The sequence below is a fragment of the Cryptotermes secundus genome, unplaced genomic scaffold (genome assembly GCF_002891405.2).
Source record: "Cryptotermes secundus unplaced genomic scaffold, Csec_1.0 scaffold632, whole genome shotgun sequence".
NCBI lineage: Eukaryota > Metazoa > Arthropoda > Insecta > Blattodea > Kalotermitidae > Cryptotermes > Cryptotermes secundus.
In genome coordinates, this window is record NW_019738356.1 from 1,984,834 (window position 1) to 2,044,023 (window position 59,190).

Consider the following 59,190-nt stretch of genomic DNA (forward strand, 5'->3'; position numbering starts at 1 on the left):
GAAACACAGACATAGATGGGAGGACGATATCAATATTAACCCTAATCAAATGTAGTGTGGGTGTGTAATGTGGGTTTTCGTGGCTTAGGATAGGGCGACGTGCTTTCATGGACAGGTGAAAGAACTTTTTTTTTTGAGGGGGGCGGTGTTTCTCTTCAGTTAACTGTTAACTTGTCATGGAGATTTTTCTATGGAGTTCATTATTAAAAGAAAGTAATTTTGTGGGTTATGTAACAATGATATCTATATGTCGGATAATACAGCATCGAATGATAGGGTGGCAAGTGAATTAATAATTGAAATAAACAAAATGGAAAATCACGGAAATATCAAGTCAGAACAGCCAGTGTACAGGTAGATATTCTGACCCATGAACGGTGGAATAACATTTCAGTTTGTTGCCGCTAGTCTAACCCGTTTATTTGAGGTACAGAACAGATCTCATCTCACCCAGAGATTAAGAACTACCTTCCGATTACAGGACCTGCCAACACGCTACTCTCTTGGAGGGTAATTACACCACTTAGTCGCCTGACATACTGCGTGTACCTGACACATCTGAACTATCAGATCGTGGAGTCACGTTCTGCAAGAACTCCCATCTATCTCGCTGATTTAACTGAGGTAAACTTTGCATAAAACATTTTTTAGTCTACGACATAACTTGATAAGGTAACCTTGAGGTAGAAAAGTCTTTTACGTCCAATTACATCTCAGGTATACTCCATCCACTATAGGAACAAGGGCACGTCATCGTCTGTTACTGACGTATACAATTACGTCATCATTAGAGAGTTATTGGGTTCTATTTTCAATATGCTTGCAGTGTTTGTACAATTGCGGGAAATTCAGATATACGTTTAATTTTAAGGAATTGTTACCAACCTTCCCGAAATCTGTTGACATATGTATATATCTGCAGAGAGTCTATACGCAATGCATTTCAGCGAAGAAACCCTCATAAAGCCCTTCTGGTATAAATAATCATGTGTGAAAGAAAAATATACATATATACCATTTACATTAATTTCTTTTATACATGCCACGTTCAAATTTTTGTTATTGTGTCAGTAACATGGCCGCTGATTACCAGCAGATTGCTAGCCTAACGCTGAGGGTATACACTTGGGGTAGTCAGCAAATAGATCACAAATGGATATAAAACCCAAAACATGTGATATTTGAACCTGGCAAGAAAATATTTCTTTCGCGATATATCCTCCACAAACACTGATACACTTATAACTTTTTTATTAAGACCGTCACAACACAACTATACCAAGGTCAGTGCCTGGTTTTGGTTCTGCTACATGTTTCGGCTATTAATAGCCATCATCAGGCAAATACATGGCTAATATATAGTATACACCACTGAACTGCAGTGTTAACAAAATTGGATAGAATAATATAAATCATATTAAAATACTTGACGTAAAATACAATAAATTATTTTATATAAAATAAAAGTTATAGTATAAAACAAGAATAAAATTCTTCGATTGATGCTTTACATCANATGTTGTATTTATGTTAGCCATGTATTTGCCTGATGACGACTATTAATAGCCGAAACATGTAGCAGAGACAAAACTAGGCACCGACCTTGATATAGTTGTCTTGTGACGGTCTTAATAAAGAAGTTATATATTTTAACACAGCAGCATGCATGAAATGAAAACCGATAAACTTGTCCCATCGCCTTACAAACCCGTAGCACAGAAGTCTTTGGCTGTTGTCTCTGCCACTTTCGCACCTCCGTTTCAAACTCTTCGTCGTTAGCGAAACATTTAGGACTAATGTGCAACCGCTTTAACTCACAAACACATCCCACCGTTAGCAGGAAACATTTCTTTAAGATTTTCCTTTGCAGTGAGATCTTTTGTTCATAAAAAGAGCACAACAGAACGATTCTCTTCGGTACTACACCCCAACACCGTCCCCATTTTGACTACTGAAACCATTCTCTGAACATGTGCATGCGCGTATGCTACCTAGATTCTCATGAAACTGGACAATGCTGCTACCTAGTGACACACCTAGAAAGTATATTACATGAATTATAGCCGTTTAACTTCCATTTGTGACCTATTTACTGACTTTTCCTCGTATTCAGGAAGCTCAGGTTAGAGAGGAACGAAACAAATTCCATCTACAAGCAAAATGCAAACTGAAGATGGGCCACAAGGAGAGATTTAAGATTCGTAAGGCTCCATCGGTGTGAGATCTGAGTCATCAGGTAGGAATAACTGAGATTGGGAGGAACACATTTACCTGAAGAAGGCGGTGTTGTTGTGCCCTGATAGGGGGCATGGACTGTACTCACCCCCTATCGGACGTCCGTGGATATCTCTTAACTTACGTTGTGGAAAGCATGCTTCACTGGGAGGGTCACAAAAACTCGAGTTGTCCAAGAAACAACAAAAATGAAATATATATAATAAAATTGAAACACTTATACACCTCTACCGTCTAAAACACATTAAACCACGAAAATAATTTAAACCAAAAGTTCTACTAAGCCATCAGTGACCCGACCACCGACAAGCACTCACCCGCGCTAAACATGAAGCACAGGAAGAACAATGGCGCCATCCCAAGGTCTTCCGCAGGCACACTTTGCTTTTTCTCGTTCGTTTCTGGCAACTGCTAGAAACGGAGTGCCTGAAATGGCCTCTTTTCTCAATCCCAAGATTCAGCTTTTTCTCAATTGCGAAAGCTGCGCGTGCGAAATCCCTGTGGTCGGCATCTTGCCGGACATGCCTTGTCGCGCGAAGCGAAACCCGACCGGGTCTTTCCGCTGATGCTTAAACAGTCTTTTCTAAAGACAATTCGCTCGACTGCCAAGGAATGCGAAGAGTCAGCCGCGGTTCTGTCTCCTCGCCTTCCGGCCAGCCGTCTAACATTTCAACCTAAACACACAATCTTACAAAAGTTACCTAATAACTAATAAAATGGGCTCAACAGTGTATCGCTGTAAAATGTTGGTAACCAACTACCAGTCTGCACGATGTCATAACCCAAATGACTGTGTGATTTTAACTGTAGTAAATTGGTCTGATTCTCAATTTCATCGACAATTTATATTAAATTAGTGGGGGGTTCTTATCGCGGTGAATATCTGGAGCACTGCTTTCTGGGATGATATTGTGTAGTCCGGCAGGAATTCAATGGCGTTTCGAAGGAATGTACTGCCTCCATCTTCAGAGTAGAAGATGCTAAGAAAGCAACGAGGAAGAAACAAACAGCAAGCAGGATTTAGCTCAGTGGATAAGCAAATGCACGCCTTCAATTTGCTGCTTACTTCCGGTTGGTTGTTGGCTTAGTGTATATTAGACTCAACCTCTAATAGGAACGGACACCAGAAAACTTCCTGGTGGTTATGGGCGGCCGGTCGGCGCGTAAGCCTGACAACTTCACCGCCATCTGTGAGCCGATTGTCTAGAAAACGTGAGAGCCTCGACGTCTCACAAATCTATGGGTCTCTACGGCCTGTTACAGGGATAGCTTTAGCTTTTTAATATTTGTTGTGACGCCACTTCATTTCTTGTGTTTCAGTTGCCAAATTTCCTCTCTGACGTCATAATTTCGCTGATACTGGCCGCCATTCTCTCTTTAGGCTTTGAAGCTCCGGCAATAAATCTTGAGAAGCATCTTCTGGGAAGAGGTAAATTGCATATTTGAAGTAGGCCACGCCCTCTTCCTTTCACTGCCGCTTCAATTCATAACGTATTATAATTGTACCGTTTGACGCTATGATTATCTCAGACCCAAAGCATAAGCAAGAAACATTCTCTGCTTTTCATAATTGCCTTCTTCCTTTTCCTTCTACTCTCTCATGTTTTCTTCTTATCTTCATACACCCTCTTCTTCTCCCCTTTTTCGTCTTATCGTCCTATTATTATCCTCGGTATCCTGCTTTTCGGTCATTGTCCTGACCGGCACGACACAAAGTTCAGCATGTGAACTACTAACATCGTCGTTAAGGCCCGTAGGGTTGTGAGACGTCGAGGCTCTCACATTTTCTCTAAACAATCGGCTCGCAGATGGCGATAAGGTTGTCAGCGTTACGCTCCGGCCACCCTTTACTCCCATGAATATTCCTGGTACTCATTTATCTTAGAGTCTGAGTCGACTTCAGGGCCATAGTTCGGCTGGGAGGATTAGGTTAATTGAAAAATCCAATGACCTCACTGGGATTCGAACCCGCGACCCTCTGCCTTGTAGCACAGTGCCTCAGCCAACTACGCTATCGCGTGCCCCACAATTGTTTTGTATATATGGACCAATTTTGGCATGATGCTAGAGGACCTCCCTGGGGATACTATAAATATTTGAATTCCCTCAGAAAGGTTTGGACACCTACAGAAACCAGTTCTCTGAGTATTGTTCAGAAATTGTTAGTTCTAGCGTAAGAAGGATTCCGAGTCTTATAGAATATAGAGTGGGGAAACGCGGTAGCGTAGTTAGTTGAGGCCATATTCTACAAGTCGGAATTGCGCGGGTTCGTTTCGTAATGAGGCCATTAAAATTTCAAACGATATAATTCTTCCAGCCGCCCCCCCCTGGCCCTTGGGCCGCCTCAGCCTCTAACAGAAATGAGTTCCAGGAATATTCTTGGGTGTAAAGGGCGGCCGGTACGTAAGACTGACAACCTCACCGCCATCTGCTAGCCCATTTTCTTTAAAATGTGGGAGCCTCGACGTCTCACAACCTTATGAGCCTGTTAATAGAAGAGCTTTACCTACAGCTTATGAATACAGAGAGATACTTTGTTTGCTCAAAATGCTTGTCTCTTAGAGTTTTAAGTTATTATTTGTAATGAAATTGATTACTTAATTTCTTTAGAAAACTACTTCTTTATTTAGTTTATTACACACCGTAACTGTAGGTGTGAATTCCCCCCCCAGCAACACCGGGTACTTCTTTAGCTGTCCTGCAGTACACACATTTCTTAATTTTCATATCCCTTCAGGGGCTAATTACTACAGCTCTTTTACGAAACATCGGTTGAAATATTTCTCTTCTGTTTATTTTTACAGGCAGGAAGACTAAACAAAATATCATTGAAGAAGCGTCCCCACAGAAACAAGAAGGAAGTGACAAGGCATACACAAATAAACTGACGGAAGAGTCAGTTGCTTTAGAGGAAGGAATTCACAACATTACTGAAGTGGTTGTGAAGGACCCGCGGGAAGATAGGATGGGACATCAGAATAAGGAATAGGAAGGAAAAGAAGGGGCACGGAAGAGACGCAACGGAATGCGATACGTGACGAGGACCATGAAGACGGAAGCAGTGTGTTCCTTCGAAATTTCAACTAGACTTCATGGCATAACATCCCATGTAAGACAATATACGTCAAGGCATGTGAGGTTTTATGAACTTCTGGCATGTAATACCACGTGTCCTGGTACATATTTACCTTTCGAATCATCGGTAAATATCTTAGCAGGCTACACGGCGTCAGATCCCGGAAGATTGCAATCTTCAAAATCCCCACTGTGAGAACCTTAGATCTTACAAAACTGGCGACATTTTGAGGTTTTTGGATGGTGAAAAAATTTAAAAATTGAATTCTTTTAGAATTTTTTTTACATTTTATACAATTTGATGTAGGAAAGTTACCCGATAATTTGTTCCTCCCCACAATATTACCTTTCTGGCCAGTCTTTTCGTATCCTCATGATGTCTCCCAGTAATTGTCTCAACCATAGTATTCTGGGTAATGAGATCCGTATTTTATCTTTATATTTTATTTGTGGGCAGTCTCATAAGTGTCCTTGAATTTTCTCTTATGTGTATTTTTACTTGTCCAAACAATTGCAATAACATCTGTTTCAATCATGCAAATAAAATCCCTACTTCTCTAACATTGTGTTTGTAACTATGTCCCTTTTTGTTTGACCCTTAATTGTTCTCATACATTGCTTGTAATTCTGGTCTCTTTGTTTCGATATTACGTGTTAGTAATCACTTAAATAAATCTCGTATTCCGCGGTTGTGCCTTGTTTTATGATTTCTCTGTTCCATAATATCCCCTTTCCCCATCAGAGTGGCTGCGCGGTTTAAAGTATGAACAATCTTCACTCGAAGGTTGGGATTGTGGTTCTGTGTGTAGGTAGCGGCCTTGCGACAGGCTGATCCCCCGTGCAAGGGATCTTATCGAATGTGTATAGGATTAAGAAAGCGAAAAAGCGGTGGAAATCCAACTAAAGAAGCGTAGAGTGGAACGTAGATGATATGTTTTACTAATTAAATTTAGGTACTTACATAGCGTTCTCTCTATCGACACTCCCTTCTGAGTTTTCTTCACTCCCTAAATAAATTAATCAGTTCCCGCTTGCTTAATTCACTTTTAAAAACGTACATTTTAAGTTATGACACTAATGCCACTTAATTATTGCATCCCAATGTCTATAGACATAGCCGGTCCCGGTAGCCGAGCGGTCTAAGGCATGCACTGTCTTCGCTCGTTTGGAAACCGGGATCGTGAGTTCGAATCTCACTCAGGGCATGGATGTTTAGTTTGTGTGTGTGCGTTTTTCCTTGTTTGTGTACAGGTAGAGACCTTGCTACGAGCTGATCACCCGCCCAAGGAGTCCTACCGAATGTGTGTAAGATCTAGAAAAACCGAAGTGAACGGAGAAGTTCATGGAGGTAGGCCTAGGCCCACTGGGGCTGTAGTGCCAAGGAAAAAAAAAAGTCTAGACAGAGGCAGTGAAGACGGAAATTGTTTACTTAATAACCGCTAAGAGAATGGAGTGAACTCATTATCCTAATCAGATAATGTGGGTTAGTGTATAAGGATGTGATATTAAGTTCAAGGTCATTTCAAACGATGCTTTAGATGTGGAAGAAGGAAGTGCGCGGCTTGCTGGGTTATCATATGCTCTGTAATGAAAGTAGGACGTTTTCCTTTACAATATATTTTCATAGATTATTATTTTGTTTAAGGAACGACGTCAATGTTTATATTAAAATTATCTTATTCATAGTGATAAGTTATAATAAACATAATTTCATTACTAGTTGATGACTCTTTTAGCAGAAGACGAACTTCATCGAATGTTTAGTTCTTACAACGAAGACAAGGCCAGATTCCTGGGAGAGCTTGCTCATGTACAACTTAAACAAGAACAAACACAATCTCTCAACAAACAATGAGAAATTTTCAATCAGCATCGCGTGAACATTTCAAATTTCCTACTCTGAACACGTAAATATACTGCTAATTAGCGAAATATTACCTAATATTGTACAGGATGTTCCGAAAAAAGGTATCCAAAATAAAATAATTATATCTCAGAAAATTTTTCCTATACACATTTAGGTTTACACCATTACAAAGGGACACTATTAAAGTTTTTTGAGTATACGAGTATAACTTTCTCAATAAATTTAAATGAGGGCTCCCTTGATGGTAGGACAAATATCCAGGCTTGAAGCATGTTTGGTGTTACCGTAGCAACAGCATCCCTTATGTGGACTTTCAGGTGTTGAACTTCGTTGAACTTAACCTGGCAGACAATGTTCTTCACGTAACACCCCGCCCCCCCCCAAATAAATCCACTGGGGTTAAATCTGGCGACCTAGAAGGCCAAGCGATTGGTCCACTTCTACCGATCTATCTCCAAGTCATCACTCTGTCCAAGTGATTACTAACATGATAGCAGAAATGTGACGGCGCCCCATCTTGTTGCAGGATAGTCTGAGGTGGTAACTGGGACAGCGCATACTTCTCAAACATGTCCAAGTACGAACGTCCGGTCTCAGTCTTTTCCGAAAAGAAAAACGTTCCAATCAGCCAGTCGTTGCAGTCAGCCGGCACACACATTCACATTGTCTCCAACCCACATGTCACATGTAGATGTTGACTGCTCAAAATCCTGCAGTTGTACCTGTTTACAACTTCACTGACATGGAACGTCGCCTGTTCCGAGAAGCGCACTTGGCGGAGGAAATCGGGTGACGCATCAGTTCGTTCTAGCATGTCCACAGCGAAGTTTGTGTGTACTACTTGGTAACTCGGTTTTAGTGCATGAACCATTTGAATCTTGTACGCTCTTAGGCGAAGCCTTTTGTGTAGCTCATCGCCCACTGTTGAACTTGGAATTTGTAGGTAACTGCAAGCTAGCAACACGAATTTATTTGCACGGACTTCGCTGGAATGCCTCTCAAATGCGACTGATATTTTCTTCAGAGGTCCGTGTCTTTCCAGGAGATTTTACATGCAACAGACTACCTGTTTTCAGAAAACCGAACGCTTTTCCGTGTAGGAGATTGAAGAATGGAAGATATCTGGTTCGAATCTAGACTGATACATTACTGACTATAAGAATAAATATTCTCTTTAGGCTCTTCCAGAGGAAATAATTACGATTATGTCCGTATACAAATCAAAAGCACAACAATTCAAATCTTGTTTAATAATATTATTGATAATAATAATAACGTGAGAAAGAATTAAATGGAAATAATACAAACATTAATAAAGGAATAAAATTTTCGTAAATTTCTTGACAAATCATTACAAGTAGAAACCATATTTATTTGGGGCACGCGACAGAGTAGTTGGTTGAGGCACTATGCTACAAGCCAGAAAGTCGCGGGTTCAAGTTCCGATGAGGTCATGGGATTTTTTCAATTCAACTAATCCTTCCAGCCCCACTATGGCCCTGGGGTAGACTCAGCCTCTGACAGAAATGAGTACCAGAAATATTCTTTGAAAATTCTTGGGGGTAAAGGGCAGCTGGCGCGTAAGGCTGACAAACACACCGCAATTTATAAGCCAATTGTCTAGAACATTTGGGAACCTCAACATCTCACAACCCCATGGGCCTCCACGGCCTGTTACAGGGATACCGTTACTTTTTTTTTAACCATATTTATTTAAAAGTTCGACTCTAAATGATTCCAAGATCACCTAATTAAGATATGGATATCCTGTTTCGAGACACTCTGTATACTGCAAAAGTGTATTTACATATATAGTTATACCTATTATCACAATTTTCTTAGGACTGAGCATTAAGGCGTATTCTTTTCTTCTTTCTCAGCTCTACAATCCTTCATGGGCTTATGCAACATGTTTAGGGGGTAGTGGAAATAAGGGAGTGCCACAAATGTGGGTCCCCAGATGACGTAAAAATGTCTTACGATCGAATGTGTTTATTAACAACTATGAAAGTAATTATAGGAACTCTTTTTTTCTGTTTCAACCTCTCCAACAAGTGACGTATTGTTAACCCAACCTTACATAACATCCTTGCACAAGTCAACATTTTTATTTTAATATAATTTTTAATATCGCTTTTACATATTTACAGTTTAAAGCTTCTTTTAATATTTAATTCAATATTTTACATTTTATTTTTCAAGACAGACTCAACATGAAACATTAATTACAATTAATTTCAAAATAAATCCCATTTACAAGTTTTGTAGTTTTATAATTTCAAGTGGCCATTTAGTGATAGAAACATATATTTCTAATTACTTCTGTAAGGATGAGGTTTGTGTGACTGTGTATGATATTTATTTGCAAGTTTATATCCACTTTTAGTAGATAAATCATTAGAAAAATTGCAATAAATCCAAGTACATGATGATAAACTTCGGAGTACTGACTAATGTACGATTAAAATTAAGCCAAGGTTAAAACCGAGAAGTAAGAATATGGTTATCGAAATATATTCGCTGCAAGCAGGATTCTTCAGCTGCCCGTATAAGGAAATATCTGCATACGAAGCGAGGACAGTTGAACTCTTGATTCGATACAGTATCATTTGTCAGAGATAAGGGATTTTATGTGTGAGCACAGTAAATGAACAGCTTTAAGAGATGGCTGCAATTAGGTTAGTGTACGCGAAAATAATAATTTTCTCCTGCTTCATACATCAGATGTTGCCAAATGAAAACAGCGACGTCATAGCAGAATCCGGGCATAAGTTTTGGTTGCAGTCACTAATTGGTAACGAAGAAATAATTCCGAAAGTAACAAGTCTAATTGAAGATTGTATTGCGCCGATTTTAAAAAATTCTACGAATATTTTGTGTAGGAAACACAGTGACATATATATGGATGGATTAAGAAACGGTACACCATGGGCTTACCACAGTGAGTAAATATATTTTTAAACTTTCTTATATTGTCTATATAAGACATTTTCGAGATCACGTAATACCGTGAAATGGTGGCTCTGGTTCCATTTTAAGTTGAAAATTGAAAATAATAACTTTATAATTATGTTATAATGATATTGCATTTTAGCGCCCTCTCGCATTAATGTATCATGTTATACACTTCCATCTTTAATTCAACTTTGTTTACAATTTCTTCTTAATTTAAAATAATATTAAAATGGTAATTAACTGCGAGAGCACACCCAGGTGAACATGAAAACAGCCACGATATATAGGTTAGGAAGAAAATCATCCTATAAAATTATCAGAATCATCAGAACTCGAGGAAATTAATAATAACAACAACAACGTGCTGAATACTGTTTGACCCAGTGCACAGTGCAGTAGGCTGCTTTAAAAGATACGTTGCCTGAAGATGGCCCTCTGTGGCTGAAACATGTAGCATAAACACCAAATGTACATCTAGTTTAACGAAATTTTAAATATTTAACGAACTTTTAGTGAATTAATTGTGAATTAATGTTGTTAAATTAATATTGTTGCATTATAGAGAGAAAACAAGACTGTAAGGTAGGCCACACACCGACATGCGTCAAGACATGTAACAGTCAAGACACGATGTCTGTGACATGACTCAGAGGAAGTAGCACATTTGAAACGAATGAGATTATGAAATCCGCCGCACACCGGCCTGAGTCATGATGCTGACGTCAGCTTCATGCTGAATGTTCCTTTTCTGTACGTCAAGACTCAGACATCAATACTGAAGGAACAGAACCAGTGTACGTTATTTACATGACGTCATGTCATCAACTAGAGAAGATGTGATAAGACGCAGACGCGTGCTACTTCGGTGTGCGGACTCGAGTCTGAATCACGAATGAAGCATGTCGCTCGTAAGCAACAATGACTGTGCTGGCGAGGACAACACGAATTTACCTGATCCAATATAAGTTGTCCATTGACTGAGGTTCGTTTTTTCTAATGGACCCAACACAATATATGTTTCTCACACCCTCGCCTGAGGATTCAAACAGATCCACTTGCCATAGCTTCGTGCTCTTCATAATATTGAACGATGGATGAGCCCAAAAAAACCCAGTAACCCTGAGATTTCTCATTTTTTTAGGAAAGAATTCTAAACTCGATACCCAAGGCCGACGAGAAGACGCGAGCACCACGCGGCCTTCAATTGCCCGCACATTGCTGGAAAATTAGTTTCATGCAGTCTCCTCTCCTCGCTGTGGGCAACAAATTCAGCGCGTTTTGTACAACGACGCAAACAAAATGTGTTCACGCTTACTGTATCAACGTCACTGCTTTAGACATATATTCGGGATGTGCTGTGTTCGAGTCTCGGTTATTTTCCTAAACATTAAAAAAAATTGTTTTTATAAAGGAGAAGAATTTTTTTCTTGTGAGGCAAGGGTGTGCATTTTAAAATAGTATTTGAGGGTGTTGGGGAGCATATTTGGACCGAAGAGAGATGAAGTGAGAGGAGGTTGAAGAAAACTGTATAATGAGGAGCTTCATAACTTGTACTCTTCTCCAAGTATAATTAGAATGATCAAGTCAAGGAGGACGAGGTGGGCAGGGCATATAGCAAGAATGGGGGAGACGAGGAATGCGTATAGGATACTGGTGGGAAAGCCAGAAGGAAAGAGACCACTCGGAAGACCAAGAAGTAGGTGGGAGGACAATATTAAAATGGATCTTAGAGAGATAGAATGGGATGGTGTGGATGTGATTGATCTGGCTCAGAATAGGGATCAGTGGAGGGCTCTTGTGAACACGGTAATGAACCTTCAGGTTCCATAAAATGCTGGGGAATTCTGGAGTAGCTGCAGAATTGGTGTCCTCAGGTCCATAAGTAAGTAAAGGGGAATAATCTTTTTTTCTTATGAGGCAGCGAAATGAATTTTAACACAGCATTTTGTAAGAAATTCGTGTTGTAATATACAGACAAAATTGACAACGGAAAGAGAGGGAGAGGGAAGACAAATAGAAAACAACAAACAAAACAAATGAAATGGAGCGGTATTTGTTTACTTGCGTCTATTAACATACGTGGTTTTGTATAATAGATAAAGATACCACAGTGACATAATTAAACAGTAAATTTCGCATCTTTTGATGGAGAGTAGTCAAGGAGAACCCAATATTGACGGCTTATGATAATTGTTATTAATAAATGCAATTACTCTGCAGGCGGTGGGCACGCGGTAGTGTAGTTAGTTTAGGCACTATGCTACAAGCCGGAAGGTCGCGGGATCGAATTCCGATGAGGTGACTCGATTTTTTCAATTGACCTAATCCTTCCAGCCACACTATGGCCCTGGGGTCGACTCAGTCTCTAACAGAAATGAGTACCAGGAATAGTCTTGGAATATTCTTGGGGGTAAAGGACGGCCGTCACTTAGGACTGACAATCTTGCCATCTATGAGCCGATTGTCTAGAAAATGTGGGAGCCTCGGCGTCTCACAACCCTATGGGCATCCACGGCCTGTTATAGGGATACCTTTTCTTATTTAGTTACACTGCAGGCAATTCCCACAACCTCCCTTCGCTCTTGATAGGATAAAACATAATGTTTATCTATTCTTCCAAATTAAAATTTAGTGACTTACAATGTCCATAAATATTTAACACGTTGAGCAATATGGGAGTTTCTAAGGTGGAAGGTTCTAAGAATAAGGATTTTTGGGACTTGGCATTGTGCAATTTGATAGTTTGCAACTGTTCGGGAGAAACTTCTGCGTCTATCTTCAGGGTATATGAAGTGGCAGACGAAGGCAACACGTTCCTACAAATCATTGGTAAATATACACCAAACCCTAAGACGTCACATTCCAGAATTTTGCAATATTAATGCCCAAATTTGTCTTCAGTGTTGATATTTGATATTATGATTTCAGTGTTAGATTCTACAGCGAAACTTGAAGCTGGAATCCTGATGGGGAATTTGGTCTCAATGGGGAATTTTGACGAATGCATTGGCGTGACTGACGTGCAGACAGATTTGGGTCCGTTTCATGGCAAACATTGCCTGGCAAGTTTGACGTGGGAAAATGATACATTTCTTTCTACAAAGAAATTATTCGATTTAATAGAAGTGGTGAGTGTATAGGTTTTATTGGATCCATACCTTTACAAGGAGAAATTTTACCACACAATGTTTTTCTCAGCTTCTTAATATTAACAACAAACACTACTGGGTACCTGTAGGTCGGTACAGAACACGACTGCTGTAGGAAAATACTAGACAATTACATTTACTGCAGCTGAAAGATGCGATACAATTTAAGATACGATTTCCACTAACCAAAAGAAGTCCATATCAGCATGCACCCGGAAATATTTATTTTATAGTTACTGCTGAAAAAATGCATGAGGTTGCTCCTGCACGTTTTACCCATTCTGTGTGGGCTGTTCTCAATAATATCTATCACTGACAGGCAGAGGAAGACCCGCTGCATGGCCTCCACCCTCGCCTGACTTCAATCCTCTGGACTTTTACCTGCGGGGACACCTAAACGCCCTTGTGTATGCAGCTCCTGTTGACAACGAAGTGGCTTATGAATTGTGTATTGGATCAATCCGTCCCGAATTATGTCACGATTCAATGGATAATTTGTAGAAAGGAGGCTCTATTAACCGCTCTGTACAGTTTTTTTTAGAAAGAGAAAAGGTTCAAATAAAAAAAAATAATTTTGAAAACTCTAGTATAAACAGCGAACATTGGAGCTCTTATTATTTTTTTCCCTTGACACTACAGCCCCAGTGGGCCTAGGCCCACCTCCATGAACTCCGTTCACTTCGGTTTTTCTAGATCTTACACATTCGGTAGGACTCTTTGGGCAAGTGATCAGCTCGTCGCAAGGCCTCTACCTGTACACAAACACAGAAAAACGCACACAAACATCCATGCCCTGAGTGGGATTCGAACCCACGATCCCGGCTTCCGAGCGAGCGAAGACAGTGCATGCCTTAGACTGCTCGGCTACCGTGACCGGCTTGGAGCTTTTATACTGACTGTTTTTAGTTATTAATCATTAATTATCCGTCAGTTTTTAACATCAGATAACTTGGAGGGAATATATATATATATATATACAAATATATCTATATATATATACATATAAAGTGACGGAAGAAAAATATGCAAAAAAATTTTATCTGACAGTTAAGAGATGGCGGAACATTGTCAAACGGAATTCTGATTTGATAACCTCCCCTTGGTTTTTAAAAAGGGTTCGGTTCCCGATGTCACTTGATATTTTAAATGACGTAATGCTTCCAAGGGTCGGGATAGCTCAGTCGGTATAGCGACCGGTTACCAAGGGGTCTCAGTTCTAGTTCCAGTGGGGCATGTCGTTCAGACCGAGTATGGGGCTCACCCAGCTTCCTATCCAATTGGGACCGGGGGCTTTTCTCCGGGGGCAAAGCGGTCGGGGCGTGTAACTGCCCATTCACCTCCTACTAGTACCGAATTCAAGAAAACGTGAGCCTATACATCCACTCCCCCATACATCTTCATGACGTAATGCTTAATTAGTTAAGCACAGTGACAACTTTGCCTTACCTTTATCTAATCCTTCCAGCCTGGGGTAAACGGCCGGAACTTAAAACTGACAACCTGGCGCCATCTGTGAACCAACTATCTAGAAGATGTAAGATCTTCGACGCTTTAGAACCCTATAGGTCTTCACGGCCTGTTACGGGGATAGTTACCACATATCAGTTTTTAAAATGATATATCCTTTTTAATATTATATTCTCATATTTAATTTTACGAAGGAAGGAAAGGGTTTCTTGTGCCAAGGAGCTGCTTTCCACACCAACATTCGGTTACTTTGACAAGTTATATTGATTTGTTATTGAACAGCCTGGCGGTTCAAATTCAGTCACTATTCAGTGGGGATTCTGCATTCCGTCGACGTGTGGCGCTGAAGACATGAGAGCTGGGCTGAGTACCGTACTTCACCGTGACGTCACGGTTACCCTTAGCGAGCTGGATTGTCACACCAACGAAGGGAAGAAACTGAAAATAATCGACTACGTAGCAATGTAAGAAAAGCCAATTATGGATATGTAACGTTGATTTATTTCGAGATTTTAGATTCTGGCAACGGTGAATACTGAAATTACTGGTCCTCGGGGATGTGAGCCGTGTTCCGCTTTGTCAGAATCTTACAGCATGGAATGGGAGGAAGGTAAGTGGATGATGAATTGGAAAAATTTGGAAGTAAAGAAACGCCTTTTAATCGAAATATTATCCCGGATTTTACAAGAAGGCACTGTGCAAAATAACTAAAAACATCGGAGACGATTTCCGGTGTTACTGTCTATGTGTCTGGAGAGACACCATTTCGTGATCCATTCAGGACGCCATCTTGTTTAGTAAATAATACCAAATAGAATCTAAAGGGTTCTGACGATGGTGTATAATATTAATAATTTTTAAGTTTTTGGACTTTGTCTGTCGTCCAGTGTTCTAAAACTAGAAAAAGTAACATTTCGGAAATTGGATCTGTTTCCGTCCTCAGGTGTAAGTGGCGGGAAGACATCTGTTCAGTTGTATGCCTTAGAAAGAGCTAACCTTAATCAGTGGACAGTGCTTTTTCTGCTTTCTAGAATACCGGACGATGAACAAAGTCCAAAAACCCCATAATTCTGAAGATTATATCAAGGTTTTGGAGGAACTTGAAGGGCTCATCTTCATTGACTATTCACTTCAGTTAAACACATCAGATCTCACATAAATTTCATAATTCTGGAAAACAATTCGTGGTGGCTTCTTCGTGTTTACTCATATGAAACAGGATTTTAAATTCCAGACATAAGATTTGTTATTTTTTAATGCATATAATTTCACTTTGTGCTATTATTGTGTATTATTCATGAACACAGAGAAAATGGAACTGTTCATTTCTGTTCTCGGTCAGATCAGTGGTTATCCTGAGTTCTTTCGTGATTTCCTCAGTCACTACACAAGAAATATAGTGATATAATCTTGATTAGACAACCGTCACTTTCTTTCAAATACTTTTCATTTTATAATTCATCTGCCTTCCTTCAAATCGACGCTATGTTTTGCATAATAAAGACATAATCGTAAAACAATCCACTTCGTGTCTTGAAGTCTCATGTATGCAAACTGCGGTGATTGTCAAGTGCGTAGTGAACTGATAAAGGTTTTGATAATAGTGCCATTAAATTGTCACTCTCATGTGCAATAAATAACGTGCAGAGATATGTATTCAGTGATGCTCAACTCCTGATGACGAAATCTTGTTTGTTTCAGTGCGGTGTTCGTCACATTTGGGCTGTCGGTGATTCTCAGCACATCGTATGACCTTTTGAAGAAAGGTAAATGTAACGCGATGTAACGGGTCTCTCGTTACCCAATGCAGACATCAAGAATTCATCACACATAGAGATGAAAAACAGGACACAGAGATTCTTTCCTTCTATACATTTTTGCAGTATTTGTTGCAATTGTTTGTATTCTCTGTAATTGTTGTAGTTGTTAATCGTATTTGGTTTGTATTCATTGTGGTAGGATGTCCTTATTGTTGTGTTTTGTGTATTGTGTTTTGTTTGAACGTGTTGTCACTTAGTGTAATGTGTGTTACTTGTCTGTTGTGTCCTATTGTGTACTACTGCCACCGGGCTAAAACCCAATTGCAGTATAATAAATAATATATATATATTATATATATATTCTTATGCTGTTATCCTCATTACTCTTTCTAACAATTCCACATTTATTTTTATTCTTCTGTTTTCTCTTTCATTCCCTTCTTTTTTAATCTCATTTCTTTTTTCTCTCTTTCTCAGGTCTTTTTCTCCAAGTTCCTCCCCTTCATCCTCTTTCATTTTCACCTCTCTTCCTTCTATGCGTATGTAACCCACTATAGCAAGGCCGCGCCATAGCTCAAGCGGTTAGTCGCTGGCTTTCCACTTCGGTCGCCCGGGTTCGATCCCGGGTCTGGTCAAGTGGGATTTGTGGTGGATAAAGTGACGCTGGGGAGGTTTTCTCCGAGTATTTCGGTTTCCTCTGCCAATCTTCATTCCATCAATTGCTCCACAATCACTCTCACCTATCATCTGGGGCTGGTACAATAGGCCAGAAGTGACTGCAGTACAAGGGACTTAGTCCCACCCCACTAGCATTAAAAGAAACCACTACAGCATCCTTCCACATCCCTTCCATTCATCGTTCATCATCATCCAAATATTCGACTCTATGAAATTTGAGTTACTGGCTTCTTCGTGAAATGAACTACAAATAAAACATTATTTCCTGCCCTCCTTCTTTCACCGCATATTTCCTATTCTACTTCCTCATTCCTCTTTCCTTGTTATTCCTTCTCCAATTTATCTTCCAACTCATGTCCTGACTCACCCAATTTTTGCCTTCAGAATCTCACATTTGTTTCAGGTCGCGGGAAACAAATACTTATCTCATTTTCGTTGTATACCAACGGTAGAAAATTGCTGAGTACCAAGGACTCGCCAGAAACCCTGACATGTCTCAGTGGTATCCGTATCCTGAGTATCTGTTGGATCGTACTGGGGCACAGATACTTGTTGTCCATGAATGTGCCATCTATCAACGCCATCACCGGATATGGGGTAAGATTAATTGTCTAGTGCATAGGCTGTGAACTGTACAGAGGCAGCCTCAAAAAACAATATGAGAAACCTTCACAACGATAAAATATCAGTAATATATTTAAATTATAATTACCATCATTTAAGAGGAATATACTGTCCCTAAAGTCAATGCTAAACTTATATTACGACCGATAGCCTGTGTTACTGCCAAGCCCTATATAGGACCCAAAACTAGATTTTTGTTAAATGCCCTGCAGTTGAGGATTTGTTGATGTGGGGCTCCCTCTCTGATGAGACTACAGGTCTGTTGTTTACAGTTGCTGCTGGTCCTCGCCAGCACAGTCAATCTTGGGTTAGAGTTCCTCGGTGGTCATGGACATATTTTACTGTCTCATATTCGAGATTCCTCGCATCTGAAGGGCCAGGTCCTCGTGTTTATATATCCTAGGAACAGGGTCACCCAGTTATACCCCCCAGGAATCGGGTTCCCTTTCCGTCGTCTTCTGCAACTCTCAGTGTTACGGTGCAGGTAGTCGAACCCACTTCCACGCTGGAAAGACCGTATTCAGCTTCACTAAAGAGAGGGGTGGAAGTGGCAATCCCCTTCGAAAGGATAGTACTTAATTAAACAGCTTCAGAATTCAAAACCCTGAAGAAACTCATGAAGATCTCCAAATGAGCACAATGCTCAATGAAATAAAAAAGTGCAACACCAAATATTTAAGACAAAAAAAACACACTAATGCACTCGCAGTGAAACCTACTAGACAATACCGAAACTACACACAGACTGAAAAGATATATCGTCCTAACTCTACCAGACAGACCTGAGTAAAACCCCAATACCTAAGTAAACAAAAGAAAGTACGGCTATATGAGTTAGGCCACTGGGCATAAAATATTCACGAGCATTTACATATTGAACATATATATATACATTTATTGTAGATTCTGCGTATTATGTATAATAAGTGCAGGAAAACAATTAAAGAATATTACACTAACAAAATGAAATGTTTTTCATTGTAGTTTATCAGCGACTGGAGTACAATGGTGATAATTAACAGTGTTCTGGCTGTTGACACTTTCCTACTTGTAAGTGGACTACTAGTAGCTTATGGGCAGCTCGGCCATGTGGACCGACGCCAGAAGTTTTTAAATGTGCCCTTATATTACCTGCACCGCTATATCAGGTAATGAACAACATTTAACAAATTAAATCTTGTTAATGCCGTTAATAGAAATAATCAAATGTTGTTTTGACGATCAAAAGAAACGGTAAAAATATCTGTGTGGGTAAAAATGTTGAGTCTTTGGACGAAAAATCAGGTGTTACATAAAGTAACCATTTTGCTTCAAAGGGTTAATCCAGTTCAGTAATTTTCAAGCTTTTGGATCTAGTGATCCATCGTTCATTTTCTCAAAATCTTTTGTTCTATTGCAGTAAAGTGCAAGCGTTTCTTTTCCTGCTTCTTTATAATTATTCACATATTAATCATTAATGTAAGGTCTTATTTTTGGGGCCTAACATGTCATCTAGCTGAGTGATAGATCCGACCAATAGGATGAGTTTCACCGGTTCAGAAGCACTGATATATCAAACATTTTACTTACTTTTCTTTTTTTGCTAGTGGGGTGGGACTAAGTCCCTTGTACTGCGGCCACTTCTGGCCCATTGTACCAACCCAAGATGATAGGTGAGGGTGATTGTGGAGCAATTGATCGAATGAAGATTGGCAGGGAAAATCGAAGTACTCGGGGAAAACCTGCCCCAGCGCCACTTTGTCCACCACAAATCCCACTTAAGCAAACCCGGGATCGAATTCGGGCCGCCGCGGTGGAAAGCCAGCGACTAACCGCTTGAGCTATAGAGCGGCCTTACTTACTTATTTGCCTACTTATGGAGCTGAGCCCTTCTTGAGAAGCCGCCAATTGTGCAGCCACTCAAGAATTTCCCAGAATTTTATGGAACCCGAAGGTTTATTACCGTGCTCACAAGAGCCCTCTACTGGTCCCTATACTTAGCCAGATCAATCTAATCCATACCATCACGTCCTATCTCTCTAAGATCCATTGTTAATATTGTCCACCCACCTACGCCTTGGTCTTCTCAGTGATATATCAAATATGGTACATAAAATCTCTGTTTTTTTATTAACCAGATTGACACCTGCCTTAGCTGTGATGGTGCTAATGCAATTGAGCCTCATAGAACATATGGGCTCAGGTCCACTTTGGGATAAAGGTAACAAACATCTGACCCAGTTATGCCAGGAGAATTGGTGGTCTGCTCTCCTGTACGTACAGAACTACGTCAGTGATTACAGAATGGTAAGAATCACGCAAAAATATGTTACAAATAGATTTCTGAAACAAAAATCTATAATATTTGAATGATCGTACAAATCTTCTATAGTAAATCCAGTTTATGTTTATTATATTTCGATCAGAGATCATGTAGTTATGGTTAGTGTCCGGCAGATGGCATTGATCATCAAACGGTCTCGATGCATCATTCGATGATACATGTTCTTAATTTTCCAGCTTAGAGAATGTTAGAAAAGTTGCTCATAGCTTAATAATTTTGGCTAATTCATCGTTTTTGTTTAATTATCTCGAAAAATATAAGCGTTATATATGAAGTATATTAGGAATAAAATGCCTGTTTCATCTTCTCTGAAAAGTTTGTTCCAAACATTAAATGAACTTTGTAGTGAGATATAAGTTGAGACATTTCATTAAGACTGTAATCTGGTTCGAGCCCTCATATTTAGTGCAAAGCTATGGACACAAAAACTGGCAAAATGACAGCTAAACACTTAGAAAATAATTACCTATATAACTAGGGGCTCCACTTCGCGAAATCACAGCTCATTCATAATGTTCAATACTGAAAGAAAGAAAGAAATACAGATTATAGGCCTGAATAACGTTTTATAAATAGGCATTTTTAATGTTCACTCTAGAAAACCGAGATTAACGGCCGTGGGGATCTGTTGCGCTGACCACGTGACACCATCTGTCCGCAAAAGTTGGCACTATCTTCGCCGACAAGTGGCGGTCGCTCGGTCGATATACTTCGTTTGCGGACTACAGACCACGGAGTTTTGTTTTAGGAGCATTTTTAATGAAAATGACTTCAGTTAATGACATTGAGACAATTGTTGGCAGACCCACCTGCCGGCAGAATTAATTACTACTGCAAACCAACACATGCACACTCATAGCATCAGGGAACACCATACTATTTTATTTATATAGATGAGATGAAAGCGATCAAAATATGCTATAGAGATTATTATATCTGAAATTAATCTTATACCTTATTATGCACTTCTTTTGTCAACCACATGATTCGGATTAATTAGCCATTCTCAGTTTATAATACATTCGTTTTCTGTTTGAATCTTATTTTCCCACAGTTGGCAGATATTACAAATTATATACCACCCTTATAAGTAAACAGAGATTAATATTTAACATACCTGTCACATTTAACATGCATTTTAACTTCCGTAGTGTGTTGGCCATAGCTGGTATCTATCGGTGGACATGCAACTTTTCTGGATATCCCCGCTGATATTGTTACCTCTAATTAAGTGGCCACGGAAATGGAACCTGCTACTTCTAGGCACCCTTATCATCGGAGGAATTATCATTTCTTACACGGTCAATTACGTGAATGAATTTCCAGCAGGAATCAATGCTGGAGTGTAAGTATATCTGCCGTGTTTCTGACGAAAATATTGAATTCTTTTGCAGGTTATTTGATGATGCTTTAACGGAGAGACTATATAGCTTCTCAACTTGGATAATAGATCATAACAAATTGCACTTCTCTGTTTCATACGATTCTGAGAATAACAAATAATATTTTTTTCTAAACAGCATTTACCATTTCCTTTTTACGATGGCTTTATAATACATGTTTCCTGTGAGGTACGAAATAAATACTTATACATTCAACAGAAATTCGTGCTTGACTCCTGTATGGAGGCGTGTTCGAATACCTCCGGCGACAAATGGGAGCCCGGTTCCTGGGGGTTTAACTAGGCCACCCTTTTACTGGGAGCCATATATACAGGGACCTGGCTCTCCACGTTGGGTGAGTCACGAATCTGAGACAGCAGACGTTCATGAGTCTGTCACGACTCGGAAGCAAAAATGACTGTGCTGACGAGGACAAGTTGTAATTTAACATACACAGAGAACTCTGTTACTCTGTGCACCAAACATTGGCCTACTGAGAAACACTGACCCCTCCCCTCAAAAAGGAGGTCCCCACTTCTAAACACATGTCTAGGAGAGAAAATAAATCTTGGTCATAGATTTAAATGTAACTGCTGCAAAGATTGACTGTACTGACGAGGACCAGCAGCAATTTAACCGACACATCGACCGACCGATCGTGCTTGAAACATTCATGTTTCGCCCAGCATTGATACTTCATAGCGTTATACTGACAGTTGCAGCTGGACTGCAGACATTTCCTCCTGCCTATCTAGCGACTGAAAATCTTGAAATATTATTTTTTTCTGTTCCTATAGAGGACCAGAGTGGGACAACAGAGATCGGTACGAATACATCACAACGCATGCGCGTTTCACTCCTTGGCTTATCGGGTTCGGGCTGGGATATCTGCTACATTGTTGCAAGGGCAGGAAACCACTGCTCACCGGGGTATGTCTTTCATAACGAGATACAATATGTCATTAGCCCACTACCAAGTGCACATGAAGTGTCTGGACAAGTTGATAGTTATTCAGCTAAGAAATTTCAGGAAGAATAATACCTTCAGATTTATAACACTCTGTATTTCTGTGTAGTTCACTGAACTTCCTGAAGAGCGCATTGCCTTCATCTTGACAACGGGAAAGTTAAAGAGAGAAGCAGCGATATGTAACCAGCAAAGACAGACACTATGTCTTACTGGTTTCTTAGCTTAACTTCCTACTCAAAAGATGGATGCAGGATATTCCATTGAAACTTCCGTGAGCTTCTACAGAAGAAAATTAAGAATGGATCCACTTGATACCTAAACCTTGCTCGTGTCTCTTTCGGCTTACATTTCGACTCTGAAGATGGAGGCAGGTACGTCCCTTCGAAATGTCTGTGAACTACACGGCGTCACATTACAGCAAATAATAGTCTTCATATTCACTCTTGTGAGACCTTCAAAGAGAACAAAAATATCTTTCTCCTAAGGATTACTGACAGAACTTGAGAACTAGCACAGTCGGTCGCCTTAGACGGAATTATTTTAGCCTCACCATTTTGTTAAGAAAACAATGATAGTTGTTGCTCTTTTATTCATATAAAGATAAAATGTAAAGCTATCCCTCTAATAAGCCGTGGAGGTCCATAGTGTTGTGAGACGTCGAGGCTCCCACTTCTTCTAGACAATCGCCTCACAGATGGCGGTGAGGTTGTCAGCCTTACGCGTCGGCCGCCCTTTACATCCAAGAAGATTCCTGGTACTCATTTCTGTTAGAGACTGAGTCGAGCCCAGGGCCATAGTACGTCTGGAAGGATTAGGTCAATTGAAGAAAATCCAGTGACTTAAACGGAAATCGAACCCACGACCTTCCGGCTCGCAGCATAGTGCTTCAGTGAAATACGCTACAGCATATCCGCATTTATTCATATAGTTACCATTAATTAGCAGTGCCCTAAACATGCTACCCAACTGTGTATGCAAATATATTTGCAGAAATAGGGCGCCAGTGGCGGTTTTCATCACAGTTTCTGGAAATTTCGTGAAATCATAAGGACGTTACGAGAAAGTTGAGATGGTGGTTGACTTCAGTCAGATTCCGTTTTGACTCTATATCCGCTCCTATGTTGCCCTCCACAATTCTTCTTCGTGTTTCAGTCGGACCATATATGCAGTCACGTCACAGTTCAGCCACGATTTAATGATCCCTCGTATCAGCACTCATCTCTGATCGCCTCGAAAATGCATTGGCCGACAGTCACGTGTTAGCCAGGCCCTTTGCTTCTTATGTTTCATCTGGGAGCATCTTTCCACCACTGAAATGTTCCTGGTTGAACTATTTGGAGCTGAAATGAAGTTCTGAAAAATGTTACACTCTTTGGCCTGAGTTGGGTGTCTGCTACTTTATATTTATCCAGGGTCATAAAACAAACAAACAAAAGCAAACTCCGTGGCCTGTAGTCTACAAGTGAAATATATGGACCTAGCGACAGCCACTTGTCGGCGAAGCTAGTGCCAAATTTGCGGATATAGGGTGTCACGTGGTCAGCGCAACGGTCCCCCACTGCAGATAATCTCGGTTTTCTAGACCGGGTCATGGATTATTAAATAATGGGCTGTAATAATTTTTTTGTAAAAAGTGCGTGTCTATAATACAGTGCGTTCAGTTAAGGAGGAAACTTCGCAACACCGCTGACCTGGCCCAACATTCCTCACACATTGCTACTGTAACTGCTGATAGCAGAATGAGACATTAGCGCTGATAAACGCGCGCCATTGCAGTTTCAGTTACAGTTACAGCAGCAATCTGTGAGGAATATTGGGCCCGGTCAACGGTGTTGCGAAGTTTCCTCCTTGATTGAACATTCTGTAGTTCTAAGTTGCGTCATTAACAGATTGTGACGTAGATCGAGGGATCATCTTTCGAAAGTGACCAGATTCTGCTCCAGACATACAACAGGAACTAGAATTCCCGTAATGGAGATCACGTTGAACACACTCAGGACTTTTTTTCCGTAAGGTTGCCTACTGGGGGTATGATGTAGCCACAGAAATGTTTCGAACAAAGTCGTGAAGTACATCTGGCTTTGTTTTCAGCTGCAAGTCTATACAGGGTGGATGCTGTCTGCGTTGGGATGCTTCAGTGCCATCTATTGGAGACTACCTTTCCAGCAACCAGACTACAAATACAATGTCTACATTTCCGCCATTTACGCCTGTCTGAATCGACCAATCTGGGCCTTTGCTGTGGGATGGGTCATCTACGCATGCGTCACAGGTTATGGAGGTATAAAAACAACGCAATAAGCGCTTTACTTTTTACAGTTGGTTGTTTAACGACGCAGAATGTCACGATATCTCAGTAGGTATTGCAACGTGCTACAGGCTGGAGAGTTGGTGTTCGATTCCCGGCAGAGGAAAGAGATTTTTATTTTTTTCATAATGACTAGACCGGCTCTAGAACCCACCCAACCTCTTATTCAATGGGTACCGGAGGTTCTTTCCCGGAGGTAAAGCGACAAGAGCGTGAAACTGACCACTCAGCCTCATCTAGTGCCGAGGTCAAGGATGGTGAGGTTATACGTTCACTCCCCCTTAAGTGTTTATGTCGTGGTGCTTAAATGTTTATGCACACGAATAACTTCACTTGATCTTGTTTAAAGACGCTGCCAGTATCGAGAGTGTGCACCATCGGATGATTGGATGATTAATGACTGTGAAGTAAATAACGGAACCAGAATCCACAGAGGATATATAGGTACATAGAGAAAACCTTCCCTTAGTGCCACTTTCTACTGCAGACTCCATGAGCTTTTATCAGGGATTGAACCCGAGCCACTGCTGTGAGAAGCCGGGTATTAACCGCCTGCATTATGGAACGTGTGGATTCTATACTGCATGGTGTTTACAAAATCATGGAACATTGTAATAAGCGTCCAGTAATCATATGAGAGGGTGGAGGAATTGTTAAATTAAATTCACAAAGCCTTAGGAAATCACTAAATTGTTACTAGAAAAGGTCTGGAATGAAAAACAGCATGACAAAATATGTTTACACCTAATAGAGCTGGCAATGTTTGTTAGTCACTGCTAATGATTGATATTCTTTAATGGCATTATCAGCCAATCAGCAGATTTAATCTGGGTCCCCTTTAAAATTAGATCACCCTGTATCAGTTTTGAAAATGTGTCCCTCAGCAACTCACTCGTAAATTTATATCAGTTTCTTCTGTAAACAAATTTCTTGCCTCTCTCTAGCTCAACCTTTCTGACGTTTCGTTTTTCAAAAGGGTTAAATATTACTTTTATTTTCATTCTTAAGGACCGGTAGACAAGCTCTTATCATGGGGAGCGTTCAAACCACTTGGGCGTCTCACGTACTGCATCTACCTTGTCCACTTTACGTACATATTGTATCGGCAGCTAACAACAAGGACACCTATTTACATAAATGGCATTAATCTGGTGAGTTCATACTCTTAGTAAATAATAGAACACTCAGTATATAAGAACTACGTACGTGTTAATCTTTTGCCACACTATTTACACAACGTACACAGATCGCTTACATACTTACTCATGGAGCTGAGCCTTTCTTGAAGAGCCGCCAATTCTGCAGCTACTCGAGAATTTCCCAGCATTTTATGGAACCTGAAGGTTAATTAACGTGTTCGCAAGAGCCCTCCACTGGTCCCTATCCTGAGACGAATCAATCCAATTCATAACTTACAATTCTATCTCTTTAAGATCCATTTTAATATGGCCCACCTACCTACACTTTGGTCTTCCCAGTGGTCTCTTTCCTTTCTTTCCTTACATTACGCAGTAATCATATCTTGAATGTCGTCTTAATGTTATTTGATTTGATTAATTTAGAAACGAAATAGAAAATTAGAATATTTTTAAAAATACGGTATTGATATCTAGGATTTAGCAATTGCAAATTACAGTTAATAATATCTGTTTATAGGTATTATATTTAAGCATCCTGTTGCACTCCATACGAGTGAGTGTTATACACCTGATGATGGCCGTCTGAGGCCGAAACATGTAGTGTAGGGAGCAAGATCAAAGACACAAAATATATTGTTTGCACTTGAGACGGAGTTTATATCATTTATCTGTTTATAGATGTCGCAGGTCGTCAGCGATGTATTTTTCTCCATTCTATTCGCCGCCTTGCTCTCCTTGGGTTTTGAGGTACCAGCACTCAATGTTGAGAAGGTTTTGTTGCGAGCAGGTGAGCTGAGCTACTTCCTTATAATTCAGTAAGCATGCATTTCCAAAAATAACTTTCGAGCACAGACAAGGAAGAGGATTTCAGATTTTCACTTTAATGCGGTCTTCCGTTTTATGACAACGTCTGTGGTAAGCTATTAATAACACTCTCTTCACTTTACCCTGAAAAAATAGTAAGTGCCTCCGAAAAGTTGGTAACGAATTACTAGATTATAAGGTATTATAAAAAAATTACAACAATGTTTATTATTAAGATATATTGTCTCTTGTGCATCACGCCACGAAACGTGCCGGAGAGTGGAGGCATAGCTCCATATATTCATAGACTCTGTAGTAGATAAAGAAACAAAATCTCGATCGAAACAAAAATAAAATTAAGAGAAGCTTAAATTTACCCCCTCAAAACAAATTAAATATAAAAAACAAAGGATAAAAATAGATTAAAAATTTAATGGTAAATTTGTCTCTGTACTTAACTAATTAAGCACTAGGCAATGAAGATGTATGGGGGAGTGGATGTATAGATCCAAGTATTCTCCACCTCGGCACTAGCTGGAGGTTAGTGTCAGCTTCACGCCCCGACCGCTTTACCCCTGGGGAAGAGACCCCCTTACCCATTTGATAGGAGATTTGGTGGAAATCAGAGCAGGTCTGGACGATATGGAGAAGTGAAATTTCTTGCCCCCCATCGGAACTCGAACTCCGACTTCTTGGTCGGCCAACCCGTAGCCAGTCGCTATACTGACTGCGTTATCCCGTCTCTCCGAACATACAGTGTAAATTCATTTATAGAAAAATTCAGTTTATCCTTAAGTGCCACTCATATTTTTCATTACAAAAATCATGCTACCTTTTGTTTCAGAGAGAGCAGATAAGTCAGACATCGTTCAGAGGAAATCTGTAGAAGACGGACGCATAAATCAGGGATTTGCAGCTAAGGATAATCGGTAATTCAAGAAATGAAAAGATAGGTATAAAATCTGAAGTACTTAAACTCTGTCTAAAATATCTTCGAATGTGCGTCATCGCAAGAATCTACATTATTTACACATGCAAATACTTTATTCATTTGGCGAAGTTTGATAATAAACTCTGCAAGCTATAAATGATTATCTCCGGAAACATCAGGAACTCTCCCGCCTTATGGTTGCCTATTCTAGATATGGCGTAACCTCAAAGATATTCCGGACGGAGACCACATGAGCAATTTACAAATGCATGAACGATTCGTGATGATTTGGGATTCCCCTGAGGGAAACTAGAAGAAATAAACTTTTATTTTACGAAAGAGTCAATACAGTAGGGCCCAGCCAGTTATATATAATGTATCTTTTATGTACACTGTATTCCATAGGGTTTATACTGTCTATTGTATTCACATATATTGTTGAACTTACAGAATAAACAGTATTTATTTATTATAGTTTACATATGGCATGTTATTTTTGTGAGTACTAACTTCAGGAATATGACGCCGTGTGATCTGGTGGATGTTTATGGATGTTTCACATAAACGTTAATATTCATAACATTAGGGAGAGTAAAAAAATAGGTCACAAATCGATATGAAACATGTAATATTCTAAGATGAAAAAAAAATTGTTTTCTCGAAATATCCTCCACCAACACTTGTTCTATCGCTTTACCGGTGTGACGAAACCCACAGTATAAAAGTCTTTTTGACTGTTGTCTCGGACACTTCCGCACCTCCGTTTCAACCTCTTCATAATCAGCGAAATTTCTGTTACACTCAGCTGCGAACCGCTTTACGTGACAAACACTTCTCGATGTAAATAACAAACATTTCTTCATAGATATCCTTTGCATTGAGTCTTTTTGTCCATAAAGACGAACAACAGAACATTGTTCTTCAGTAGCACACACTTCAAGCACAGTCGCCATTTTGACTACTGAAACCAGCCTCTGAACATGTACATGCGCTTCTGCTACCTAGACTTTCATGAACCTGGACTGTGCTGGTACCTAGTGATACACATAGAAAACCTATTACATCCATTAAGGCGCGTCCACATTACGCAAGCTCGTGCTCGTGTTCGCCAGGCTTGTGCTCGTAGGGAGACTCGTCTGGCTTTTACTTGTGCTTGTAAATCTTCGTCCACACTACTTCAGTTGCACGCCAGGCTTCGGCGCGTGAGGATCCGTATATTTACTCGTAGTGTGTATAGGCTGCAGTTGTATTTTAATTTATTGGCAATAGTTTTTAAATTTAAAATTTAAAATTTGCTTGTCACGTGACTTGTCATATCGTCCACATTACTCGCGAGCATGGCGAGTCACACGAGCACGAGTAATGTGGACGCGCCTTTACACCTGTTTTACTTCCACTTGTGGTCTATTTACTGACTCTCTCTCGCTTAGTGGGGGGTGAAGTCCAACTGGGTCCACTCGGCACGGCAGCCACTGATTGGCTTATTATTCCTGCCCCGGGTGATTATGATGATGGAAAGGTTGGTGGAATGAAGATTGCCAGGGAAAACCGAAGTACTCGGAGAAAACCCGCCCCAGCGCCACTTTGTCCACCACAAATCCCACTTGACCAGACTCGGGATCGAACCCTGGCCGCCGCGGTGGGAAGCCAGCGACTAACCGCTTGAGCTATGGCGCGGCCGCCTCTCCCTCACCTTAGACTTACGAGTCTGTTAGAAGTTTACAAACGTCGCAAGGAACGTCCTTCAGCTCTACCAGACTACACGGTGACGGATCCCAGAAAGTAGAATTCTTTCTAGTCACCACGTTTATAACTCCAAACCAAAAATTACTTTTAATATGCCAAACAATTAATGTTTACGCTTTGCTTTAGGACCCTAAGAGTTCTCAGTTTTATAATCTGTTGCTTTTGATATAGGGTAGATGAACAGGTGAGGATATGGAAGGGGACGGTCTTGGTATAAATAGAGGTACATACCAGAAATTTTCTGGAATGCCTGAAGAAAATTACAAAATTTTAGGATAGCCGGAGTCCTGCCAGATATTCGTATCGAAAACTGACAAGAGGAGAGAGAATTTTCGACTAACATATACAAATCCAGTTAATGGAATCGACCTAAGTCACTGCTTGTTCTATTGAAAATGGCCAGGTATAAAAATGCTTGTACAACATAATCTTCTATCGAAGCTAGATTTGCAGTTATGATATTAATTAATATATGTGGGAATGGGGCAGTTGATAGCAACAGATATTTGAATATTTTATTACATGAAAATATATGCTACAGAAAAGTCTGAAGGATTCACGCTCTATTACATTATTACTTTTGTAATCGGATAATCTATGCAAATAATTGTATAATATTGTACAATTGTATGAGAATATTTGATACGTAATATTTTTTTAAAGAGATCAAAACATGAAAAATATTGTCAGTATGTAAATATATAGTACTTATATTCTACCATCAATAAACGATTTAAAGTACTTTTAATCAAACTCATTGTCCTTTTTGGCTTCACCCCATTACACCAGATGATAAATATTTAGAGGCAATTTTTACCCGTAAAAGCTACACTGTAATATAAAATTTAAGTTACAACACTGCACACAACCTAAAAAGTACTAAACAATGCATCTTAAAACACGAAGTCTACGAGTTCACTTAAATTAAAAATATTAATCATGCATTATTAATAACTTGATATTAGGTCTCGTTAAAATATTTTATTAAAAAGTAAAGTTGAAAACTAACACACATATATACAATTCAATGTGTTTTAAAACTATCCTTAATATTTACTATAGGATTCTGACGTTGGTGTATAACACACTGATATGTTGGGATTTTGGACTTTATCCATCGTCCTGGTTTTTAAGATAACAAATAAAAACACGACGTTTCGGAAACTGGATCTGTTTCCGTCCTCAGGTGAAGGAAAAACACCTATTCAGTTGGGTCCCTTAGAACGATGGATAAAGTCCAAAATCCCAACATATCAGTATCCTTAATATTCTTATTAAATCCGAAGAAATAAAGAATATCAGCAACATTTTTTAGAATATTTGCGTCTTTATTTATTAATACTTCTAGGAACATTCAGAATCAATATTTTTGGTTTCCTGAAGGTTGCAATTTAAATATTAATCCTACTAGAAAAGAAATACACTCGATTACGGTAGACACATGTATACATATGAATTTATTATGATTGAATCGAGTAGATCGTTGTACTACTCGGTAGACAGATCTAGAATTCATCTTGTTAAGTAGCGCCTGAACTCTGCTCTGTAGGTAAATGTAATCCTACAGAAGTGTTCCTACTTTTTCAACAGACTTGTTACTTGGAAATTTTTAAATTTCAGAACAACATATAAATATTAGAATCCACTGTAGTAATTGGGTTCTGCGAGTCCTGAAGTGAACAGAGGGAGACAAATTCGAGGATGACTGCCTCTACCTAAATACAAGACAACAAAAACACGGAATAAACACATACATATACAAAACATCCATGTCTTCTTTGGGATTCGATCCCAAGATCCCGGCTTCCGAGCGAGCGAAGACAGTGCATGCCTTAGACCGCTCAGCTACCGTGACCGGCAATGTATAAGAATAATATATAAGAATCCAGTTCCTACCTCACAGGAAACAGATCCGAACCCACGATCGCGGCTTCCGAGGGAGCGAAGACAGTTCATGCCTTAGACCGCTACCTACCTACAGGAAACAGATCCGAACCCACGATCCCGGTTTCCGAGCGAGCGAAGACAGTTCATGCCTTAGACCGCTCGGCTACCGTGACCGGCAATGTATAAGAATAATATATAAGAATTCAGTTCGTACCTCACAGGAAACAGATCCGAACCCACGATCCCGGTTTCCGAGCGAGCGAAGACAGTTCATGCCTTAGCCTGCTTGGCTACCGTGACCAGCATATGAGTTTCAACAGTTTGAAAATATATGTTCTGTTCCTCTGGTTTACGAAAACATGAAGTCTAACAGGTGGTTATTATTGTTCTGGAGAAACTTGATGAATCCATTATCAGAGCACTCTAAAGACTGAATCAGTTTGTGTCTCCGAAAAATTTAAGAGAATTTCTCTTCTCTTACTTTTCTGTCGTCCGCTATTCTGAGGGTAAAGAGGAATGTTCTCTTTATATGAAAACTTCTTTAATACCGATAATAGAATGAAATTTTATCTAAACATTTAAATATCATTTCCTAACTCAGAAAAGTAAATACAAGCTAAACTGGTTAATGCCATATACTTAATATGCCCCGGGTATTCTGAAAATTGTACTAAAATATCTGTTCCGGCAATGTAAATGAGGCAAAAGTAAATTTCTCCCTCTACTTCATTAATTAAACACAGCTCCATGAAGACATATGGTAGAGTGGAAGTATAGCTCCACGCATTCTTATCCTGTGCAATAGATGGAGGTGAGTGGTCAGTTTAATGCCTTTGTTGCTCTACCACCAGAAGTATAGCCGGAGGCTATATGAGAGGGTTTCCAGAGCCGGTCTGGACGTTATGGATAAGAAAAGTTCTCTTGCTTGTACTGAGAATCCAACTCCGCATCCTCGGTCGTTCAGCTCATAGCCTAGTACCAATAACAACTGAGCTATCCGGGATCACGTTTTGTTATGCTTACATTTCCAAAATTTTCTGGATTATTTACTTAATTTTAAGAATGGAGACACATACTCACAGGACTCAAGACAGATATACCCTTCCTTCTGAAGTCGTAAAGAAAATGTCCGACTGCAATTCCAACAGTCCACAGCGCATTGGGCCACGCCATAGCTCAAGCGGTTAGCAGCTGGCTTCCCACCGCGGCGGCCCTGGTTCGATCCCAACTTACTATGTGAACCAAAATCACCTTACTGGAGATTTCGTCAAGGTATTCTCTTCTGTATGACGTAACTTCAGGGAGGTTTTAGACTGACAATAAACCTTCTCTTTGAGTGTGAGTGTGCCACAGAATGAATATTACAAATATATTGTCTCGCTACAGCCAATACTGCAATATCCGTTGCATTTAAATATACTTGATTAACCTTGTAGTCTCTTCATACAGAAATGCAGCTTCAGTGCGCCTTGCCACGTCTTGGACCTGCAATTAGAGCAACAGTGTTATATTGTGTGTGTACCTGAGAACGGAGGTGAGGGGGGAGGCGTGATTTTGATCCAGTCTTACAAAATAAGAGAGACTGACAATTACACCGGAATACCTTGTAGCATTTAATGAAGCTCTGTTACTGTAATGAAAGGTTATGTGCAGGCAAATATATAGAAGGTGCTTATTAAGCCCTTATTTGTTGAAATAAATTTAGGATATTTAATAAAATAATATAGCATGTCACGGTAGCTGAGCGTTCTGAGGCATAAACTGTTTTCGCTTGATGGGAAGCCGGAATCGTGGGCACGAATCCCACTCAAGGCATGGATGTTTGGTCTGTTTGTGTTGTCCTGTATTTAGGTAGAGGCCTTGCGACGGGCTGATCTCTCATCCAAGGAGTCCTACCGTCTGTAAAATGATCATGAAACTGAAAATCAGAGGCCAGATCCTAAAGGGGCTGTAGAGTCAGTGAAAAAAATAAAATAGTATAACCAGAGGTATAGTCTTCATTTTATTTTTCACTTCTTCAGTTGGATTCGCAACATCACATGTGCTTTTATATTCGTTATCCTTGGAGAGAAGATAGCGTAGAGATTGAGTTGGTTTTGCATAGTTTTGTGACACTGCGCATTATGTAATAACTGATTACTGCATGTACAGTCCCTTTCACAAGGGCACTCGTGTACATTTTTATTTTACCAAATGCAAAATTAATATTTTGCCAATCTCATTTTCCCAATTGAGCTGGACCTTTATATAAATGTTATCCTATAGTCCTTATTTGTGTTCTCTTCTGTCGTTAATCGTATTTTTTACGGTAATTACTCATTCTTTTTAGACAATTTTTATATAAAAATTTTATCTTCGAATTTCATTTGTCCACGTACCAATCAGGAGTATGCATTTAACAGGCCGCGTCATAGCACAAACGGTTAGTCGCTGACGTCCCACCGCGGCTGCCCGGGTTCGATCCCGGGTCTGGTCAAGTGGGATTTGTGGTGGGCAAAGTTGCGCTGGGGAAGGTTTTCTCCGAGTACTTCGGTTTCCCCTGCCAATATCCATTCCACCAATTGCTCCACAATCACCCTCACCTATCATCTGGGGCTGGTACAATAGGCCAGAAGTGGCCTCAGTACAAGGCACTTAGTCCCACCCCACCAGCAATAAAAGAAATGTATTTTACATCCAATTTTCAATCATTAACGGTGCCTTGAAAATTGCTACTGCTATTACAATGAATTAGGTAGGACTGTACAGTATTTGTGAGTGAGTTTATACTCACGTTCTGAAATACTACATCATGATTTCGTAAATTTCATTATATGAAGACAATATGTTTCAACATATAAAGTGCATACGAGATAAATTTAATTTTGAATGGAAGAATGAAAGATGTTTATAATTTATTATAAGTGTTACGCACTTGATACATTAAGTGAAAAGTGAGGTATAGAATATATCCTTTTTAGTTAACGCAGCAATAGTGAGACGTAGCAGTAAGAGAAGGAAGTACTTGCATGTAAACAGGTGACACAAGGGATTTTAACCAACATGTTGCCACCATGTTATCATTCCCAAACGTAGAAGTTTATTAGTAAAAAGAAGCTGTGTTGTCTAGTCTTAGAATTTACCTCAAACAAAACCACAAAATAAGGTTTACAGTTGTATTTTTAGATAAATATTTCTGAAAAAAAAAATCCAAGGTTTGTTTAAATTGTCGGTGTTATTCTTTTTACAAATAAATTTCGGTGGTTGGCACCATTGATGTGACAAACGACATTTAATATTTTGGGGTCATTTGTTAATATTTAAAGAAGAAAGAATATCCACTGGAATATTAGGTTATGTATAACTACACACATTGTTAACTTTAATATAAATGAAATAAAATGCAATTTATTTGACGAAAATAATGTAGGTTCTCAGGATAGTGTGGGCACGTTATAGCCTAGTTGGTTTGAGGCAGTATGTTACAAGCCGGAAAGTCTGAGGTTCGATTCCCGATGAAGTCACTGGATTTTTCAATTAATCTAAACCTTTCAGCCGACCTATTGCCCTGGGGTCGACTTAGCCTCTAACATAAATTAGTTCTAGGAATATTCTGGGGGTTAAAGTGCGGCCGGCGAGTAAGTTTGACAACTTCATCGCCATCTGTGATTCGACTCTCTTCAAAATGTGGAAGCCTCGACGTCTCACAACCTTATGGGCCTCCAAGGCCTGTTACAGGGATAGCTTTCCCTTATTTTTTTCACTAGTAATAAACTGTGACTGCGTTTGGCACAACTGTAGGGAAGTTGAAGTCAGTGGTTGCTGAAGGTTGGCTATATAATTATAGATTACAATTCTGAGCCGAATTTTCATTTAGTGTTGTTTTAATTGCTTTCAAGAAGAAAGGGGGTGATTTCAATAATTTTACACATAAATTCATGAGAATCTCATATGAATTATAACAAGATGCTTGTCTAGTCCATTGCTTACCGTCACCCATAAGAATGCTCTTAATTTCTTGCATTGGTAAGTCGAAGAGCAGAGTTACCAGAGTGGAAACAACCAACACCGTCAGAATTTCTGCCATGTTAAGCTGAAGCATGAAATATATGTCAGTTTAAGTGGACAATAACATAATTTTCACTCTGCTAAAAACATTTTATTTTTAAGCTGTAACATGCTGAAGATTGTCTCCTTGGTTATAACGTCGTGTAGTTCAGAGAGAGTCCGACGTTTCGGAGAAAAATGTATCCTAAATCTTCAGGGTCGAATAAGAAACCAAAAAAAGGACGAAGGCGGGGGACAAGGTAACACAAAATAATTGCTGTTGGTTTATTGTTTGGCTTCCTTTTCAACCACGAATTTGGAAGTGATATGTCCCTCCTAAACGTCAGATACTCTCCGAACAACACGTCATTGCAACCCGTAAGTCATGGTTGCGAGAATATCAAATCCAGTCCGTTTACACTGCCCATACGAACTGATGGAAAGCTTGTTATACCTGTATACCTGAAGAGCCGGAATAGAACAATTACATGAACAGGAATAAAGAGGAATTAATGGTGACATAATCTAAACTTTACAAAATAATTGTCTATATCCGTTCAAATTCATTACAGGATATGTTTTGGGTCACGTGGTAGCGTAGTTGACTGAGGCAGTATGTTACAACTCGGGAGGTCGCGGGGTTTGATTCTCGATGCTGTCAATGAATTTTTTCAATTCACCTAATCCTTCCACCAACACTATGATCTTGGGTGGACTCAGCCCCTAACAGAAATGAGTACTAGGAATTTTCCTCGGGGTAAAGAGAGGCCGGTGCTTAATGCTGACCTCACCGCCATCGGTGAGTCTATTGTCTAGAAAATGTAAGGGCTTCCATCTAGTGTCGAGGTCAAGAATGGCTCATATTTCTTTATGGCATGGTGCTTAATTAAGCACAGGGACAACTTTACTTTTATTTATATAAAATCACAAATTATACATATACGCAATATAACTGATTCACATTCACATGCGAATACTCACACTTGCGAATATGCTGAATTTTTCTGAGGTCCTGATGCTGCCGACATTGTAGAAAAACACAGCAAATTGTGTGAGGTATACAGAGTAAGAGATTCGGCTGAAGATGACCAGGCACTTAGAGGAAAGCAACTCGTTTAGAAGGCCTGTGGATTAAGAGAATTAATTTCATCTTATATATAGTCATCATTATGTTTTAAAGGGTTGTTAGATTATTATAATATTACAGCTGCATATACCGACTACTGAATTATTCATTAGGCTGGGAGTAATTTACAATTTTGGGTACCGGAATTTGATTCCCATGGTCATGCGCCCCAACATCCCGCTTAAACTTCTGCTCCTATAATATATACTTCCTCTATTATATCGCCGAATGTACAGCTTGTGGAAAAACGAGATAGGCGAATAAATAACTGCCGTTTCTGGGCAACGGACACGAACCCAACAATAGAACGTTGCTTCCATGTGATCAGTTTCGAAGAGTTATCAACAGGACGGTTGGAATAATGAGTTCAGTTGTCAGTTGAGAGTTAAGTTCTGTATGGGAGGCTGTGAGGAAAGGAGTTGAGCTGAAGAATATCCACTGTTAGAAACCGTTGTCAGGGAACGGTTGGTGAAAACAAAGCAGGCTGGAAAAGGCTTAGTTGGTGCTGTGGTATTTTGTAAATTGCGGACATTTGCGATAACGTTTTAAGTCCTTGTAATTCGTAGTGGTGTGTATAAGTGGTAAATAAATACATTCACTAATCCAAACCCCGTATATAATCACCCCTAAATCGTGACAATACATTGATACTTCAATCATAAACATATTATTATTACCTTAATTAATTACCGATCAACTATATTTATTTAAAATTAAATCTCGTCTTCTCTTACTACCTCTAACATTCGTCTTTCAGTTTAAATGTACACATATGCTAATGTCTGCAGCTTTATTCGTATATTCTACTAATCTCCTGATACCTATTTCTGTGTCGATGTTCCTAAAGCACTTTCCGAAATGTTTTCCTTCTAAATCTTCGTCCCCACACAACCCGAAATGTGAATTTAATTTTCTCCTCTGCTACACATGAGACTAATATCCCGTTCATTGCGTTTTCTAGCTTTACGGCTGGGGCCACACGAGCGCACAAAATGCGTCCGTTGTAACGAACGTCCGTTGTAGAAATAAACAAAGGAGGCGAATGCTACGCTTTCTTCTGGCTCGATTCCAGACAAAAAACTACTCACCGCATTCTGCAACTGTGTGGTGTCTTCAGCAACGTCCGTCATAAAGTACGTTCGTTGCAACGGACGTACTTTGTGCGCTCGCGTGGCCCCAGCCTAAGTCTACAAACCTATATTTTCACCATAATGTTCCCTTTCTGGCTTCCCATGTAAATATCTCTCTACACACCTCGATCTCCGGGTTGCTTTTCAAACAGTTTAAACCATGAAATAAATGAAGCTGAGATCCTGGATAAATTAATCTCATATATTACCATATGAATTGTTGTTAAATTTAACAACATGCTACCGAAATGAACTTTCTTTTAAAAACAATATTATATTTGTAGAAACCAGCAGTTCCAGAAATATTTGTGACTGCGGCTACAGAAATAGCAAGCAGAAAAATATCTGATTAACCCAACGGATAAAGACCGCGCCATAGCTGAAGCGGTTAGTCTCTGGCTTCCAACTGCGGGGGCCCGGGTTCGATCCCGGGGTCTGTTCAGGTGGGATTTGGGTGGATAAAGTGGCGCTGGGGTGGGTTTTCTCCGAGCATTTCGGTTTCCCTTGCCAATTTTCATTCCACAAAAATTTCCACCATCATAATCACCCGGGGCAGGTACAATAGGCTAATCAGTGGCCGAAGTGTCAACTGGACCCAGTTAGACTCCACCCCCCACTAAGGGAAAAAAAGCGAACCCAACAGGTAACACGTAAACTAGAGGTAACAAAAGAGTATGGGCGAGGAAATCTCTTTCTAAAGAAACTGAGAAGAAACAGAACATATTATAATAGTGATAGTGATATTAATAACTGCATATGACTAAGCGAAAGTACATTGGGATATTTTTGAGTAGTGTTAACAAAATATGACCGGCTCTGTGGTCTAGTGGTCAGAGTTCCTCGTTACAGATCCAGAGGTCCGGGTTCGATTCCCGGCGCTACCAGATTTTTTTTAAGGGGTAGTGGGTCTGGAACGGGGTCCACTCAGCCTCGTGAAGATAATTGAGGAACTCCGTTCTAGAAACTTCACAAAAGTTGGCACTAACTTCGCCGACAAGTTGCGGTGGCTCGGTCGGTACAGTTCTCTTGTGGACTAAAACCACGGAGTTTTTTTTTAATAAAATAATGGGGGGAATCAGCCTGCGTTGGTACTAAATTTTCTACTAAAGGCGCGCCTGGGATATTTCGACACTGTAACCCTCTACACTATATAGCGTCGAATTGTAGGATATATAATTGGAAAGGATTCATAAGGAACTGGTCATGGCCTGTTCGAGTTACTGGAGGGACTGGCCGGAACTATGGAGAAATTCTGTAAGAATAGTCGGTGATTCGACTGAGATTCAAACTGAGCCTCTCCCGAATAGAAATCAAGAGCGTTACATGCATTCCAACTTGCTTGATACTGTCATGATTTAGGGGGTTGTGAGTGACTTACAGACGGGGGTTCGATTAAATGATCGGATTTACTGACACTTTAATCACGCAACTTGGGCCTACAGGCAATGCAGCGCTATTGCTGATCTAAACACATCACTGTTCACCGTTTTACATGCACTAGGGTTCGTAGTTTTCACTAGTCGTGTCCTGGCAACGGATTTATAACAGTCTCACTGTCACTGCAATTAAAATATTAAGTCTTTTCACAGCCCAATTCCTCTTTTGCCATTATTCTGCAACTGCCAACTGAATTCAACTCCTCTGCTCCCAAGCTCACGTCGTGGCAGGCTGGCGTCTTGACACTCGACTGACTCTTCTCAGCTGAACTCCTCTTCATAACCACTTTGAACGGACCATGCAGAAAAAAAACAGCCTCTCTATTATCGGGAAGGCCTGTTTACAGCGCCGTTGCATACCAACGGAAGTTACTCGATTGTTGTTTGCATATTCGTTGCCGCGGGAATATGTTTACCGAGCCGTTACCTAGCAATGAATGTCTATTCTGGCTTCTCTATTCCGACTTTCATGCGTCATGTCACAATACTCTGTTAAGGTATATTTAAATTTAGTTCCTCTGAAAGTGAATAAGTGACGGCAGAAGGCATTTAAGTTGGAGTTCTAGAAGGCGATAATAGACGAGAGAAAGACCCACACTGGGCCGTAGAGCCAAGGAGGAGAAGACGAAGGAGTGGAATGATGATGGTAAAGTTTATTTGTTGTATGCTTACCTCCATGACCTGTGAAGCACGCCCATATTAGCCAGCTAAGTGCAAGTGAAGAAATTATCGGGGAGTAAGCTGCATAATTCGATGCATCGTTCACACTATATCGATAATCTCTTAGTCTCAGATCAGAGTGTGAGAACGAGCACAGATAGACGAAGTAGGTTGCCAGCAACCAGCCTGCCCACACAATCATCTGAAAGAAACAGATGAAAAGACATTTTTACCCTGAAGATGTAAATAATATTTTCTTCCGAAAAGTCAGTAAACATCTACCAAATTTCAGAGCAGGTAGATTCTAAATAATTCTGACGATGATGGGTTTTTGGACTTTGCCCACCGTTCGGTATTGTAAAAAATTGAGAACACAACGTTTCGAAAAATGGATGTTTCCGTCGACAGGTGAAGGGGGAGCAACCAACTCTGTTGCTTCACTTAGAAAGAGCTAACCTCAATCACTGATTCACGTTCCGAAGCCCCGTGCTTTCTAGTTTCTGGAATACCGAGAAATGAACAGAATCCAAAAACACAGTAATTCTGAGAACAAAGCAATTTGTCTATCAGTAACAATCTAGATTTGCATTCAAAAGGGTCTCGGTTCGAATGTAGGTCTGCGCACCGGCTATCCTGAGATTTCTTCGTGATTTTCCTCGTGATTTTCCTCAGTGCCTCCAGGTAAAGGCAGGAATAATTCCTCGATAAGGACACAGCCTCTTTCTTGCAAATCCTTTTCAGTTCATCATTTATAGATCATCCTGACTTGTATGGATGCAGACAGTGTAGCAAAATATTCCACAACCACACTTCACGGCGTCACACCGTAGAAGATTTTAATCTTCACAGTGACCGCCATGACAACCTCAGATTTCTGTAACCTGATGATTTATGCGTAGAAGTACTTGCCTTCGGAATTTGAGTGTTCCTGTCAGTCCTGTGCAACAAGTACCCCAGACTGACGCCCAGTAGGTAAGGGGTTGCTCTATGAAGCGAGCGGGTATACGTGAGGTTTGCCGTCTGGTACAACTGCTTCACCCTGTCAACAGACATTGGTATTGAAGCTTCTGAGGCTTCCGTGTCTAGTATTTTGGTCTTTTGTGCTCTGACACCGTGTAGTCTTGCAGGTAGATATCTACCGGAAGATGATTCATAGAAGTAATAAGAAAAATACTAGTCTATCCTGAAAATGTAAGCTATATATGTGCCCGAAACTTCTGTGGACACCTACAAGACCCTAATTTTGTCACATCCCAGAGAGTAATATTCTTGTAAAACATATGTCTGTGTGGAAATATAGCTCATCTATTCTCAAGTTCAGCACAAAATGAAAGTGAGTGGTCATCTTCACGATCCGGTCGCTGTACCCCAAAGGAAAATTCTGTCGATATTAATTGGATAGGAGACTGGCTGAGCCCGAGAATCGGTCTGGACGTTATGTAGAAGAGAAAATGTTTTTCTCCAACCAAGAAACAAATCCTGATTCATCGCTTGACCAACTCGTAGCTAAATCACTATTTTGACTGAGCTACCCCAGCAACTTCTGAAACTGTAATAACAACTCACGTAATGCCGTGAAAGATGGCGAGTGAGAGTTGATTGCGGTAAGTAGCTACGTAGCGTAGAAGTGTAGAGAGGGCGTGGAGGCACAGCAACAGCAACACACCGCAGGCAGGCCAGTGCCACAAGAGAGTGACCAGTAACGGTGACAGGAGCGACAGCTGCATGTCTAGGGCCAGCTGATGAGTGTGGGTAGCGCACTGCAACATTAAAGTTGTAGTATTTAGAGTTGAGGGTCCAGGAGAAGCTGCGAAGTGGATGGGCAGTTTCATTCGTGAAAGTTGAGGGGTGTCTCTGCATTCTGTGCGAGCGGATGTCTCAAGAGCATTCTTCCTTGTACAGTCAAGTTAAAAAGTTTTGACTCTTGGAGTCGTATTTAAGTGTATTATTCTTTTTTACAGTATTAATATTTTATTTTTATTCGTTGATTTTCTTTTTTTGTTTTTTTATATTTGTACATCTTTTCTGTCTCCCTTAACATGCCACCTACACGAAGTAAATTGAATGGAAAAGTGTTGCATTCACAATCAAGAGAAATATGATCCTACCACTCAAACCGAAATACCTTTCTATTAAACAGATGGAATCTTTGCAGAACACAATCACAATATTTTACGACTCCCTCAGTATCACCCAGAACTCAACCCAATTGAGTTAATATGGGCCACCGTAAGAAATTGGGTTGCTCAAAACAATACCACATTTAAGATGGATGACTTCATTAAACTGGCAGACCAAAATTTGGCTTCCATAACTGCAGAAGAATGGCAACGTAGGTGCCAACATGTAAGGAACATTGAGCACAATTAATGGCACGGGAAGGCCTTTTGGACGAAGGACGGGAGTTCGTCTTCCATGTTGGCGGTGATAGTGATGACAGTTCAGATGATAGCTCCGATTCATCTGGTGGTGACGAGGAAGGACAGACATGTGGAGATGATATCTGTGCGGACGTTGCCGGTGTTGTCCATTTAGAATAGACCCGCCAAAACTATGCAACACAATGAATTAAGAAGTTATTTCCTTTTGAGAACGTCTGTACTGCATTCCCCTCCACACTTGGCATGCTGGAGCTCTCCCCGCTCTCCTACTCCGCGTCGGAGGACTGTCAGTTCTAAGCACAACTGTACGTGACGATTGTGAGTGTGGAGTGGAGGTGGACCTCCATTTATTCTTAAATTCTGCACTTGACGGAGGTGAGTGCCGGGCTTGTGTTCCTACCGCTACGGTAAATGGGTAAATGTAACACTGTTCCTTTTGCTTAATTAATTAATCACTACGCCATAAGGCGTATGGGAGAGTGGATGTATAGATCCACGTTTTCTTGCCCTCTGCAAGTAAGTGGTCAGTTTCACTCTCCGGGCACTTTATTCCCGGGGAAAGAACCCCCCGCACCCTTTGGATAGGAGGCTGGGTGGACCCCAGACCGGTCTGTACGACGTGGAGAAGACAAAAATATTGCCCCTGCTGGGACTTGAACTCCGACCCTTCGGTAGTTCAATCGGTAGCCAGTCGACACACTGACTACACTATTCTGGTTCCCTGAAAGCTATGAAAAACAAAAAGAAAAATCTTACCCCTGCTGGGAATCGAACCCATGTCGTTATGTCCTTAGCCAAGTCACTGTAGAGACCGAGCTGCCTCTACTCCTCGCCGCTCACATCACTCATCAAATTATGATACTTTCCATCTCCTTCCAGATCTTTGCCAATTCATTTTTCACTGAGCATCCTTTCATTGAATGCTATTAATTCGAACTAAAAACACTACCATTAAACAAACACTAAATAAATATATTATTGATGGAAATATGACAATGAGATTTTTTGTACCTAAGAACTATTTCTTCCTCCAGTTTTCATTCAAAAATTGCCCCACATTCATCCACCATCGAGGGCTGATGAGATAGGCCTATTCGAACCTTCAGTAGCAAGGGATGCTCTAGTGCCGAGGTAAAGAATTGTGGAGCTATACCTCCACTCCTCCACATGTCTTCATGCTATAGTGCTTAATTAATTAAGCACAGAGACAAATTTACCTTTTTAGTTCCAAGGGACAGAGCGTCGTCCCTACTAGTAGGAAGCGTTGGCCGTTGGTAACTTCCTCGCTTTGCGATGAAACGATTTTCGGATCAGACATGAAGCTCCCTACTTAAAGACAGGAGATATGATAATGTGCTGCCTTACCAGAGCTATTGCCCACTTCAGGGGATGGTAGATGAATATAGAGCAATGGTGAAAGATGATTAGCAAGGGAAAACCGAAAAAACTTGAAGAGAACCTACTCCAGCGTCAATTTGTCTAATATGAATCTGTCACCGAGGGTTGCGTACAGCTTCTCAGGAAAACCATATGTCTTTTTTTTTTGTATCTTACCATTTGCTCAAATGGGAAGAAATTCTGGATGTACAGGATGTTCCTCCAAAAGCTCTCCTTGCAGAAGTCTGCATTCCTCTTGACCGCCAAATTCCATTGTGGTCCTGCTCCAAGATGCTCCAGTACGTAAGCGTAGAAGAGAACCACGGCCAACAGAGCAGGTGTTAGCCTGAGAGGAAAACTCACTAAGCATTCTTAGGGACAAACGGAAACGTCCCAGCATTCCTTTGATTCTCAGCCTTCTGTTTATTCTCCTTCCATCTCTACCTCAATCCCGTCCAGACGCCTTCGAGAATTCCTGTCTCCCTCCATAGTTCCCTTCCACCATTTTCACCTTCCACTCTACTTCTTACCCTCTCTTCATCCCTCATTCTCTCTCTTCGTTCAACTCTATTTACCCCTTATTTTTCTTCATTCTTTTCCTCCTTTTCCTCTGTCCTCACGCCCAACATTCCTCGCCCATTCCACCCTTCCTTTCTTCCATTCTAAGCTTCTACTCTTCCTCTTCCTCCCTCATTTTTTCCCTTCATTCATACCTATTTACCACCAATTCTTCCTCACTTCTTTCTCCCAAACCATCCATTCATTATACTCCTGTAGATCTATTCATTTAAAAAGTATGGGGTGTTCTTGATGTCGGCACTAGTCGGTGGTGAGTGGTCAGTTTGACGCTCAGGCTGCTTTACCCCTGGGGAAGGATCTCCCTGTACCCACTGGACAAGAAGCTGGGTGGACCCCAGAACCGATTTGGACGATGTGGAAAGCAGAAAAATCTTCCACCTACTGGCAGTCGAACTCCGACCCCTCGGCCGTCCAGCCCTGTAGCCAATCGCTATACCGACTGAGGTATCCCACCACCCTACCTACTGCAATGTCCATCACGCTATGTACCTTGGAAACCAGTAAAATGGCACTAAACATTAAGCGCCGTGACTACAACTTTCCATTCTGATTTTCTTTAAAGCCATTTGAGTGACGTGTCTGCAGAGGTCTCACCTGATGAACCTCGCTACGTATTTCTTGATCCAGTCGATATGTTTCTTCCGCTGCATCTCCTTACTCATGTTGAATGAGGTAAGAACGCCACTCATCAACAAGAAGGAGTCAGTGAACACTAGGGACGTTCGCAACATGGTTGCCCAGCCTTCGTTGGAGACCTGCAAGAGGTTGCTAATCAGAGATAGTAAGAGTCTTCTAGGATCGCAAGAACTTGCTGCTGTAACACTATACGGCAACATATCACAGCAGATATGATAATGATGAGGACTCAAGATAGCACTCATCTGAGAACAGGTGAGATTTGTCTGATACCGTGGGTATAATTACTTGCCCCGACTCAGTAGCTTCGAACTGCAGTAAGATAACCAATAATGAATTGGAAAGGATGTGGAAGGGAACGTCAAGGTAAAAGTGAAGTTGTCCCTGAGCTTAATTAATTAAGCACAAAAAAAAGAAAAAGAAAAACAAACTCCGTGATTTTAGTCCGCAAGCGAACTATACCGACCGAGTGACCGCCGCTTGTCGGAGAAGTTTAGTGTCAACTTTTGAGGATAGAGGGTGCCTCGTGGTCAGCGCAATGAATCTCCACGGCAGTTAATTTCAGTTTTCTAGACCGGAGCCGCTATTTCCTTGAAATAGCTCTTTAATTATCATCACGAGGCTGAGTAGACACCGTTCCAGACCCACTACTTCTCAGGAAAAAACTGGTAGCGAACCTGGACTTCTAGATCTGTAGCTAGGAACTCTGACCACTAGCCCACAGAGGCGGTCAAATTAATTAAGCACTACACCATAAAAACTAATTTGGGAAAGGAGGCATAGCTCCACCTCAGCAGTAGGTGGAGGTGAGTGGTCACAATCACATACCTGTCACTTTAACCCCGGGGAAAAGAGCATCCCAGCATCTATTTTACATGAGGCTGGATGGGCCCCAGAGTCGGTCTGGGAGCTGTGAAGTAAAACTGCTTGCCCCTCCTGAGAACTAAACCCTGGCCGGTCAGGCCATAGCCCTTTTATGTACCGACTGAGTTGTGTCTGTCACCAAAGAAAACAGTTGCGACATAATTATGAGGTGTATTCCTGATATTTGCCTAAAGTAACTGAAGTAAGTCCGAGAAACTTCACTCAGAATACCCGGTGGGCCAGCCGAAGTTCGAAACCGGAACCTTATAGCCCTATAGCCTTACAGTTTCAGACAGACTGCATGCCAGAGACTGATACATAAACCCAATTATGGAAAATACTAACTTCTGAGGTGTAACTTCGTGTAGTCTATCAGGAGGTGCATTTATACCAGACTACACGGCATCACATCCTACAAGAGAACACAGTTCTTAGTCACTGCTGTGATAACCTCAAATCCAATATTTTCCGTTCTGATGGAGTTGTTCCAGTTGTGTAGAATATGTCCTTCTATACTTTATCAGTCATGTGGCTACGTGGAAACAGCTCTATTTAAATTCACTAAGATGGGTCACCAAACAGATTGGTCTAGAGGAAAGGCTCGAAAATTTTATTGTGGAGGTGTTCGTGTCGAATCTCGGCCAGGAAACCAGCTAGTTTGTCTGAGGTTTTACGTGCTTTTCTTGAGTCCCTGCAAGGAAATGTTCGGATAGTACCGCGTATAGGCAGGAGCTTCAACCTTCCAAATCATCATCATTCATTCTACCATTCGATGCTATATAGAATGTCCCAGGAAGAAAGGTAAATATTCTGGGAGGTACCTCGGTACCCATTGGATGAGAGACTGGGTGGGCCCTGGGTGGGCCCCAGGGAAAGAAAAGAACCTGATTTATTTTTTCTGATTACCTCAGTTAGCTCCACTCTGTTGGAGTACGGGCTGAAGGCCACCGCGATTACTTTATGGGTCAGATACACTGTCATGGTGCACAGTGCCCGAACCCCGTAAATGCAGTTAATGTCGCCTTCCGCGGGCAACTCCGCAAGTAACTCGCGCATGTTCTTGTGCACAGAGAAGGCCATGACTGCTCTCTCCAAAGGACCTGCGCAGAAGAGAGTAAAGTGTAGACAAGAGTATTCTAGTCCGAAATGTGACGCCGTGTGATCAATTAGAATTCTACTGACATTTTAGGGGAATGTACCGACCACATCTTCAGGGTAGAGGACTGAACCTAGATACTACCAGCGAGAAGAATGAAGAAAAATGGCGACAATAGGTTCCTCCGTAACTTCGATGAATTTCTGTCGGACAACGAAGCGTTATATCTCACAAATTTTGATTTTTCATAATCACAGATGTAAGAACATAAAACTCAATACATTACTTTCCGTTTTCACATAAGTAGAGACAAAAGTAGCTATCTCGAAATTATTTCCGGTAACATTCATTATCCAATATGTTTTAGACAGATAAAAACTAACTAACAAACTAAACTAACTTTCTTATTTATTTCGTGGAGACGCGTCCTTCTTAGAAGCCCACAGTTGCGCAACCATCCAAGAAATTCCCATTGTTTTACGGTACCCTAATGTTCTTTACCGTGTTAACAAGGGCTTATTATTAGACTGTATACTCAGCCATATTAATCCAATTACCGTATTTACGCATGTATAGGCCGCGTACGTGTATAGGCCGCAGCACAATTTTCAGACAGAAATTATAGAAAAAATAAATTTCTTGGAATATTATTTCAGGAGTAGAACACCCTGTGTTACTAATTATGAATATATTTTTTTTAAATGAAGTGTGATTTCGAATATTTCGAATATAAGCCGCACCCCAGTTTTCCTCTTGAATTTTTGGCAAAAAAATGTGCGGCCTATACATGCGTAAATACGGTAATATCTCCTGTCTTATTTCTCTAAGATCCATTTTAATACTACAGAAAGTAAACATTTTAAAGTCTTCTTTATATATTTTACAAAATAAATCAGGTTTATGAGATCACTTTGCTGTCTGTCTATCCATCTGTGTCTATGCCCTTAATTTTTCTTTTTCTATGCGGTCCGTGTCGTATCAAAGGAAAGGAGGTCAATGGATCCTGCCAGAAATTCTTGTTTGATATTTACGTGTAACTGAAGAAGTTATCTAGAACGCATGAGAGTTCACGCTGACTTACCTTCTTCCTTCTGATGCTGCGCTACGCGTCTTGCATCTCTGAACGTTGCTACTGTAGCTACAGACACAACCGCTATGAAGAACACTCTGAAACGTAAATAAAAATAAACTACGTGGTTTAAGACCGCACGTGAACTATACCGACTGAGCGACCGCCGCTTGTCAGTGAAGTTAGTGTCAACTATGTTGTAGAGAGGGTGTCGCGTTGTCAGCGCAATGAAACCTCACGGTCGTTAATCTCGGTTTTCTAGACCGGAGCCGCTATTTTCTTCAAATAGCTCCTCAATCATCCTCACGAGGCTGAGTGGACCCCGTTCCAGACCCTCTACTTCTCAGAAAATCTGGTAGCCGCGGGAATCGAACCCGGGATCTCTGGATCTGTAGTCAGGAACTCTGACCACTAGACCACAGAGGCGGTCCACTCTGAAACGTACAGAGAAATAATGTACAGTTATGCCTGGTCAGTGCAAATGGACTTTATGAATTTAGAATTATTTTCTGTAGCAATGAGTCTTTTCAGAAATAATCTAGGACATCTTGGGTGTAATATTCAGTTTATGATCTTCCTGGCTATACAGTTTGATCAACTGATGAATTTTACAGAGTCATGTTAGACACCTACACAGCGAAACTTTGTGGTGGGACTTAGCTAACCAGAGACCGCCTCTCTGGTCTAGTGGTCAGACTTCCTGGCTACCAAAGGTCCGGGTTCGATTCCTGAAGCTACAAGATTTTCTGAGAGGTAGTGGGTCTGGAACGTGGTCCACTCAGCCTCGTGAGGTTAATTAAGGAGTTATTTCAAGGAAATAGCGGCTCCGGTCTAGAAAACCAATATTAAAGACCGTGGGGATTCGTTGCACTAACCACGTGACACTCTCTATCCGCAAATTTGGCACTATCTTCGCCGACAAGCGGTGGTCGTTCGATTGGTACAATTCGATTACGGACTATAGGCTACGGAGTTCTTAGTTAACTACTGATTTGAATGGATCTCTTTCCGCGCAGTCACATTACTAATCAGTGGTTCGTTAAGAAGCGTCACGAGAATTTAAGGGCCATGTAGACTGCAGGTTCTCGGCTCAGACTTTGTTCAGGACACCGCCTATCATGAATTTTCTGTGTCCCTGCAGGAAAATACCGGGATGATAATTCCATTAGACCACGACCACTTCATTTCAAATTCTTACCAATTTATCTATCATCTTACCGTTCAACGCTATATATTATGGAGACCAATGTAAAATGAAGCGCATGCGCAAACAGAGTATGAAACTCACAGAGTGAGAATAGTGGCTGTTTCCAGAGGTTTTCCTGTCTCGTGTTTGACGTAACACATGTCGGGATCGACGTGAACGTCAAAGATGAGACCCGTGGTTTCATTGTAACCGTGGAGCGCCTCCTCCAGGGCTTGGTGCACGTCTGAAGGCGAACAGGAAGCCGGAACACAAACTGCCCATGTGATTGTCGTGAAACGTGGGATGAAATGTCCTGGCTGCAAGAGGCAAATTGTACCACGTTAGGTTGTTTATGTTCTGGTCACCGTGGTGCCATATTTCGAAGACAACGTTATGAGGACCCAAAACTAAAGAACTAGTTTTTGAATATTTTTTCTTTGAGTAAACAAAGAAGATGAAAAATGACTAATCGTCAGTCCGAAAGACTTTTATACGTTATAGTCAAAGGAGCCTTGCCCTTGGCAGTACCTGGGGATTCAATCGGTGTGTTCTGAATGAAACTTACGTCCCTGTAAGAACTCTTGATGAATGCATAGGCCTGAGAAAGTTGAACGGCCTGTTGTAGGGATTCGATCTCATTGGTATTCAGGTTTGTTGACTCCACATCCACCGATGCCAAGCAGTATTTACCGTCTATACGGGGCTCATTTTGTGACGTCACGTTGAGACACTGATCGAAGTCTCCCAGCTGATTAACATTACCCCTCAGTATACCAGAGGGCAGTTTGGCAGATGCATCGTACACTTGAAAAAAATATTTTTATTTGTAAGTAGCGATATGTCCCTCAAAAGGTATTTGTGTGAAAAGGAATGTTACATCATCTCCGTGTCAGTTGCAACAAGTTCACGGGAAAGCCGATGGAGGCGCGACCTTCCGGCTTGTAGCATCAACTACGCTACCGTGTGCCCCATTAGGAGGAAAGTATTGTACAATATTCTGATAGAGTTTGGAATAAACCATGGAGCTATTTAAGGTGATTAAAATGTGTTTAAACGAAACGTATAGTAAAGTCCGTATAGGTAAACAGTTGCCCGAGTTTCCTCTCGAGAATCGTATAAGAAAAGGAGATGCTTTACCTCCAGTCATTTTCAACTTTGCTTTAGAATATACCATTAGAAAGGTCCAGGAAAACCAGGTAGGACTGAAATTAAACGGGACATATCAGCTGTTGGTCTATGCCGATGATGTGAATCTACTGGGTGATAATATAGATATTGTAAAGAAAAACACACAAATTTTAATTTACGCAAGTAAAGAGGTTGGTCTAGAAGTAAACACGGAAAACTAAGTACCGTATTTACGCATGTATAGGCCGCGTGCATGTATAGGTCGCAGCACAATTTTCAGGCAGAAATTATAGAGAAAATAATTTTCTTGGAATATTATTTCAGGAGTAGAACATCCTGTATTACTAATTATGAATATATATTTTTTTAAATGAAGTGTGATTTCGAATATTTCGAATATAAGCCGCGCCCCAGTTTTCCTCTTGAATTTTTGGCAAAAAATGTGCGGCCTATACATGCGTAAATACGGTATATGTTGCTATCTCGTCACCAAAATGCAGGGCAAAATCATGACATAAAGATTGGAAACAGATGTTTTGAAAATGTGGCACAGTACAGAAATTTGGGAACGACGATAAAAAAATCAAAACCTAATTTATGAGGAAATTAAGAGGAGATTGAACTCGGGCAATGCTTGCTACCATTCTGCCCAGAACCTTTTGTCTTCTCGTTTGCTGTCCAAAAACATAAAAATTGGAATATACAAAATTATAACTTTGCCTCTGGTTCTGTATAGGTTTGAAACTTAGTCTCTGACATTAATAGAGGAACATTAGATTGAGGGTGTTTAAGAACAGGGTGTTGAAGAGAATATTTGGACCGAAGAGAGATGAAGTGACAGGAGGTTGGAGGAAACTGCATAATGAGGAGCTTCATAACTTGTACTCTTCTCCAAGTATAATTAGAATGATCAAGTCAGGCAGGATGAGGTGGGAAGGGCATGTAGCGCGAATGGGGGAGAAGGGAATGCATATAGGATATTAGTGGGAAGGCCGGAAGGAAAGAGACCACTGGGAAGACCAAGACGTAAGTGGGTGGACAATATTAAAATGGATCTTAGAGAGATAGGATGGAGTGGTGTGGGTTGGATTGATCTGGCTTAGGATAGGGACCATTGGATGGCTCTTGTGAACACGGTAATGAATCTTTTAGTTCCATAAAATGCTGGGAAATTCTTGAGTAGCTGCAGATTTGGCTTCTCCTCAAGGAGGGCTCAGCTCCCTTAGTAAGTAAGTAAATAAATCTTATACTTAGTGGATAAAATTAAGGATTTTTTATTGCTAGTGGGGTGGGACTAAGTCCCTTGTACTGCGGCCACTTCTGGCCTATTGTACCAGCTCCAGATGATAGGTGAGGGTGATTGTGGAGCAATTGGTGGAATGAAGATTGGCAGGGGAAACCGAAGTACTCGGAGAGAACCTGCCCCAGCGCAACTTGGTTCACCACAAATCCCACTGGACCAGACCCCCATTGCCGAGTTTTCTACAATCATCCACTCATTCAACTGTACATTTTCTGGAAACGAAAGCTAAACACATTGCCTTCAGGTATGCGTATACACTGGTTGATGTTCGATGCATGAATTGTTATTTCGAATGTTCGTGAAGGGATCTAGACGCTTGCCACTCTGATTACTATGAACAGTGAACAGTATCTAATTAAGACTAGTAAGTAGGTCGTGTGAATTGGAATACAAGCCACATGGAATTATCTGTAGGTCGGAATTGACACGGTTCTCAGCATGCGACACACTACAGGCCCGTATAGGGAATGGCCGTTATATCGAGCGTGCTTGAAACATAAACTTAACCCTCGCTAATCCTGTTACAGTTAATCCGGATTTCCTTTAATCCGGATTGAAATATGAAAAATGGAAAAAGCTCTTCACAGTTGACTACATATTTTAAAAGACACTCAGCATTTAGGATGGTAGATGAGTCCCTTGTCTGTTCAGAGAAGACTTGAGACAGTTTCTTCAAACCTGCATTGTTACGTTCAAAAACAATCATAACTTCTATGTCTTCTATCGATGAATAGATTTATCGTACTTTTCTAATTCCTAAAGAATGGCTCTACAGGTATATATTTTTATTTATTTTCATCAACATTACTTATATCATTATATTTTTCATTTATTTCTTTTTCTAAGTTTTATATTTATTTTAGGGCTACATTTTGCTTCACTAATCCGGATTATCGCTTAACCCTGACGACCTCCCCTTCCAAACAATCCGGATTAACGGGGGTTTACTTTATCTAAAATAAAATATACTAAATGAGAAATATTGACCTCTTTCTTTTTGAGATTAATTATCCTGTCGTGAGCTACCGTGTCCGAAAATACACATAGATAACTTGGCACTTGGATAATCGTGACCTCATTCAAACTTTCCTTCATGTGTCTCTTTCTTTCTAGTTTGTTTTTAGACCGGCAGCGCGAACTAGAGCGCAGCACAGTCGGTCAGGTTTAGAGTACAAATCAAGATCATCACTATTTCCACCTTAGCTGTCAAGACCACGTATTGAAACGTCGCCTCATTGAACTTAAATATATGATTGTGACTGACTTTCTGACATTTACAGAATGGGACATGAATAAAAATGTAATCAGTGGAAATGAAATGCTTAAGGATGAACTAGCCTAGGCAGCAGCTTTCTATATAATAAAATTTTATGACGTTGCGTGAGATTATTGTAACAGAGTGCGACGATAGATCGCTGTACGCGCTAGTTACATGTAGAACTAATTTTGTCGACAGGTAGATATACCAACAATAATCTCTCTGTCACCATTAATAGAAATTCACATTTAAAGGCATATTTAAAAGAGTATTCTATACAGAATTATTAAATTATTAAATTAAATTATTAAATTATTGTCGGGGGTTGAATGGTCTACAAACGGAAACCCTGACAACGATTTAGAATAATTTTGTATTTCTTTTTACGTTTGGTATTTTATTTCCATTATTAGTACACGGGGCCCCCTCTTAAGGGTGATAATATTGTGATAGAATTCAAAATATAAACCGTGGAGAATGGAATAAACACAGGTAAATTTCGATAAACCCTCTCCATACTCGTAGAATGACCGCTGAAATAGAGGGCGTTCAATCAAGGAGGAAACTTCGCAACACCGCTGACCGGGCCCAACATTCCTCACAGATTGCTGCTGTAACTGTAACTGTAACGGCGCGCGTTTATCAGCGCTAATGACTCATTCTGCTATCGGCAGTCAGACCATAGCCTGTAGTGCTGAATGGTAAATGATTTTTTTTTCCTTGGCACTACAGCCCCAGTGGGCCTAGGCCTACCTCCATGAACTTCTCCGTTCACTTCGGTTTTTCTAGATCTTACACATTCGGTAGGACTCCTTAGGTGGGTGATCAGCTGTCGCAAGGCCTCTACCTGTACACAAACACAGAAAAACGCACACATACAAACTAAACATCCATGGCCTGAGTGGGATTCGAACCCACGATCCCGATTTCCAAGCGAGCGAAGACAGTACATGCCTTAGACCGCTCGGCTACCCTGACCGGCATGGTAAATGATTACTGAATATTAAATTATAAATGATGTGGGAAGTGGTTGTGACCAACTGTTTCGTATTTGGGAGGTGCTGGATTCAAATCTTCGCTCGGAGACCAGAAGGCCTGACTGAGGAACTTTGGAGCTTTCCTCCATCCCTAGCCAGAATAGTACCTCCATTTAGCTCACTACCGTTTCCTATCAAATACTTTCTAATTCATTATTGAATGTTCAGCCTTTCGACGCTACGCAGTCTGAGGTACAAAGAACGTCGTTAAGGAACGAGGAATGAAATAAAGGCTAAAAGTAAAGAACTAACAACCTAGAGATGTGTCCTCATTGAGAAGCCGCCAGTTGCTCAGCTCCTCAAGAATTTCCCAGCATTCTATGGAACCCGAAGGTTTATTACTGTGTTCACAAGAGCCTTCTACTGGTCCCTGTCCTGAGCCTTATCAATCCAGTCCATTCCGCCCTATCCTATCTTTGTAACGTCAATTTTAATACAGGGTCAGGCTCTTCCTAGTGGTCTCTTCCCCTCTGACCCCAGATGATAGATGAGGGTGATTGTGGAGCAATTGGTGGAATGAAGATTGGCAGTGGAAACCGAAGTACTCAGAGAAAACTCGCCCCAGCGCCTTTGTCCACAACAAATTCCACTTGACCAGACCAGGGATCGAACCCGGGCCACTGCGATGGGAAGGCAGTGACTAACCGCTTGAGCTATGGCGCGGCCTAAGTAAGTAAGTAAGTAAGTAAGTAAGTAAGTAAGTAAGTAAGTAAGTAAGCAGGGGCGAATTCGTGTTGAGCTCTGGCAAACAAGCGGCATCTTTGGCTCCATACAGACACACGGTGACACTGTTCTGGCAAGGGCGAGGTTCTATTAATAGATATGCATAGCAAGAATTAATTGGACCCAATTGTAGTTGGTCACATGAAGCAAGAAGGACATAGCCGTTTAAAATAGATTTGATAATCTTAGAAATGTTAGTGGCGAAAGTTTGCTAACGTGTATTATCTTTGACATGTCTGTCTGTCTCTTCGCTAGTCCGAACGCAAGAACTCGGGAACCGTTTAATGGATTTTTGTGAAATTAGATACTGAATTATTTTACTATTCTCTTTCGATATAACCCCATATTTTGTTAAAATCTAAAGAAAAACTAGTGACATTTTACATGAAGATCTACTCTTTGCTTTGTAGAGAGTTATTTTTTTTATTGTTAGTGGGGTGGGACTAAGTCCCTTGTACTGCGGCCACTTCTGGCCTATTGTACCAGCCCCAGACGATAGGTGAGGGTGATTGTGGAGCAACTGGTGAAATTAAGATTGGCCGGGGAAAGAGAAGTACTCGGAGAAAACCTGCCCCAGCGCCACTTTGTCCACCACAAATCCCACTTGACCAGACCATGGATCGAACCCGGGCCGCCGAGGTGGAAAGCTAGCGAATAACAGCTTGAGCTATGGCACGGCCCTTGTAGAGAGTTAAAACATATATTATATGTTTAAGAGCGGAGACCGGGGCTAGTTGATACAATTTTTATGAGTTCTTTGTGAGAATATCATACATATGTATGGAGATAATATACTTTTACTGTAAGTCTTCCTTATTTAGAAAGAGAGGTTTCGAACCGCCAGAATTATATGTACGTCAGATAAAGACCTATTGATTTTAGAAGATTGTTAGAATGAATAATTGCATTATCAATGGTTTATTAGATAAATTACGTACATAGAATAAGTTCCAATACTGTGAAAATGGTGATATAATAATTGGGAAATGCCGGGAACTGAGGAGCTACACCTTCTGGATTATCAGGTCGTTTGCTACGTTGAAAGTTAACAGACCTTTCGAAAAACATCTTTCTCCGAAACGGCAGTTGAATTTCAGTGGACTACACGGTGTTTTATCCCAGAAGACAGAATCCTTCATAACCACCGATGCGAGAACCTCAAACCTTATGTTTGAACCTATTGTATGCTTCATCTTAACTTTTAAACATGAAACAGAAGATGAAAGAATAACTTCACTACGAAACATTAGTAGTTATGTATGATAAAACGCGTGAAAGAAAATGTTTTAATATTCTCAGTTTATTTAAAAATATTTTAAGTTTCTAAATTTCTGTAGCGTTGAACGGTAGGGTTGTTAGTGACGAATTAATAGGAAAAGGCATGGAAGAAAATATAATAACCTAAAATATTATTAGGTCGTTTGCTTTTAAGGACTGAAGAAAATCACGAAATACAACGATAATTATAGGCCGTGTCTCGGCCGAGATTCAAACCAAAAACCTCCAGAATAAGAGTCAGAAGTTTTACTGATGTTATATTTTAGCGTCCTGTTGCACTGATTTAAGTCCATGATTTATTTAATCCGTCTTGCAGTGCATACACTCATTTAACTCCTTCTCTCCCTCGCACTACATGTTTCGGCATAATAATGCCATCTTCAGGTGCTTACTTAACCACGTCAAACCAGTTCATTGCATGCCATGTTCACACATTAAAATAACTAAAATATGTATCTATCATATACATTGTTTTACTGCTTGAGCCAGCTTGCTCGGTTTAATAGGGTAATTAATCAGGAAGTCGATGGTGAAGTGTTTTCAATTAGTGATTATTGATATATGTAAGGGGTGCGAGTACTCGAAATTAAGAAGTTTAATAAGTAATTAATATAAAAATAAAGCATAGAAAATTAAAAAGTACGCTTGTTGGAAAAATAGTGAAGATTTTTGTTGCGTCTGTGGCGACTAGGTTTTCCTTTCACAGAATTATGGGGGTATTGGACATCTTCCATCGTCCGGAATTTTAGGTAATAGAGGACACGACGTTTCGGAAACTGGATCTGTTTCCGTCTTCAGGTGAGAAAGGAAGGCCCAAGTGAGTAGATGTCTTCCTTCCTCACCTGAAGACGAAAATAGATCCAGTTTCCGAAACGTCGTGTCCTCTATTACCTAAAATTCCGGACGCTGGAAAAAGTCCCAAAACAAAGTAATTCTGTGTGTCATCCACCATCGTCAGAACCCTTTAGAATCTATACGTTTTCCTCTGTTTGACAAAGTAACTATTAGGACACAGAATGAAAGAAATGTTGAGCATCGTTGGGTTAACAGACCATTAGTTGCAGTTGTCATTGGAAGAACTTAGTGGTTACTCACTCTGTAGCGCCCACAGTTTGTGTCTCTTCAGTTCGCGCACGAAGATTCTGCTGTGCTCCCTGCAAACCTCGTTTCTGATCTGATCAGACGTGGGAGCCAGTACAGGAAGGATGTTTAATATTCTCTGGAATGACGTATTCTTCGTCCTGTTGCTAGGTCTTGTCTTGGCCAAGACTGGGGTCGATGTGCACGTCTGTTGCTGGCTGGCCCACGGTTCATCATTCAAGTTACCTCTGTCTGTTTAGTTAAAAGGGAACATCACTATAAGAGTTAATATTGTAATCTAAGAGAGTTGAATATTATGGGATATGACGCCGTATATTATGGTAAAATTTGAAAGACTTATAATAAATATACTTCTTGCATCTTCAAGACAAAAGAATATTCAAAGCAAATAACCAACAAGAAACACGTAAGATGCGAGGTTCTCAGAGCGGTGTTTATAAAGTTTAGTGTTTTCTGGGGTGTAACACGGTGTAGTCCATTGAAAGTCAAGGGACGATTCGGGAGAACATGTCGCTTCCATCTTCAGGGTTGAAGAAAAATCCAAGCAAGAAACCAGAATGAAGCAGGTAACAAGTAAAGATATTTTATGCTGATTTCATTCTTGACTTGTTCTTCGACCCTGAAGATGGGGACGACATGTTCCTCCGAAATATCGGTTGATTTTCAAGTGGTTACAAGGCGTTATATCCCCTGATATAGAGTTCTTCAAGAAACAAATATATTTATTGGTATAAAATTTGATGTTTTCACAGCGGCGACTATGAAGAATGCCGTCTGTTGGGATGTGCCGCCGTGTAGATATTGTGCAAACCGACTGCCTGCAGCCACCTGCTCACGCTGGTTCCTCGTTAGCGGATTTTTCTATCCTGAAGATGGAGGCGATACGTTCCTCCGAAGCGTTGGTTCGCACAAGATCTACACGGCGTCACATTCCAGAAGACAACATTCTTCTTACTTATTGTTGATCACTTTTTTGGCTTACTCTATGATCTTGAAGACTAGGGCTTTATGTTGCACCGAAAATTCGGTTTACTTATACGAGAATAAGTGGAGTCGCATCCCACAATATTTTATTCTGTCTAGTTAGTTAGTGTTAGCAGTGATGCAGCAGTATACATAATCCGCTCACCCCTGGTCTCACTAGGAACAGACAATTCCGTTTTCCGTTGAAAACTCTGATGACTAAACTCATTAGCGCTGCTTCGTTGCAAAACAACGGATTCACAGGTTCCGTCGCAGGAGAACTGGTTACGTAATGGAACCTCATCACCGTTCGACAATAGGTTCCCGAGCAACTCTTGGATTGGCTCTTCCAGACTCGTTGGTTCTACGAAATTCTTTGCAGTTTCTTCCGCACGAACTATTAAAAATATGGCATAACAAGCAGTGATTCTGTAGGGATGAAATGAGTACACAAATCTTCTCATGGTTGCCACAACTTTGCGCTACAAACGTCCCTAAGTCACTGTTGCACAAAGCAAACTACTTTTCATGAGATTTTTTAAAAAAAAAGGAGATACTTATATTACTCTCGACAGTAAATAAAACATTGACTGGATAAGAACCTTCACTGACGTTTTACTGATTCTAGCGATGACTCTCAGTTTATCCTCATTCAGATGAACGCGGTATCGGTTTAGCGCATGCGCCACTCTATTTACAGTCGTTATACTGCCAAGTGATTATAGCTCCTTTCTGGTTCCTTATATTGGCCGAGTATCAAGACCTTTTACCTGAAGACTGAATGTCAAGGAAGATATTTAACTTACGCAAGTCAGTTACTGTGCCAAATTAAACACGTAACACGGTTAGGTCGGTGTAGATGTACTAAGGGCGTTCCGTATATAATGCCTCATATTTTTTTAAAGAAAACTACAACAGATACAGAAATCATAATAACACAGTTAAATAGAGCAAGATTTCAGCTGCTTACAGCTATTTTTACACATAATCACCACCATTCGTTATGCACTTTTGCTAGCGATGAACAAGAGCCTGTATGCCGCGCCCGTAAAAGTCTGTGCCAGCAGAGGCTAGCCACTTTCTTACAGCTGCAATGACAGCATCGTTGTCTGGAAAATGTTGCCCACGTAGTCAGTCTTTCATAGGCCCAAAGAGATGGAAGTCTGAAGGTGATAAATCGGGGCTATAAGGTGGATGTGGTAGGACAGTCCAGCCAAACTTTGCAATGTGCGCGGTGGTCGCGAAACTGGTAGGGCTCTAGCGTTATCGTGTTGCAAGCGAAAGGTTGTCTCCTTCTCTGGCCTGACTCGGGAAATACGGGCTTTCAGCTTAGTCAGCATCGTCTTGTAGCGTTAAGAATTGACAGCCCCTGGTCGTTATCTGCTGATCTGTTCGGATGAGACGCTGTTCATTGTGAGGAGTGGCAGCTGAGCAGGGATGCCCATGGCGTGGCTTGTCGTGCACTTCACTTTCGCCACTGTTGAAACGCACTACCCACCGAATCACTGTGCTGACATCCACTGTATTGTCTCC

The 59,190-nt window shown here is 40.6% G+C and overlaps 3 protein-coding genes and 1 long non-coding RNA gene across 4 annotated transcripts in view; 2 read left to right on the forward strand and 2 right to left on the reverse strand.

Moving 5' to 3' along the window:
* The window catches only part of LOC111870834, a 21,063-nt gene extending 18,335 nt beyond the window's left edge, over nt 1–2,728 (reverse strand). The window contains exon 1 of the long non-coding RNA XR_004513710.1: nt 2,553–2,728. This is a non-coding gene — a long non-coding RNA (uncharacterized LOC111870834). The remainder of the gene's footprint in view (nt 1–2,552) is intronic.
* The window catches only part of LOC111870830 (nose resistant to fluoxetine protein 6), a 22,275-nt gene extending 16,313 nt beyond the window's left edge, over nt 1–5,962 (forward strand). Inside the window, exons 11-13 of the mRNA XM_023863403.2 lie at nt 482–624; nt 3,556–3,664; nt 5,040–5,962. Of these exons, the coding sequence (XP_023719171.1) occupies nt 482–624; nt 3,556–3,664; nt 5,040–5,224 (437 nt within the window). The 3' untranslated portion in view covers nt 5,225–5,962. The remainder of the gene's footprint in view (nt 1–481; nt 625–3,555; nt 3,665–5,039) is intronic.
* Nucleotides 5,963–9,796: 3,834 nt separating this feature from the next.
* Nucleotides 9,797–28,765, forward strand: LOC111870855 (nose resistant to fluoxetine protein 6). The gene is made up of 13 exons (XM_023863444.2): nt 9,797–10,118; nt 13,061–13,260; nt 15,031–15,212; nt 16,450–16,514; nt 17,590–17,783; nt 18,795–18,958; nt 19,928–20,096; nt 21,285–21,478; nt 22,313–22,445; nt 24,577–24,766; nt 25,802–25,944; nt 26,611–26,719; nt 27,581–28,765. Exons 1-13 carry the CDS (start codon nt 9,842–9,844, stop codon nt 27,667–27,669), a joined length of 2,109 nt encoding a protein of 702 aa, XP_023719212.1. The 5' UTR covers nt 9,797–9,841; the 3' UTR covers nt 27,670–28,765.
* A 2,764-nt stretch (nt 28,766–31,529) lies between these two features.
* Nucleotides 31,530–58,429, reverse strand: LOC111870854 (nose resistant to fluoxetine protein 6). Its single transcript, XM_023863443.2, has 14 exons — nt 57,824–58,429; nt 56,689–56,925; nt 49,432–49,670; nt 48,969–49,183; nt 47,693–47,778; nt 46,422–46,615; nt 44,610–44,770; nt 43,614–43,782; nt 41,245–41,438; nt 40,588–40,717; nt 39,691–39,880; nt 36,308–36,450; nt 35,270–35,372; nt 31,530–32,785 (listed from the first exon to the last, which is right to left on the reverse strand). The coding sequence occupies exons 1-14, from the start codon at nt 58,119–58,121 to the stop codon at nt 32,760–32,762; spliced, it is 2,385 nt and encodes a 794-aa protein (XP_023719211.1). The 5' UTR covers nt 58,122–58,429; the 3' UTR covers nt 31,530–32,759.
* Between the last annotated feature and the right edge of the window lie 761 nt (nt 58,430–59,190).

Bases quoted from the DNA above. Each gene is read 5' to 3' on its own strand.
- LOC111870855 (XM_023863444.2), top strand. From the start codon at position 9,842: ATGGCTGCAATTAGGTTAGTGTACGCGAAAATAATAATTTTCTCCTGC. The intron at 20,097-21,284 runs GTAAGAATCACG...TAACTTCCGTAG, and splicing joins ACGTCAGTGATTACAGAATG to TGTGTTGGCCATAGCTGGTA. The intron at 22,446-24,576 runs GTATGTCTTTCA...CTTTGTTTTCAG, and splicing joins GGAAACCACTGCTCACCGGG to CTGCAAGTCTATACAGGGTG.
- LOC111870854 (XM_023863443.2), bottom strand. From the start codon at position 58,121: ATGAGAAGATTTGTGTACTCATTTCATCCCTACAGAATCACTGCTTGT. The intron at 49,671-56,688 runs GTGAGTAACCAC...ATTTTTTTCAAG, and splicing joins CAAACTGTGGGCGCTACAGA to TGTACGATGCATCTGCCAAA. The intron at 32,786-35,269 runs GTAAGCAATGGA...CTCTAATTGCAG, and splicing joins GAGCATTCTTATGGGTGACG to GTCCAAGACGTGGCAAGGCG.